The 71,665-nt window shown below is 42.0% G+C and overlaps 4 protein-coding genes across 4 annotated transcripts; 3 read left to right on the forward strand and 1 right to left on the reverse strand.

Moving 5' to 3' along the window:
- Nucleotides 1–1,249: 1,249 nt before the first annotated feature.
- On the reverse strand, nt 1,250–26,925 carry LOC139917579 (multiple epidermal growth factor-like domains protein 9). Its single transcript, XM_078285290.1, has 6 exons — nt 26,272–26,925; nt 21,981–22,185; nt 13,268–13,407; nt 10,349–10,498; nt 3,823–4,092; nt 1,250–3,395 (listed from the first exon to the last, which is right to left on the reverse strand). The coding sequence occupies exons 1-6, from the start codon at nt 26,840–26,842 to the stop codon at nt 2,857–2,859; spliced, it is 1,875 nt and encodes a 624-aa protein (XP_078141416.1). The 5' UTR covers nt 26,843–26,925; the 3' UTR covers nt 1,250–2,856.
- Nucleotides 26,926–27,612: 687 nt separating this feature from the next.
- On the forward strand, nt 27,613–32,521 carry LOC139917578 (serine/threonine-protein phosphatase 6 catalytic subunit). The gene is made up of 7 exons (XM_071906730.2): nt 27,613–27,720; nt 29,154–29,249; nt 29,805–29,870; nt 29,980–30,121; nt 30,238–30,317; nt 30,877–31,086; nt 31,699–32,521. The coding sequence occupies exons 1-7, from the start codon at nt 27,646–27,648 to the stop codon at nt 31,945–31,947; spliced, it is 918 nt and encodes a 305-aa protein (XP_071762831.1). The 5' UTR covers nt 27,613–27,645; the 3' UTR covers nt 31,948–32,521.
- Nucleotides 32,522–33,781: 1,260 nt separating this feature from the next.
- golga1 (golgin A1) lies at nt 33,782–55,037 on the forward strand. Its single transcript, XM_071906742.2, has 24 exons — nt 33,782–33,922; nt 34,694–35,004; nt 37,846–37,936; nt 40,027–40,101; nt 40,977–41,074; nt 41,158–41,190; nt 41,452–41,580; nt 43,483–43,652; nt 44,665–44,776; nt 44,915–44,998; nt 45,958–46,083; nt 46,245–46,340; nt 46,929–47,024; nt 47,687–47,782; nt 47,918–48,058; nt 48,357–48,431; nt 49,196–49,285; nt 50,657–50,759; nt 51,527–51,687; nt 52,279–52,437; nt 52,805–52,864; nt 53,896–54,120; nt 54,216–54,302; nt 54,866–55,037. The coding sequence occupies exons 2-24, from the start codon at nt 34,876–34,878 to the stop codon at nt 54,944–54,946; spliced, it is 2,517 nt and encodes an 838-aa protein (XP_071762843.2). The 5' UTR covers nt 33,782–33,922; nt 34,694–34,875; the 3' UTR covers nt 54,947–55,037.
- A 3,049-nt stretch (nt 55,038–58,086) lies between these two features.
- rpl35 (ribosomal protein L35) lies at nt 58,087–60,726 on the forward strand. The gene is made up of 4 exons (XM_071906740.1): nt 58,087–58,168; nt 58,707–58,843; nt 60,085–60,166; nt 60,533–60,726. The coding sequence occupies exons 1-4, from the start codon at nt 58,166–58,168 to the stop codon at nt 60,680–60,682; spliced, it is 372 nt and encodes a 123-aa protein (XP_071762841.1). The 5' UTR covers nt 58,087–58,165; the 3' UTR covers nt 60,683–60,726.
- The last annotated feature ends 10,939 nt before the right edge of the window (nt 60,727–71,665 follow it).

Consider the following 71,665-nt stretch of genomic DNA (forward strand, 5'->3'; position numbering starts at 1 on the left):
CTAATCTGGTGTGATGAGTCTTTCAGCCTTTTTCCTTCATCCAGACAGGTGGAGAAATCTTTGATCTGCATGGTCATATAACAGCCAAGGAATATGAGGCCATTGTAAAGGACCAGCATACACTGCTCCCATATTCTACACTGAACAAAAATATAAATGCAACACTTTTGTTTTTGCTCCCATTTTTCATGAGTTGAAATAAAAGATCTAAGACTTTTTCTATACACACAAAAGGCTTATTTCTCTTAAATTTTGTTCACAAATTTGTTTAAATCTGTGTTAGTGAGCACTTCTCCTTTGCCAAGATAATCCATCCACCTGACAGGTGTGGCATATCAAGATGCTGATTAAACAGCATGATTATTGCACAGGTGTGCCTTGGGCTGGTCACAATAAAAGGCCACTCTAAAATGTGCAGTTTTATCTTGAAAAAAGACATTTATTAGGCACTGAACTATGGATCTCACATGACTAGGGCTACAGATATGCATTTTTTGAAAACCAGTCAGTATCTGGTGTGACCACCATTTGATTATCTTGGCAAAAAGTGCTCACTAACATGGATTTAAACAAATTTGTGAACAAAATTTGAGAGAAATAAGCCTTTTGTGTGCATAGAAAAAGTCTTAGATCTTTTATTTCAACTCATGAAAAATGGGAGCAAAAACAAAAGTGTTGCGTTTATATTTTTGTTCACTATAAGATGATGATGCCTCCATACACACTGCCGGTTTCATGAACAGCAGGATGGAGTCAGACTTTCCATGGCTCCAGTCAGCAGATCTAAACATCACTGAAGCTTTATGGGAAGCAGATTTCCACCTCCTTTCCTTCATGAAGAAAGCTCCAGTATCCACTACACACAGTTCAGGATGCAGGAGGACTGAAGAGTGGCCCTGCTCCTTATTAGATACTTCATATTCATATATTGTGAGGTGTTTCCCTTATTTTGTCCACCCCTGTACCTACCATGAATTTACATTATAACATTTTGTGTCAGCCTAAAATGATGGTAAACTCTGTTCCATAAATAAAAAGATGAGTTAACTGAGCCTGGGTGTGATTACCCTTCACTGCATTCCTGATTACTCACACAAACAAACCAAGCCTAAATGGGAGGTGCTAAGATTACTACAATGGTAGTATAGGCTAGTAATAGCCAAACATGAGCTGCTCAGGTTCAGAGTAATTACCATAACTGTGTGGTGATAAACGTTAATGATTAAATATGCGAGAAACACAAGAGGTCTAACAGTTAAACCCAATTTTATTGGAGAGTTGAGCTCTGAGTCTGGGGTTATTATTTACACCGTTTTATTCTCTTGTCTTGAGCACAACAGTTCCGTGTTGCATTTGTCCTGCAGCTGATTATATGGAAAAAGTTCATTGAGAGAGGGGAAAAAAAAGAAATGATGTGGGCTGACTGCAACGTTAGACCCTCAAGAGTGAAAGCTTGGGAGTTGGTTGAGTGACAGTGTACACACAGTATTCTACCTGTACAATAATAATGCTACTATTCACATTCATCTGTACAATATCATATTTACAGTGATCACATTGGGGAAAGAGCCAGTACCTGAGGAGTTAGTTCCATAATTAGCTTAACTCATTCACCATGGTAAAAAGAAATGCAGCCAACCAATGGTAGTCCTAACAACATAGATTAAGCATCCAGGATTAAGCGTGAAGCGGTGAAGTGCATCGCTTTTGCACTAATTCAACCTTTTGCCTGGTGCAATAAGCTTGTGAGTGACAATATTGACCGACAGGCTACAGTAGCTTTACCATGTACAGGCTGGTTTCATTCCGCAATACTATAAAAACATTTATCACCTCCAATTGAGTCATAGAAACCAACCCATACATGGACAAGGGACTACGTTTTTAGACAATTTGTTCAACAACTTCTGCTGAGGTAGGCAGCAAAGAGCAGATTAGAATAGGATTGAATTCAAAGTATAGTGTGGCGGTTTGTGTAAGCGTATGAGTCACTGCCCTGCAGTTGTGCCAAGTGGTGAGAGTTTACACACTGTATTTGTCATTTCTTAAAAAGAAACACTCCTCTTTACTACTCAAGGTGACCTGGCAACTTTTCATAAAAGGATAGAAAGCTATAAACAAAAGATGAGGTCATTAATCGCTCGTGCCAGCAGCCTTCATCTTCCCCTAGTACTCTCACAAAACACACAAACTATACATGAAAATGCATCGGCCGATTCAAATACCATTCAATAGCACATAAGATAAAACACCATGAAAAAACACATCATACGTGTGCAGCATTTCTCCCGAGAATGAAAACGTCAAACAATAAATAAGAACGGAATAAAAATTAATTAAATAACAATCATTGTCTCCATTAAAGATCACCATTCAAGTGATCGAGTTATAACTTAAACAGTCTGTTAGTCTGTTTTAAAAATATTTGAAATGCTAGGCTCCTGCTAAGTCCTTTTGAGTCCACTGAACTGTATAAGGATCAACGTACTGACGAAGCGGTGTCTCTTCAGTACCATGCCAATTACCTAACAAACCTGCAACAGTGCACTCTACAGGCACAACTGAAACAAAACACCATGTTGTCTTTGGGACCACTGATCTCCCATTCCCCGCAAATCATATATATAAAACAAAAGGGGAAACTCATCAAGAGGGATACTTTGCCTCTTTTTTCCCTATCTTTGATCACATCTGCTTGGTCTCACTGTCCTTTCGCCGAGTGTTGTGAAGCGCCACAGACGAGCTGGGTAGAGTAATGCAGAGTTATACATGAAGGAGCTTTGGGTTTTGGTACGATCCAGCAGCTTTGCGTCGTCTGTGTGGAGGTGTCCGGTCCGGAGGCGGGACGGGGCCGGGCTAAGCCTTGTAGCAGTTGCCCTGCGTGGTGAGGGCCAGCTGGCCGTTGGGCGCCACCTCGTTGGCCTCGTCCTCCAGCAGGCCGGACACGTCGGCGTTGGGGATGCTGTCGTGGTAGCTGCTGAAGCTGATGTTGTCCTCCTTCAGCTCGATGGTCCAGAAGGGGGCGTTGAGCTTGCGGTTCTGGTACTCCCTGTAGGTGTACACGCCGCCGACGAAGCCCAGCAGCAGCAGCACCACCAGGATGATGACGGCCAGGATGATGATGTTGAACTGGGTCCAGGACACCTCGGTCAGGGCCGCCGTGGTGTTGTCGGTGGGGCTGCTCAGGCTCGTCAGCAGGGTCTGGGTGGTGGCGGCGGGCACCGTGCTCGCGTTGCCGCCGGACGTGGAGGCCGGGGCGCCGCCCGCTGGGCTGGAGGTCGTGCTGGTGCTGGTGCTGGTGCTGGTGCTGGTGGGGGGCGTGGAGGGGGAGGATGTGCTGGATCTAGGGGCCTCTGTTGTGGCTGCAATGGCCGGTGTGGGAATGAGCCGGGGTGCTGAGAAAGAAAGCATTCAAAGATCAGTGGACGTTCTATTACTTCATTACATGGCTTTGTTGAATACACAATTCCGACTGGCCAATGAAGGCATTCTGAAGCCTGTTATTTCTGAATAACAGACGGCTGTTTCACACGTAATCATATCACTCCATAATCAAGAAGTCCCGTCCATTTTGTTGATTTCTAATCAAATGAACTAGCGCCATCTTGTGGGGAAAAGACATTACTCCTTGGTTACTGCAGACAGTCCAGCTGGACTTTTGCAGCAAGTAGTCTTGTTTTGTGATAATGACCCACTAGCATGTTGTATACATACACACTATATATATACACACTGTATAATTTACCAATATATGAAGAGTCTAGCATTTGGGAAATGTCAATACATGTCAATTTAACTATGTAATCAAATCATACGTCTTACCTGGACTGGTGCAGTTATGTGCTCGGGCGTCCCCGGTGAAGCCCAGAGCGCAGAGCTGGCACTGGGGCCCGGCGGTGTTGTTGATGCAGCGGAGGCAGTGGCCGGTCTCGGGGTGGCAGAGCCGGGCGGGGCCCTGAGGGTCCGCGTTCCCGCTGCAGTCGCAGGGAACGCAGACCCCGGACGCTTTGAAGAAACCGGCGGCACACTCGTCACACTCTGGACCGCCGTACTTGGGAAGGCACTGGTCACACACTGGGAAGCCACCGGGATCTACGCAGGTAAACAAGACACGGATACACGTCAATCCTACCTTCTAGAGCTTGACCAAACTGAAGCAACATAAAACCCCACTGAGTTCTACGCTATGAAGGGCGATGTAAAGGGAGGTTCCCAGGGTTCCCGCTGTGGCCCTGATGGAAAGATCCAGGACTTTTCCATGACTTTCCAGAGTGCTTCCATGACCAGAAATTTTTTATTCCTTTCTCGTTTGTTAATGTTGTTTTTCTAATGGGGTGAACAGTCTGGTTTCCACTCCAGTTGACCTGAAAAGTAAAGTAAAAGTAAAGTGACTCTTTTGTAAAATTCCCAGACTTTCCCTGTCTGGAATATACTTCTCAAACCTCCATGATATTCCATGAGCAATGGGAAGCCTGGATCGCCAAAAGACACACAGCCTTTATGTCCTGCATTGGTGAAATATTAACCTTTATTTATCCAGTGAGAGTTGGCTGAACATGCATGCTCTTCTCCATAGATAGTACCCAAAAGTTACTTGCTGTGCCACTAGGTGGCTCAAGATGACAGTATACAGATTTGGGAGAGAGCCATGTTCTAGGATGGGGTTTACACACAAGGCTGTGAACGACAGCAGAACCACAGGGAGGAAAATAAACTCAGACACTGCTATTATGTCTCAGGATATTATTACATACAGCTGATATTTTACAGCTCAACAGGTAAGGCATGACATCTACACTGCTAGGGGTTTTGCTAGTATTAATGTTCCAGAAGTATAGTGTAGTATTCATAAATGCTTAAATTGAATGTTTAATTATGTTAAAATGACTAAATATCTTATTCTTCTTCCAACTTTTGAAACATCTGATTGCATTCATGGTACGTTAAGGCACTTAGGTTAAAATCATCCACCCAATGGCCCTATGGCACATGCATCTTAAGAGGTGGCAGACTAATCTCTGGCCTTCCTGTTCTCACAACCACCGGTCCACATCCACAGAGCTTAAAGGAAATACCCCTCCTAAAACACCAATACGGTTAGAAAGGAACAGACATCAGCAGAAAATCCTGTGAGTGTAAAGTAAACCATCATGTCCAAGGTTTCTGGACATGTGAGTACACAGGTAAGATGGAAGCATCTCAATGATGGATTTATAAATGAAACTGTACCAGTGAATACACTTACGCATGTATAGAGAAGGCCACCCAGCTCTGACATACAGGGTGCAGCGGCGCATAAGAGATTTACACCCAGTAATAAACCTCAAAGCACCTAGATAGACAGTATCTAGCTTCCATAAACTTTCAGCTGACGGATTCATGTAAAGCAGATCACCACCAGCAATGCAAAAATGTTGCTAAAACCAGGTATTTCCTAGCTCTAAAGGAGAAGCAGGTTTTATTTCAGAAATAAAAACCCAACTTCAGCTTAAGCTTTGAAACAAGATATTCAATGTGGGATTCAAAAGATAGACGGTGATCAATTTGATACCCAGATACTTGAAGTCTAGAAGTCTTTTACAGAAGACGATCAATAGTAAATAATGGTAACATCGGCATATAAATGGTACATAGCATTGGGTATATTGTGACACAGGTTAATGACATAGATGGTGAACAGAATTGGGCCTAGTACTGAGCCTTGGGCCACATCTTTGGAAACATTCAAAACAGGTGAGGTGGACCCATCAAACAATTACGTATATACTGCTGTCCAATAAAAGTTCAATTGGTTTCAACTTGTGATGCATGAAAAAATGCGGACAATGCTGCATAAAAAAGACAGACAGCCCTCCGTTCTCTGAGCCAGCGTATTCTCTATGGGGCTGATGGATGATGATCAGGTTTTGACAAATACAAAATCTAGTAAAGTATGATAGTCCTGCTGATTTTGATTTGGTGCCCATCTTTGATAGAGAACTAGCCTCCTATTCAGCAATGTGGACCAGCTGAGTGAGTGACACTTTCCATTTACAGACTCCAGCCCTCACCAGACTAGAGCACTCAGTGTTGAATGATTTAGACACAGATGCCTGCCTTCGAATGGCCTAGATGTAGGTCTGAATCTGGTGTAGTCACATGACAACATTGTACTCTAACACTATGCAGGCTGCTCTTGATTAGCTTGATTTAACCTCTGCTGGGGGTTCAAAGGCAGCCGGGCTGCTGTGTTATATAACCAGGAGGAAACACGAGCCACTCTGCACCGGGCCAAGGACCTGACCTGGTTGTTTACCAATCATCTTCCACCATGGTATGACACACATACATAGGCCTATACCACCGGCCTGGTTAGAACTGTTTGACACACACACACACACACACACACACACACACAGAAAGAAAGAGAAAACAATTAAAATTTTATTAAGCTTAGGACAACTGAACGAGCCGAGCCATCCTATACCACTGAGAAAAGACACAATCATACATGGATGATTTAATAAGTGTGACCCACATTCTGCCTACTGATGCAATGCTCTGTTTCACCTTTCTCTATGTCAGTATGGAGGGCTATTCTTTTACTGCAACAGGCCTAATCAACAGATTTAGAATGCATCTATCCCACAGGGCTGAGCCATGATACTGCATTGTGGCATCTTCTCATTTATCACTGTTGCCAGGGCAACCTCTACCTGAAGCTGGTCTTTCTAGCTCCAGTGTTTAGTCCACAGCTTGCATAAGAGCAGCTCTTATAGGACATGACATATGCTGTGCATATTTCTGATCATTCTCTTTCACAATGCAGCTCTTCCTATAGTTGCTAGACATGATGTTGCCCATCCCCCCATGTCTGTTGCTGCCTGACTTGCTGTGAAATGGCCCAGCTGTGTTCATGTTGTCCCAGCTCGGCTCAGCCTGGTTCGTGTCCCTTTCCCCTCCTTTCCACGTTGCACAACCTCCGCCGTGGCCCCTGGCGGGGGCAAACACAACCTGACAGCCTAAGTGCCTCTATACATGGCTGTTGCCATGCTGGCCGCCACCAATGGGGGGCCGTCAGGATGCTACAGCACTGCAAATGATTGGTCCAGGAGTGGGAAGGACGAGGTGACAGGGAGTCACTAAATAGACTGAATATATTGATACAATGCTGAATGAATGTGTTAAGTAGTTCAGGTATACGTCGTGGTATTGGTCAGGTATTGTTTGACTAAACATTAGAATGGAAACATGTATCTAAGCCACTACAATGGCTACACTTACATCCACAGAGTAACCTGTCTATTGGCCAAGTTAAGATCTTATTCAGGTTAAGCTGTTTACATGAACCTCTGACCTGTGATCGAGTCTCCCTGTTGCCATAAATACACCAGTTAACAAAATATTCCTTTCTACCTGTGGTGTCCTGTGCACGGTTCACAAGCAAAACAGCATGAAAAGGTTCAGCCGCCAGCTAAACTCTTTGACAGTGCAATAGGTTACTTGTAATACAAGGGAAAGCAATGATGATTCCAATAGTAATAGTAAGTACTGCTCGGTGTCATGTTTTTATTGACATCAAAATGTACCCATAAGTGTTGTGCAAGTCTGAGTTTGACAGACGGTGAAAACCAGAAGTGAAAGCAGTAAGATATTTCCATGCCACAGTAACCTGTTTAATATGGGATTAAGCCAGACATCTTAACCAGGTTTCCTGTAATCAGAGTATGAGCGTACCCAGGTATTTCTAACCCAGGTATGACTTGGATATTTACACCCACAACTTCAGTAACCTGGGTTAAAAACGTTCTTAAGAACGGTTAAGAACGGAATCCTCTATGCATGTAAACAGCCAGTGTCTAGAGTTTACAGAAATTGGTGCCATGACCAAAACCATACAGTCAGAGGAAAATAGAAAGACTTGTTCAAGGTAACAGCAAATGCATAACAGCTATGTATAACAGTGATGTGGAGAAGGGCATCTCAGAACCACAACTGATCCAACCTTGAAGTGGATGGGTACAGTAGCAGAAGACCATGTTGGCTTCCACTCCTATCAGCTAACAATAAGAAGATGAAGCTACAGTGGGCATATGATCCCCAAAACTGGACGATTGAAAAGTGGAAAACCGTCGCCTGGTCCGATGAATGGTTTCTGACGTTGTGACGCATTAGGCTCCTTAGTACCAATGGAGCATCATTTGAATGCCGCAGCAGACCTAAATATTGTTATTAACCAGGAGCAACCCTTCATGTCTAGCATTTTTTTCCCTTCCCGGAGGATAAAGATAGTTCAGGAACATGACAATGACTTGAGTTCAGTTCAGATCTCAACCCAATAAACCTTTGGGATGAGGTGGAACAGGATGTTCGCAGCATGATTGTGCTGCCATAAAATCTGCAGGAACTGAGACGCTATTGAGTCAGCATAGACCAAGATCCCTGTGGAATGTTTTCGGCACCTTGTTGAATCCAGGCCTTGGAGAACTCGGGGGTCCTACCCACTAGCTAGATGTATCTCATAAAGTGGCCACTGAGTGTATGTGGAGTGATATCTATAATCTATTGTAGGTCCTCCACTGTCCCTTTGCACTAAAGATAAGGTCCTGCCGTTCCTGTGTTGTGTATGTAGGGCAGTGGTAGCCCAGAGGTTAGAGAAATGGGTTCATGCCAGGAAGGTCACCGGTTTAATCCCCGACTGTCTGGAAAAGAAGAACGTAGCACTGTATTTTACAGTATGCTAAATACTTGGTATGTATTTGGCAAGCACAGTATGTGGTAAGAAGTAGTTATTTTGCCAATTTATAAAAGTAAACTAAGTAAATAATCTGGGTATTACACAGAACCTGCCTGGTAAGTATGTAGTAACAAGTAGTAGTCATCTCAGGTACTTACTGGTTACAATTCCCATTAAGTCATGGATAATTAAATACAACTGTGTAGTTACATGGTAAGAATGTTGTAAAAAGATACAAATATATGGGTTTTTGAAGCCTGATGCAGACGATTTTTGCCCCAGAGACAGCAGGGACTCTATTGATTGCTTGGTCGGTTTACCACTTTTGGTCACGTGGGTGAAAGTGTGCCGCAGGGACTTAGAGACTTTAGTAGACTCTCAATCAGGAGTCCCGAGTTCCATTCCCTACAAAATGCAATGTCGCAGGGCTGTTAGACACAGTCTTGTTTGACTGAAGCTGATAGCAGATATTCAGTATCTTAAAATTTGACCATTTCATGCCGAAAAAATCCCCAAAATTCAAAGTATTCAGTGTTTCCTCCAGAATTTTACTCTTGGCAGGGTGGAAAACTGTTTAGACCAAACTCAGGAAACCGCTCCAGGGTTCGAAATCACTGCTCTAAGCAAACTACAGGTCTGACAACGCCCTTACATTCTGATAAACACCCTGGCAGACACAGAGAACACCACATTCAAATCAACCACCAGATTGCTCCTTTTGACGCTACAACTCAGCACGTCTCCCACAGTCTTGATTATTTTACGCAGCAGTTCAACAATTATCCAATTAAGTGGGTCGGTACTGTTTGTATGTGTTTGCATTTCTGTGGCGGTGTGGGTTGGAGAACCAGACTGGGCAAGACAGTCATGATGAGGGCGCTTGGGAGATGCAGGAAGCAAGGTGACCTAGTGGTATACAGAAACCATCCTGTAATTCAAGGTTTGTGGGTTCAGTCCAATATGTATCCATCAACAGCCATGAGGCGTGTTGTAACCTCAAGTAACCCGGTTTTGGGTCGTGTGGCTTACTCCTAGTGCTGGGTAACGTTAGGATTTTACCAATTCCGTTGCCATTTTTGATTCTTTATTAATTTTCCCCATCGATTCCTACTGTATAAATTGTCAGGGGTTGACTTGTTTTATTACTCAAGAAACACACTTCTGTGCAGTTTCTTTCGTCTCAGAATTACTTTTCAAAACAGCTAAGGCACATTTGGCATAACGCCTTACTTGAGCAAACAGTGAAAATTCATGTAATTTGAATCCCATTTGTATTTACCACTGACATGAGGGTGAGTACCTACGTGACCCCCCTATTTTTATGGCTTTATTGTGTACAGTGGAGAGAAACAGGAAAGTGGGGAGAGAGAGGGGGATGACATGTGACAAAGGTCCCACGCCGAATTTGAACCCAGGACGTCGCAATTGCAAGGTACGCCAACTGAGCCACCAGGACGACATTTTGATGTCAGCAAACAATGATCATTCACAATATTAATAGTAAGCACTGCGTTAATCATGCATGTAAACATAGCCAGTGAGCCCCTACCTGCTTGCTCACTGCAAGACACCCTGGATATAAGAGCATCAGCTAAATGCCTGAACTGTGAATGTGAGCGGCAGGCTACTGACCGGAGTGACAGCTGCCAGTGGAGGTGGAGTTGGAGCAGGGACACGGTGCACAGGCTTCGGTCAGGACGGCGCCGGGCCTGCGGTAGGAACCAGGCTTGCACTCCTCACAGTTGGCTCCCTGGGTGTTGTCCACGCAGTTCAGACATACACCTGGAGGAGAGACCAAGGGGAACATGATCAGAAGATTCTTCTATGGACCTGACCGATTCGGACTTTTGAAGGCTAATATTAATATTGCTAGAGTGAAGCTGCTGATAGCTGATATTTTGGCCTGATATTTAAGCCAATTTCAATATTCAATAACTGTAAATTTGACCATTTTCACTTTCATCAGTATTCATAAAATTCCCCCAGAACTTTACTTGTCAGAGTGGAAAAGCCTCTGAAACAGCATTTAGACCATCATGGGACACTACAATTCTCCACTGAAACCCAGGACAGCACCAATACCATTAACAATAAGAATAATAACAACATCCATGCATATTTGTGTAGAATCAAAATTACTGGTTAGAATCAATTCAGGTTAACAGCTCCCTATAGACAACCAGTGTATTGATCAATTCTACAATAAATGTTATCAGTCCAACTGCATCATATCAGAGGTGTACCACACTGACTGGACCAGATCTGATGTGTGGGTCACAGCCAAAACCTTTGACAGTTTTAACAGCTACATGGCAAGGACAGGAGTTTTCAATGATGAACAGGGAAGAACAGAGAACATCTTAACAGTTTGAGATGGACTGTGTGCTTGACATCATGCAATCAATTAAGACACAAAGCTGTTTTGGGGCTTCTCATTCATTCTCATCAGTCAAGTCACCATCCAATGTATCCTAGGCTGGCAAGTAAACTTCCGACATATATATTTGTCCTTTGTTCTTGCGTTCTTTTGTTTTGGAATCATACTTCGGCCGTTAGCTATTGCGTCAAACGTGCCGTGGAGGACGCATGTACACATGTTGAGAAAGACCCCTGCAGAATCTTAGGCCTCCATGGCACATGGTTGAGATCCACTGTTGTGGAGGGGATGAGCGGTGTAAGCACAGTTGGAAGTCAGGCTATGCAGTGGCCCGATACCGGATATGTGCTGCTATTGTTCTCTCTGCCCTTCCTCTCTGTAGAGGACACCCACCGCTTATCGTGCCTATCTAATGGAAAACAATGCCTCAGTGGGGGGACAATCTGCCTCTCTCCCGCTGAGATTGAAATGACGAGTCACTGTCGTGTTAATCTGAGGTACACAGTCATTTGGATGCCGTTTTATTTGCACACTGCGTTCTTATGTAAGCGGCCCTAGAGAGAGAGGCCAGGGTCGTACTTTAGTAGGAGCTGTCAAACCTGAGCTATGTTAATCTACAGCACTCTGAACCCTGATCCCAGGCAAGGCTATGGCACTCCATCTGGCTCTGCATTATAATGGCAAGACATATGGCTTCTTAAAACTGAATGCCCCGTCTAATCCCCCTCCACCTTTCCTCCTTTTCAAGCCTCTCACTAGCTTGAAGAGTTTAGGCTCAAAGTGTGACTGGTGTGAGGTGCACAATAGCCCTCCCTTAATAAATCAACCTAAACTCAGTTTCCCCACCATTTCATATATATGCATGCATGGATTAAGAGAGAGACAGAGAATAGTATTACGGGCCCATTCGCAAACAAGATTATGAAACCTAATTTTCCAACTTGAGTGAAGAAATAATGAAAATCGGGGTTTGTGATATTTTAAATAAACATTATATGACCAAAACCTGGGCTAGCTCTTTGTGGTTTCACAATCGGCTTAGAAGTTAGTCCCAGCAAATGCACCTACTTCCTTCTCACCGCTCAAGTCTAACTGTTCTGTTCATGAGATTGCGTACTGCCAAAATCACTAATCAAACATGGCAGATAGCCATCGTATAATACCAGGGTGTCAACCTGCAGAAAGCCCAACAGGAAAATTTACAGAGAGCTTTTGTATTTCATTAGCAATATCAGACTGATCCATTTAGATTACATTCCTATGCAGTGCGCAGACTGCATTCTGAATTTTATTCAACAGTCCGTGGGGTTCACCAGCTTTGCTAGGTTGCCATCTGGTGCCATTCCTTCAATCAACTCAAATAGGCAATCTGCAAGACTGCTTGTTACTCACAGGTAATGTTAGCTTTCATACTGATAATGACTGTGTCCCATATGCTAGCGTCTGTCTGACACGTCCAATACTGTACAATTTACATGCGTAGTCACCTCCAGTGTGTGATTGGCTGTCAAACTGTCAATCAAAGCTCTGTCATGAACAGAAAGGATACACTCACAGTGTAGAACATGGGCAGGCAAAGACGTATTTCGTGAGTTTATTGTACTCTTACTCTATTGTACTTGAATTTAAAGTCACTAACATGGGACTTTAAATATATATATTTTTTATTGGTATTAATTTGTGCATGTATTAGGGGTTGACTGATATGGATTTTTGAAGGCTAACACCAATATTTTTGGACTGAAGCTGCCGATAGCTGATATTTGACCATTTTCATACCAAAAACTTAAAAAAAAAATCCAAGTATTCAGTGTTTCCCCCATCACTTTTTTTCTTGCCAGTGTGGAAAAGCCACTTAAACAGCATTTAGATAATCATGGGACAATAAAACTATCCATTGAATCCCTGAATAAAAAAAATAAATAAATAAAAATAAACCAAATTCATACATATTTGTGTGGAGTCTGATCAAAATGTCCCATTAGAATCAATTCAGGTTAAGGGCATAGAGAACCAGTGTAGCATTGATCATTCCACAATAAATATGCAATCAATCAAACTGCATCATATGAGAGGTGGATGACACTGACTGGACCAGATCTCATTTTTAATAAAAAGAACAACATCAGCCCGATATATCAGCAAAATGATAGTGTGTATGTAAGCAGACTCACCGGACTGCGGGTGGCAGTAGTTGGTGTGGTTGTGACACTGGCATGGCTGGCAGCCAGTGCTGCTGAAGCGGAAGAAGCCCGGGTGGCATTCATCACACTTGGGTCCATACACTCCCGTCTTGCACACACACATCCCTGAGCTGGAAGGGGCAGATGAAAGCGCGTAATCAGAACACTTCATGCTGTACAAAACATAGTCCCAGAAAGCAATTACCATAATGCTGCCTAACGCAAGGCTTGAGAGAGGACAATAATCTGTTGTGGAGCTCTCTGTTCAGAATGCTTGTTGGATTAGAGTCATGGCATCCGATGTCCAGACCGCTGTGGTGATTCCACGCGTGACTTCCTGCAGGTTCTCCCATCCTTCCATCTGCTTCCTATAACTCTACTACAGATGGGGTTCAAAGCATGGGGTCAGCACCCTGAGTCGGACGCAGTTCCGAGCTGTCTGGACCTTTCATATTCAACATTGTAGTGGAATTGGCATGTTTTGGTGGGTAGGGCTGAACGATGGGGTCTGGCCCAAAACGACAACAGCTCTCCGAAAGCATCTGGTCCGAGGCTGCAGAGGCCCAGATCACAGCGAGGAGCTGAGGCCGGTCATGGGGGAATCCTGAGCGAAGCAAGGCCGCTACTAGCCAGGTTTTCTCATCAGAGATGCTGATGTTGAGGATAGAGTGGGTCAGGGTTCCTTGGGGACATGCTACAAACATTCTGCCTGCATTACGTGCCCCAACGCAAGGCCCAAAATGGAAAGAGACAAAATCACCTCTTGTTGGTAAATTCCACTTATTATATTAAGTAGGAGTGAGTAGGAGTAATTGTTCTTTTTGGTTCTGATGAAGACCCAATGACACTGAAATGTTCTCTTCTCAATCCAGCACCTGGTAAATTATTTTTTTGTGGATGTGCTCACACTACAGGCTATTCCAAAAAGGAAAGAGCCCACAGCCTACAGCAGCCCCATCACTAGCTGGATAGAAAATTGTAACGACAAAGAGGGGGGGACTTAAGAATCACTTTCACCCACCACTGACGATAGTTAGAGGGAGAGGAAGAACTACCATGGGAATGTAAAATGGGGGCTTGGGAAATGGATCTCAGACAGCTTTACAATCCATTTATAAATATCTATAATCGCACATCTAAGATCAGAATGACTCTCTCATAATAGAAATCACATCTAAGAAATCAGCGCAGGGAGCATGCAACAAAACCAGCTTGCTATTGGGTTCATGATGCGTTTGCGTAACGGAGTATGATTGCTCTCAGCTGAAAATATCTCAGTGGATAATGCTATCAAGAATGCTCTCGCCAACTTAAATCCAATTACGTTTGAGTTCTTCAGGACAGTTTTGTGCATGACTAGTTCCATGTTCTAATGTGTCTGACTGCAAGCCTCTAGGTCGCACCTGCACTTTTACTACCCTGTGTTGCTGGCTGTTAAACATCGAGGTAATTGCTGATTTATACATGAGGGAAGAGTGATTCGTTCCCAGTGAGAAATCATCCGTTGCACATGAACATCCTCTACGATCTCTGATCCCAGCCGCCCTCAAGGTATTCTCCTGGGGAAAGTACAGCGCCAAGTCAAGCCCGAGCAGCTCTCCACCGCCAGACAATGGATCCAGAAATATAATCTGGGGACAATGACTTCAAAACGAATCAAGTAAATCGAGAGTGACTGGGAGCACTTTCCATGAGCATGTGCGTGGGCCTTGACACAAACGGGGCTTTGTTAAAACAACTGCACTTAATGCAAATGAAGAGGCCCATGGCAATGCTTAGCGGGGCGTGGGCACTGCTGAGGACGAGGCCGGGGGATCAACAGTCCCCCGTCCTCGGGCTAAAAAACATGCACATCCAACAATGAATGCACAAAAAGATCCACGTGCAGCACCATGGCCCTACTGTGATGGGGTCAGAGGGATAATGTCTAGCAGTGAATGGACAATGTGAATGAACGTTATCCGTCATGCAAGACTCAACATCTCAAACATGCAGATGCATCCTCAAAAATATCAATAACTTCAATGATATCTAATGACCTAGACTGTTATGTACGCAGTTATTTTGCAGGGCAACAAGTCTTTTTGGTTCACCCGGACAGCTGAACAGAATAGGTCTCGGGACAAAAACAAAATTCCACACTTTTCCCGGAGCATAGTGTCGTAACGGAACTTGAAGATTTTGGCTGATGTTCAAAATGATGCGTGCTGAGATTCACAATAACCCCTCAATTAGGCCATATCCCTCGTTAGCTGAAAAAATTCCATAATCTTGCAAACCATTTTTGCTCCATTTCCAAACTTATCCAGACCTGGAAAATGTCAAATTGATTTTCTACACTTTTCCCGAATTTTAAGACCTGTGTAGCAGCAGATCTTCAAAACATACAGTAAATCTGCCCATTTTTGACCCGGACCGGAATTTTCCCATTATTTTCCACTGTACCAAAATCTTGCCAGTTGATTCACTATAGAGCTACTAACATCTTGCTTGTCTGGGTGCAGCTTTACAATTCAGTTCTAATGGACCAATGGACACTAAAAAAATACCACAAAAGCGTCCAAAGCATGTCTTTTTCAACACACTGACACTCACTCTGTAATGAGACATGTAGACATTTAATATTCAGTTTTATCCATGACCTGACAACATTCACTATTTATTTTGCACTACTTTACACAGAGAGAGAGATTTTGTTATACCCTGTTCATTAGTGAAAGTAAACAAGGAAGTGCTAAATCAACAGCCAAGGTCATCAAAACTGCAGGAGACTGACTTCAGATAAATTACATTTACTTTTTTTCCCCTCATGTCTCATTACAGAGTGAGTGTCAATATGTTGAAAAAGACCAGTGTCCATTGGCCCTACAGGACTGTATTGGAGAGAAAGATGCAAGTAGAGAAGCACTACTTTTGGTCAGAATCGATGATGATGGAAAATTATGGTAAAACATGTTGCAGGTTGAAACTGGCCTGAGTTGTGCTTTAATCATAATAACTTAATTTCTTTATTTATACAGCAAAACAGTGCTTTAGATAAAAGTAAGAGACTAGAAGAATAAGAATTACAATAAAACACAACAATGGATAAGCAAAAAGATACCGAATATATAGAATAAAAGCGTCAAATAATAGGTACAACCAATAAAACCCTCAAAACAAATAAATAGAATAAAATAAATCATGCTTTAAGGCAGCGCCGTGCCCTGTTCTGCACTCTGACTGGCAGGCAGTCAGTCAAACACTGACCTGTGGCAATGCGGCACAATCTGCCATCTGTGTGTCTACTGAGCCTTGATCTTACACTCTTAGCGGCTCTGCCGGGATGTAACAAAAATACAGTCTGTCACTTTTTAAGAGGTTTGTCGTCTCATTATAAGAGGGCTGCAAACCTACCGGGTCCACTGAGACCCCCCCTGCCCACCATTGCCTGCAAAACATAACAAAATAGACAGGGGGTGAACAGAAGACAGCTCAAAATCCTGGAGGTAGATGAGACTTGTATATCGCTGAAAACCTGGTAATCCTAGGTTTGGGTTCACTCCACCAGTGTTAATTTGGATTCAGGAGAGGAGGGGGGGTTTGTTATTGTTTTTGGTGTGGTTTCACTGCGTTATGCTGGCCCAGCCGCTCTGTGTTAGAGCCGCATGTTAAGTAGGTCAGTATTACATGGCGACGAAGCTTAACCCCGTTCCGCGGCTGCCATGGTGATGCTGGCCATACGCTGCGCATGTCTGGGCTCAAAGCAGACAGCCGCATCCGCGCTGCACCAGCATGCTCTCCGCCACGGGGAAACGATTGCTAAATGTTTTAATTCATCACGAGCCGAGAGGAATCGTCAGCCAAAACGAACGCGGCCGATACTGAGCAGGTTGAGTCGCATTGCTGGGTGTGCAGCCAAGTCCTCAAAGGGGGTGTTGAGCAACAGAACACCAAGAGTTCTGATCTGTCCTCCTGGCTCAGACTGGGATCGGCTGGCTCAAAGTCACAAACTCAAGCTTGGACATGTCCAAATATTTATGGGAGTATGTGTGTGGTTGGATTCCAACAGTCCAAGTAACTTAGTTATCCGAGTTGATCTGTTGTTCTTTGAAAGAGCAGACAGATGGATAAGAGTGGGTCGCTTTCCCTGGCAACCAATACAGATATGGGATTTTGAAAGCCAATGTCAATACCAATCCCAATATTTCGTAGTGAAGCTGCTGATAACCGATATTTTGTGCTGATATTCATTATCTTCACATTTAACCATTTTCATGCCAATGCCATGTATTCAGTGTTTCCCCAATAATGTTACTCTTGTCAGGGTGGAAAAGCCTCTGAAACAGCATTTAGACCATCATGGGACACTAAAACTCTCCACTGAAACCCAGACTGATGAAATTATTTTAGGGTTAGGAGTTCTTTAGCCCACCACACCTATTCATTGTCTTCAAAAGAAGAATCAATTTACAGAAAACATGGATTAATAAAATGAGCAAAGAAAAGCAAATGTCAGGTCATGTTTTCCAGACTGTTTTTACGTGGCTGTGATCATGGAAGAGCCTCCATCATATCAAAGGTAGATGACGGTGACTAGCCAAGATGTGATATCTACTAAAAGGCCAGTATCGGTAAACAGTTATATCGGTCTAACCCTACTCCAAACTCAAGCGCAGGTTTGGCAGTGAAGAGCTGACTGCAGGTCTCATGGGTGTGGATATCAGTCAGGACAGAGAAGACGGCCGGCTGTAACACCCTGCAGTCCTCTGCTGGTTTCTGATGACAGCAGACAGGATGCTGGGAATCAGCTCGCTGCTTTCCACTTGATTAGACAGTAACACACCTTCAATCAAAGGCAGATGACAATGGATACCGTTGCTTTAAATGAAGGAAAAAATGGATACAAGTGTAGCTGAAACTAGTTCCTGAAAACCGGCTTAGCAACCTTTGAAAGGACGTGATAGTATCAGTCCTTTACTATCTGTATGAGTAGGGCTGCACCATATCGATTTTATTTACAACTTTATTTGCATCATGTCTCCCAACACTCGTGTCTGTGTGTGTTGTCTCTTACACTAAACTTGATTTCTAGGCCAGGAATTCTGCACCCAATACATTTTCCCATAAGAAAAGAGGTCAATATTACAATTTCTGTATTTTCTCTAGTAATTATGCCCAATACTAGCCTTATATTGTTGATCAAATGTTGAACAAATTAAATTTAAAAAACATATCAAACAGCCAGTTAATGCAGGCTACAGCTGTACGCTACAGAGCGACAGGGGGATGGACAGGCGGAAACATCTGCACCCACAATCAATATTTCATTACAGACTGTGGCGCCATTCAATACACAATCGTGAAAAATAAATGCGCAACTTTACAAACAATGCCCAAAAGGCTTGACCCAAATAAATTACTGATAGAACTGTTGTGATGGAGGGAAGTGGTTAATCCTGCAATGCAGCTGTTTTGCAAAATATTGGCATGACCTCATCTAGCAAATTGGATAACAGCGTGTGTCCATTTCACATCACGGTTACTGAAGCCACTTGAGGCAAAACAGTTCAGGACAAGAACTGGAAATCTTATTACGGGTGTTAAGAACATTGAATTAGAATGCAATTAGATGTTAGCGCAGTAGTTTACAGCAAGGTTAGACCTATATATCGGTTTGCCAATATATCAGGCTGATGTTGGCCTTCCATTAAATATGGGATATCAGCCAGTCAGTGTCGTCCACCTCTGATATGATGGAGGCTCCCTCCTGATAATAGCTACATTAAAACAGTCTGCAAAGGTACTGAATATCAGCACAAAATATCACTTATCTGCAACTTCAGTCTAAAAGCATCGGTATCAGCCTTCAAATCCTGATAGCCTAGGATTAAATGGGCCAAGAGTGTGCAACTACAAACCATTTACAGAATAGTCACACCTAATGATGTGAATTTAGCGTTATCAAACAGATATAAGCACAACTACACTTGCAACAGCAATGGTTAACAAAGTTGCTACGCCAGAAAGCATCATCCAGCCTTCCATAATACTCCCATGGGCATGTTACCGTCTCTTCCCTAAACACTTGGTATTGGTCTAGTTTTTTTTTTAGACCTACTATGTTTTCCCTGTATGGCAAAACCCTGTACTAAAGGTTAAATGTTGCTAGCCAAGGAGGACTTCCCCTGTTAGTGCAGTGAGCGAAGGTCAAGTCATTATCAGCAATACTTGTAAAGGTGAGTTAATCATCAACCTGAAGCCCTAAAATGAGCTAAAATGTTTGGACTGACGGATCCTCTGGCCGTTTTCCTGTTTGTTTTGCCCCCTGGGAGCTATTTTGGTAAGGAGCACAGTGGGACAAGACCCTCGAACGGACTGGTGATTTAGTAGCCTAGCCTTCATCTTCCAACACTGAGGAGAGGATGGCGAACGTCATCTAAGAGCAAAGTGGAGTCCAACGGCAAAAGGCCAACCTCCAGCACATCCTACCTTCTTCAAATCACATGGTATTGCACAGCACTTGGATCAAATTGATTTTTTTCCCCCTTCTTGACATCACGAACCTTCAAATAAAATGTTTATGAGTCATGCGTGACCGCACTTCGGTCATCAACCTCAACCGTTTACATTGATGTGAATTCAGTCTGGTGCACAGTTGCTCTCAGATACTGAGTCATCATTCCTTACAATCTTTCTTTTTTAATGAAATGCACACACAAATCAATAGGAGCCTTTACGGAGATGTTAAAATCCCCGCTAAGGTCTAGTTGTCTGAAAGCCAATTACAGGCTGGTTAGCTCAGACTGCAGGCCTGGATGAGTGTAGCTTCTATAATGTGATCTGTATCCACTAGGTGATAAACTCAATCCAAGGCGTTCCTAGATTGAACAGTGAATTTTTTTAAATTACAGCGCCTCGTCTATTTCTACTTCAGTTAGTGATTTCCTACATCCTGATTTCCCAGAATGCCTAACACCCCCTTACTCAAAATACAACATGTCTTGTAGCTGCACTGCATTCTGGTCTATTGAGCCTACTGTCGGTGGAGAAATTGGTCTCTCTGCCTCTTCTATGTTACATTTCTCTCTCTCTGATTGTTGAACGTCTCTTGGTGCAAAATGGCGGCTCTAGAAAGAAGCCCTCGCTCTTTGATTCTGAGGGACTGACACCAAAACCTGACGTTTACCGCTGGGGTTTTAGATCGCTGCTATGAAACTCCATTGTAGCTGCAATGTCACATCATCTACGTTTAACCAGTTATCCACAGGAATAAAAATACACCACCAAACAACAAAACGGGCCCAAAAATGCATGCTACATTGCTGCTTTTTAAACAGTGTTAATGCGTTTTCTGGTAGATTTGTCCTTTAAGTGTGAGGCTGTGTGTGCAGTAGGGCGGCTGAATGGCCCATTACTTAATGAGAGACATCCCCAAAGTAGCGGGCTGGGGGGTCTGCGAGCTGGCTAATCTGTGCGAGTCATAGTGATTACCCGCTGAGACGGAGGTAGGCTAGGCTAGTGGGGTTAGCAGTGACCGGACTCAGACTGTCTGAGCAGGATTGTATTATGTGTGTTAGTGTGAGAAAGCTCGAAGCCCTGAAATAACCCACCTGCTTGCACCTTCACCCGCTTCCGTCTCAAACTCTAGGCACAGCGGTTCAGGCTGCACAAACAAAAGAACAAACACGCCGTGTTCCGTTTGACGCACTACACCTTTAACTTATGTAAGCCTATGCTGCGACTTGTTTTTCCAAGGTGTGAGACACAACACAAATCCCCGACACATTGTGGACGTTCGCTCTGGCTTTTTTAAAAAAAACTGCAGCATTCCTTTCCATGGTTAGAGGCAGAAAATACAGGCGCTATTTTTACCACGTTCCTAACCCACGCACGCAGCTTCTTTTCCAAGTCGCAGCTCTCCTGACTTGCGGAGACGCCGCATCTGAGGCCCGCCGTGTGTTCTTTGGCTCTGAAATTTGAGGAGTAAGCGAAGGTCTGAAGACTCCGCTGCCTTCGTGGAGGCCTGGGGGACGACGGCCTGACACAAGAGGCTGAATAATGATTCCACAAGACTACAGCGCTGTGATGAGCATAATGTCTGAACACAACTGAGCCCCGGAACATTTTGTGTCCGTCGTTTTGAGATAAACAACAACTGAATTCCCAACAGACAGTTGGTTTTGGTTTGGCAACACTACTGCTGTGATACAGTTATTAGGAAGAGCCTTAAAGGTGGCCTCCAGTTCATTCATTTGCTCTATGCACTTAATCCTTTTTGGGGTGAGGGGGGAGCTTGGGCCTATTCAGGGTATCTGCAGATTTCAGAAAGACAAATGTATCCTTTTAATGCTATCTGGAGTTGAATTTAAGACCAATTTAAAAACCAAAATAAAGAAACAAAGCTGCCAAAACCAGCCTATTTCTGATTGAGGATACCTAATCAAAGCTTAAATGAAACCAAAAATGTGCAGGATAAGTAAAAGGACAACAGGAAATTGGTAAGGGATATGAAGTCCAACTGTGTGTGTATTAATCCAAGAGTGGACATGCAGGGTATTTTGACATCCCCCGTTTGGACTCATTGACTGACTCTGGAGCCAATATTCTCTGCGGGTCCAAGTACTACAGGTATGCAAGAGACAAATTATCTATAGGTCCAAAATCGCCAAACGTATCCTTCAAGTCATCCGAAAACCCTCTGTATAGAGAAAAGCAGTCTGACCTGTCACAGCGGTGGTTCACGGCGCCGAATGAGTCACAGCCGCAGGGCAGGCAGCCGCTGGTGCCGTTGGTGAAGTGTCCGTCCTCGCAGTCCTCGCACTGCAGGCCGGTGTAGCCGGACAGACACGAACACTGACCGCTGGTCGGGTCGCACTCGTCCGGGTCCAGGATCCCCTCGCCGCCGCTGCTGCAGTTGCACAAGGCCTCTGAATGGGATGGACGGAGGGGGGGAGGGGTGGAGTCAGAATGAAAGGAAAAGAGAAAGGATACTGCATGAGGACGACGACACCTGCATGAAAGCAGATGAACGATGTGTTGCCAGAGATTTTGTGATAAAGAAAAGGGTGGGTAAATTATGACCTCCAGCAAACCCGCCTCTTGTTACAGTTCCACACATTCACACTGGCAGCTGCCCAGTAGAACCACAGTCTTCTACTGGTGGCCACTGAGCAGCTCCACTGGAACCTTGACAGTAGTTGTTGAAGGAGGGGAGAGAGTTAGTCCTTCACTTTCCCCACATTTTCCCCAGTCAGCCAAGGCATTCGAACTGGCAGCCCTCAAGTCACAAGCCTGCTTCTCTAACCTCTATATAAAAACAAATCAATTAGGCTGTATTTCTAGAAAAGCATAATTTATGCTTTTTTCCCCCTCCTTTAAAAAGACCGTACCATCTATAGGCCTAACTCAGTTCAGGTCGGTTTGATACTACTTGATCTTACTTACTTGACCTAATTTGATTTATAGGATGAATTCACCTCATATTAGGGATTGGACAATATATTGAAATTCAATATATATCGCAATACAAAAATGTGACAATACGTATCGTGATATCGCGATATAAGCTCCATTTTATTCTGCTGTAGTAAACACAAATGAGACGCTTGACCATCACAATTTCACAAGCTCTCCATCTGAATTATATTATTTGCACTTTGTAATGACATTTTTAAATTGTTTACATTCTAGCAAGCCAATGGCATCGCTAGAAAGATTTGTGGCTCAGAAATAAACATAATTCTACACAGTCATACTTTATCAATGAACTTTTATTTATTACATCGTACTGTGGTTGTATCTAATCGTGAACCCCTTATTGCGTATCGAATTGTATCGTGAGGTAAGCACATCGTCCCATCCATCAGTTTAAAAAGGTGGTAAACTCTATTCCGCAATTACAAAGGTGGAGATACTGAGTTAGGTGGGCTTGCCCTCCACTACATCCCTGCCATGCTGTCGAGTTTGTTCGCAGCTCAAACTGTGCCACATGTGCCAGTAGTGGCAGACATGCGGCTGACCCTGCAGACTGCTGAGTGGCTATCTATTATTCATCCGATCTCAGGTTAGGTGTGGCAAGTAGCGACCGGAGTCTGACTCGGCTTCTGTTTTTCGGCTCGCCACCAGTCAGACTGAAAGAGGAAACAGAAAAGAAGGAATGCCAGACAGATACGAGATCTGGCAGAAAAATCACGTCACATGACAGGCAGAGATAGGCAGGGTCAAAACAAAATCTGTGTTTTTCGTGTGCGTTTTCACACAGAGCAGAGGAGAAGAGGGGGAATGTATTCTCGCCCCGGCGTCCCTCTCAGATTAGGCCTCTCTTCCACTGTTGCTGGGACTTTTATGTAACAAGGAAAGGCCACGGTTATGCAAGCCTGCGGAGCACTGTCAGGCCCCGACTGACTCGCTACAGTAACGGCCACTGAAGAACTGTCGGCCCCGATCAAGCCTGAAGAATGTGTGAGATCCGGTGAATGCATATCTCGCTGTATCTGTGTGTCATTCTTAAAACCAGGCATGCACTAGGGCTCGGCCTTGAGGGGTGATCTGTAAAGCCACAGAACAGGTTTGACGCGGATTGGACTGGACCTGCGTGGTGTGAGAGAGAGAGAAGAGGGAAGCGGAGGCAGCGTTCACCTTTCTCCTATCTGTGTGTGACTGACGTAAAGTGGTGCGACGGCACGGCTGGTATTCAGACGCAGGCGGCGGCAGGCCATTCAAAACAAGTCGGCGCTGTGAAAAACTCCTCTCTTGCCCAATCCGTCACCCGCCTCGCAGTGTTTATGCTGCTGCGGTGAAAACAATAGGGGTGGGCGGCAACCCCATACGCGGAAACTATTACTGTACTTTCAATTTTGATTTGAAAGTATCAGTTTACAAAGAGTCGTCGGCTATATTTAAAGATGAAGCAGTGGAAGGAAAAGAACACACCTCAGACCTGAAAAAAGGGCAGAGAATGTGTATCGGCTGTTGGGCTAGGCGTCAACCCAGGTGACTCCTTTGTTGGTGTGATATTATCCTATCAGTTGGCCTTTACAGCAGAACAATGGGGGCTGCTGAGGCCCTTGGAGATGGGTTGAGCTAAAGCTTTTTCAGGTATGATTTCACACAAGGGGCTGTAGGGTTCGTTTTCACTTTTGGGGGGGGGGGCCACTCCGGATCAAACCCTGAGCAGTAAATCACACAGACAGGCTATGGGAAGAGTGGCAGCCTCAATACAAGCCTGTTTTTCCCCTGAAACAAAAGATATACATTTACATGAGGAGCGTCTACAGGTGCGAGAGAGAGGGAGGAGAATTATTGGTCAATGTGGAATACAGTAAGACAGAGCTAAACTGAACCTTGATCGGAAGGGTGAATGTGAATCAAAATATGAAAGATTAACTTTTATGTACACCCACTGGTACAACACTGAAAATATGACATTTTCCAGGAAGTGAAAGTAATGGGATTTCCGATTTAAAAATACGGGAAAATAAAACTGTTGTAAACCTCTTGGCATTCGTTATGAAATAGATGTACGTTATGATATGGAGAGTTAGCCAAAAGTCATTTTTTATTTCATTGTGACATAAAATTAAAAAGTTTCGTTCCAAAATGATCTGTCCACCATTTTTTTCTAAATGACACCCACTCTCCCATATTGATGGCTGGCTGTAAATTGAAGCACATTATGGGTTAGTACTGAAGATGTCTTCATCTGAAGACATTTGCTCATAACATAGTTCATTTTTTGGAGGACAGAAACATTGATGTTTTTCAAATATTGTCGGACTAATTTCAGGTAGCAAAATTTGCTTGTAAAAATACAGTATACAGTACTGTGCAAAGGTCTTAGGCACCCTAGATTTTTTATTTATCTATTTCTGCATTAGTGTGTCAGTAGACTGCTCTTTATAGTACATTTTTTTGATATTAAGAAACTTTTCATTTCATGATTTTTAAAAGCATCTTCACTTTTTGGGGGATTTTTTTCATTTTTTTTTTTTTACAAGACTTTTGCAGTACTGTAGATGTTCCAGGTAATTAGGGGGAAACAAATCAATTCACCCTTTTCCTAATATTGAAGAGGGAATGTCCTCCTACTCCACCCACCCCCCAAATTTCCACCTATACTTTCCAGAGGCCTCAGACAGCCAGCAAGGGCCATTTTGGACAGTATCAGGTGGCCTGTGCAGCGCTGGCTGGAGAACAACAGATCCACATGGATACTGAGATGTGAGAGGTGTGAGAGGAGGGGCTCTGCTGTCATTGCTCATTCATGGCTTGGCCTGGCTGGCCATTTTGGTTGGAAGGGGGGTACTCCTTGTTCTATGTGCCATACAAACACAATGGGGGCAGATGAGCAAGCTGTATCTAAACAGCTTCTTGTAATATCCTGGTCAGTATAAAACCAGCACAAAAGGATCACAGGGCGTACATGGGAGCTCTGTACACTGGGGGGGGGGGGGGGGGGGGGGGGGGGGGGATAAATTCAGTGAACAACAACAGGATAAACCTTACACCCCCTTACACACCGCCCCCCTTTTTCCAGCCCACTGTAATATCTGGCACCCTCACCCTATAATAAAAAAGGCCTCTGGTATGTGTAGCATATGAGACGCCCGAATCCACACAATACATGTTTATATTATGATTTTTGTGAGATATGGAGGATTTCGTGGTTTACAGATTGTCTGAAGGGGGGGTATGCCATGCAATCCGAGAGGTCTGCCCATTGTTGCAATCTGGTTTATTCGTTCGCTCTCTGCGTCAAAACCACGGTGCGACCATCCAGCTCGTTACAGCGGCGTTATATTTCACGTTATTCTCAATGTCTTCTTTTTCACCGACTCGTTTTGGGGATGTGAACGGGTCGGCTGCTAAAAACGACATCAAATTTCACGCAGCCCGAGGTTTTTTTTTTTAATCCTCAGTATCTTTCCCCAATTGTTGAGCGTCATCTGTATGATATGGAAAACCTGAATGAGTTTCGCCAATCTCCATATTTGAGTCAAACGTAGGTTACTCACCTTGACTGTTCTCGGTTGAGGTAATAGATGTGCCGATATTATCCGCAGACCAGGCATCGTTCGCTGTGCGCTGGGAAACCATAGACACCATGGTCTGCAGCATTTTCTCTGGAGCAAAAACTGATGTTTGTGCATCAGTGGATCTCTTTTTTGCGCCGGTTAGTCTGGATATCGGCGCTGTTATTTGTTCTTTACTGGTAGAAAGGGTTTCTGTGGCCGGTGCGGTAGTAGTGGTAGTGGTAGTAGTAGTAGGGTCCGTTGTCGGAGGCTGGAAGGTGGTTGCGATTTTAGCGTTGGCTTGTACAGTGTTGCTGGACGGGCCGACAGAAACAATGGTAGGCGACGGTGCGAGTCCCGTTAGAGGCCCGAGAGCGAACCTGCTCTCCGGTAAACGACGAGGCATGACGGTGTGGAAGGTCTCCAAGGTGTCGGAGGCTGAGCCGGGCTTCCTGGGGATAGGCGACGCATCGTAAGAATTGATGCGAGGTGCAGCTTCAGAAAATCCAATATATACGTACAAAATAAATAGCAAAACCGGAGATATGTACATCATTAAGGACGTTAACCTCATATTCGATTTCAGCTCTCCATGTAAGCCCCAGTAATGGTCTCTCTCAGACCTTTCCCTGAATGGACGCGTACTCCACCATTGATGTCCTCGGCGGCTGTACACTCACGCTGCTGCTTGTTGCCCTATGAATCAGTCTACACTTCACGCGCTGTGCAGCCTACCTTGGGGCGCCGAAGATTGACACATTCGCGAGCAAATAGGTGCCCTGGAAATATCTCTCTGGGCGTTGCTTCACTCACTGGTTGGACAGTCGATTTACCTTCCTATGGAGACACAAAGCAATGTAAATTGTCAAACATCCTCAGAAAATTATCAAAACATACCCTGTTCCATTCATAAATTTAGCTACTTATGAGAAGACATATTGTAAACATAATGAGCTTGGAAAGCAGGCTAACAAAACTAATAACTAGGTAGTCCTAACAAGGACCACAAGCCTATTTTGTCAAAGCCATGATGAACCATTACCAGAATTAACTATGATCACTATTTACAGGAGAAGGCATACAAGCCTTTTAGGTTAGGCTCTGTGATGGTATGATGACATTTCAAGGTTTTACATTGTATGCTTATTATCATCATTAATGAATGCGTTACGTTTTTCAAAATATCTGACATAATAGAGAAATGCGTATCTGAATGCTTACACATGCATTTCTGAAATATAACGTAGCTTGACATTCATAAATGAAAATTCTCAAGTAAAAGTGCTATATGTAAACGCAGACGATAGGTGGCAGTAGAGTCTAGTGAACTTGGCTGAAGAGTTGCAGGAAGTTGCGCATAGAGACTAGCTGGGTACAATGGCGCCTCTAGATCTGGATAAATATGCGGAGATTGCAAAGCAGTGTAAATACCTACCAGAAAACGACCTCAAGGTAATTGTGGATTCATAGAAATGTTTTTTATTAAGTCACGTCCTAAGCACACAATGTTACCTCGCTGCTGTTTGTTTTGTGTTACAGTAGCATAATTAGCTAACGTTGGCTAGCTTGCGGTGCTAACGTCATATCGGTCAGGAAGTCAAAACTGTTATAGCTGTCAAGAGTAAACACTGGTCGAATTTTAGCTATTCTTTTTTTGTTTTTTACCGAAGCGGGATTGGAAATATCCAGCGTTGTCTTACCATTAACTACTGACGCTAACGTTAACGGTTATTCTGATTCTGAACTGCTGATGCTGACCCAGTTGATAAAAATGACTGTCATTGACCAGGTTGCTTACACAGCTTACATGTTTGGTGCGGTTGAATGGAACTCTGGTGCTTTTAGCCCTATGTTTTATCCCCAGTTCAGTTGGTTTAGTCGGTTCAGTTCGGAGAAAATCAAACTCCAGTCCGGACATATCCCCGATACTTTGCGTTTTAAGTTATTTACTATGGAGAAATGCATACCTGGTAGAACATGAAGCATAGCATTGTATGGAGCCACTCTTTGATTCGGCATACATATAATCCAACTGTCAAATTAGTTTGTAGAATTGGTTCACATTGCCCGCCGCCGCCCATCACGCTATATTTTGGTGGAGGACAATTGAGGGAATAACAGTCGTATCAATTATAAAAGTTGAAAATGTATTGAAATACGTGCTGCATGGTGGATCACGTATATGCCGAATTTATCAGTGGATCCTAATGATTCTCGGAAACCCTTAAGTTTTGTTTTACGAGGTGTATATATGTTTGCCGATAAATAAGGCAACATTATCGGCCAGATTTTTTAATAGTGTTTGGTGTGACGTTTTCTCCACGCCAGAGAGAACGGAACATATCGGTCTAGGAGAAATGACGCATCATGTTGACTGTTACTAGCAGTAACTAGACTGAGATTCCTTAGTTACACAGGTATACATGTAACATACACCCCCCTTTGGGAAGAATGCACACATGTTCAGAAAAGTATGGAAAATAATGTACAGTAATGATATATACAAATGGCGACACAGTTTGGCTTTTGACCTAGTGTCATTCACATGTTGATAGTGGTAGTTGTGAAGTAAAGTCGAGTGACCTGGCTTAGTTGACAGTCATTGCTGCCCAGCATTCATCAGCATACATCATACTGAACACCAACTGCAGTCCTCACATCTTATTTAGAAATAAATGCATGGGGTTTTGATATGGAAAATCTAAATGCTGTTTCAGAGGCTTTTCCCCCCTGACAAAAATAAACACTGAATACTTGTCATTTTGGCATGATAATGGTCAAATTGAAAGATATTGAATATCAGCATGAACTAAACAGAGCAGAGACGACGGCAGTACCGCAGATGTTGCTGACATCTGTATCTGTTTTGTTTCCAATCTGCACAGAGGTTATGCGACTATGTGTGTGACCTTCTGCTGGAGGAATCCAACGTCCAGCCTGTTTCTACTCCTGTAACAGTATGTGGGGACATACATGGACAGGTAAACGCCAAATTCCAGTGCACTGAAGAAGACAGAAATTCTGCCCAAATATGGGATTCCAGATCCCATATTCAGTGTAATGTGAAAATGAATAGTGGTGTAAAATAACTGCCTTTAACTACATCCAACCATAATATTGATATTTTTGCTCTCGGGCTTTCCTCCATTATGCATTTCTTTATTTGTTGAGGTGGATTCTGATGAGTTTTGAAGCTGCAATGAAAAAAATGAAAAATTGCCTTTGTGAAGTGAGAATAACGCAACATCCACACCATGGTTGTTATTAAAATATTTTTTCTAAAATTCAGTAATGTGTTAAAATATGTACATTTTCTACTTGAAGTAGCCTAGTTCAGACATTTTAAGAACCGAATGACTGCCAAACGGGATCCAAAAATCCCATAATTTTCACCATAGGCAAAAGAAAATGCATCCGGATGTAATGCAAAAGTCACAAAATGATGACAACACTTGAGAGGACTATTGTTACACTATAATTTTATTTGGCCAATTGTTTTACATTGTTGACTACATTTTCATCTCCTTGTGTCTCAGTTTTACGATCTTTGCGAACTCTTCCGAACCGGCGGCCAGGTTCCAGACACAAATTACATATTCATGGTTTGTATATTTAAATCACTTTCAATTTACCTATCTTAATGGTTCTTTTTAAATTGGTGTTGTTGTATAATGTTTACAGCAATGAACCTCTGTCGCTCTGTGTCTTTAGGGCGACTTTGTGGACCGAGGATATTACAGCTTGGAGACGTTCACCTACCTGCTGGTGCTGAAGGCTAAATGGCCCGACCGCATCACGCTCCTCCGTGGAAACCATGAGAGCAGACAGATTACCCAAGTGTATGGCTTTTATGGTGAGATTACAGGCTTTTTGGTGGTCACATATCATCACTATTCTCACTTCCTGAATCAGTACTTCTTGTTTCAAGTAAATGAGTCGTTTCTTTTGTTTTTGTTTTTTGCCTTGCAGACGAATGCCAAACCAAGTATGGGAATGCAAATGCCTGGCGATATTGTACCAAAGTGTTTGATATGTTAACAGTTGCAGCAGTAAGTATTGGAACTGTTACTTTGAGTTTCATATGATGGGCATTTTGTCAAATGGGAACCAATTACAGGAAACCACCCAAAACCACGAATGTTGACATCTGATAGTCAGAAGTTCATGCTTTGAAAGTCTAGCATAATAAAACAAAGTCTGGACTGATGCTCATGTTCAGCTGTTTCTACATGTGTTCTTAACTGGTATGAACACCAGAGAAGAAGAGTGCAGACAGGTCCGCCATGCTTAGCTAAAGTTAGAGGGACTGGTTTTGTTTTAACACATTTTTTTTATTGTGCATTATCCATTCTAAAGTGGAAAATGGAAATGGAGAAATACATGCTAAAAAAATCTATATTTTATTTTTATTTTATAGCACAAGAAAGTGTCACTTAAACCACTTACTTCCATTGTGGTTCTTGATGGACAAAATAATAATAACTTGACATACAACACAAAAACATGCAACAAAAACACAATCAAGGGATCATGGGATATACATTTTTCAGATTCATATACAAGACTTACAGTATGACATCCTAACTTTCTTTTGTGCGTATTTGTCAGCTGATGGACGAGCAGATCCTGTGTGTTCACGGAGGCCTCTCTCCCGATATCAAAACCCTGGATCAAATCCGAACCATTGAGCGGAACCAGGAGATCCCCCACAAAGGAGCGTTCTGCGATCTGGTGTGGTCGGATCCCGAAGACGTGGACACCTGGGCCATCAGCCCCCGAGGAGCCGGGTGGCTCTTTGGCGCAAAGGTCACAAACGAGGTGAGAGATCACAACAATAGATATTATTATGTTTTTTTACTAGGACTGGGACGATATATCGAAATTCAATATATTGCAATACAGAAATGTGACAATACGTATCGTGGGGCAGAAAAATGAATCGCGATATTAGCTAGATTTTATTCTATACAACCACGATACGATGTAATAAATAGAAGTTCAATGACAACAAAGTCTGACTGCAGAATTTTTTTTATTTTTTTTTCTGCGACAAATCTTTCTAGCGATGCCATTGGCTCGCTAGAATGTAAACAACAATTTAAAAATGTCATTACAAAGTGTAAATAATATAATTTGAATGGAGAGCTTGTGAAATTGTGATGGTCAAGCGTCTCATTTGTGATTACTACAGCAGAATAAAATGCAGCTAATATCACCATTCATTTTTCTGCCCCATGATGCATATCGTCACATTTTTGTATCGCGGTATATTGAATTTCAATATATCGGAGAGAGTGAAGGTGAAGGAGAGGGCGAAGTGAACTGCATTTGGCTCGGCAACACTTGCAGTTTCTAACATATCTCTGTCTTTTTTCCCCCTCCTTTGTTCCTTCGTATCCAAAACTGTACCCAAAAAAACAAAACGCCAAGTTCGTCCACATCAACAACCTGAAGCTGATATGCCGGGCGCACCAGCTCGTCCACGAAGGCTACAAGTTCATGTTCGACGAGAAGCTGGTGACGGTGTGGTCGGCCCCGAACTACTGCTACCGCTGCGGCAACATCGCCTCCATCATGGTCTTCAAAGACGCCAACACGCGAGAGCCCAAGCTCTTCAGAGCGGTGCCGGACTCGGAGAGGGTCATCCCGCCTCGAACGACGACGCCGTACTTCCTGTAAGCGGCGGCGAAACTCAAAACAGCCCCAAACACCACAGACAAGGGACTGCAGTGTCTGTGTGTGGCGGCGGCATCAGCACTCGTGAACCCATATTAATTTTGTATAGTACATTTTAGTATCTTTTCAACGAATCTCCGCTCTCGGTGCCAACTGTCCGCAATTCTCCCCGCTCTGTGCATTTAATGCCATTATTCCACAGTTCAAATCACATTCTGAGATGATACAGCTGCAAGTTGTCCCCCTAAGTGTTCACCGCATCACCGTCAACGCCGTGTAAATGTTTTCTAGACGAAGGATTGAAACGACACAGAAGCCAACTTGTAAACCCTTGTAAAATTTTGCTTATTTAAAAAAAAAAAAATCTCCATTGTAGTTTACAATAAAAAAAATTCACTCTGAAGAGCAAATCACAAGGTGTATTATGTTATATATAATGTTTCATTTTATTTTGTTATGGAAGTGTATTAAAGTTGTGTGTAAGATAATGATGAAGCACTGCACAAAAGCAAAATTGCTTTTATTAAGATAAGCGTACTGTTTAGTGTTGTAATGTGATCTTATAAATAAACACTTAAACCTTGAGTGTTAATGTCTAGCCATTTCTTGTAATATCTGTGGGTAAAATATGGGACTTCCAGATTCGGAATCAGTTTTACTTCTCCTTATTGTATTTGTGTATTTCAGCATAGTTTTTATTACAATATTCAGACATCAATAACAAAGTCACTTCACAGCAATGATACAAACAAAATGGGAGAAATGTCAAAAAATGACAGCATTCTTAAACAACTGACATTCACTCAGTAAATATAATATTGGATGATAAATAAACGTATTTAGAAATTTCAGTCTATTCATGACATAAAATGAATGAAAAATATTTTAAAATTGGGATAAAAAGTTGGACTTAGTGCTACTGTAGTGAATTACTCAAACAAACTAGTTGATGTAGGTCCAAGGGTTGCACCAAAATCCAGCCAAAGATGCTGGTTTAACTATCAAGATAGTTAACCTCCTATTCCAGTTTAAGGAAGCCCTTGTCTGCTACACAGGAACAGCGTAGAGGTGGGAAATCATCTCGCACAGGCATACAACTGTGTAAAACCAGAATAATAATGAATAGTCAGATAGCAGGCGAGCTAGCTAGTGCATACAGCAGTTAATTTATGTAAGAACCTTCATGAATATGAATCTGACCAGAAGCACATCGAGTTTTTGTTTGTGATTGACACCAATGTTTGGTTTGTATTGTGTTCATGTAAAACATTAACTCAAATGTATCATTCATTAAGTGCATTTTGTTATCAAAAGAAAAATTTGTTATCAAAAGAAAAAGCTGAGACTGCTGCTACCGCAGCTGCTACTGATAATTATCAGCAGCAAACAAAGTCCAAAGGAAACTTCAATGATGGTGTTTAACAGCTTCAAACGAGTTTGAATGTGTATGAACACTTCAGAATCATTGCTTTGAACTGTGAAGTTGTTCGGACAGTTTTTCTGGTATGACTTGAATGTAACAATACCTAAAAAAATAAAGATATTGAACCGAACGTGAGACGTTCTCGTGCACTCCTAGCCAAAAAAACAAGCGGTCTAGTCTGGTCAAACTATGGATGTATTAAACTAGGGTCAAACGGGATTTAAGCAAAGACGGAAGTAGAACGAAAATTGTCCCCTCGCTTCGCTCGGATACTCTCTACGCAGCTACGTTCCCACACCTCTCGATTCTTCTGCCCAATTAACAGAGGCACAGATCTGACGTCACTAGTCATCTGTGTTGGGACGATTACGTGTAGCTTATCAACTAGCAGTAACCTAGCTTGTCAGTCGAGACAGAACCAGCTAGTCTAGTTCATGGGTGGATGATGACCACAACGATAGAAATTCTTGGAGTATATCTGGAAAAACGGCGAACTTACGGACATTGAGCATACGAGAGCGTCATGGACTGAACTGTTTCATCGAAGTTAATATGGTAAGAGAAAGGCGGATTCAGTGAGCGAACGAGCTAGCGATAGCTAACAGCAGCCAGTGGTGGTAACGTTAGCTCTCATTGTTATGGCTAGAAACGTTAGCAGTCTGTCCAGCTGGCCAGGCATTTAGGAATTTGGGAGTAGCATAAACTTAATCTGACAGCTCACTTATACCTTTCCATTTGCGTTTAATATTGACAGTGGGACAAACGATAACTTTTACGCTGAAGCAAATGTGAGCTACATACACATTAGAAACCTGTGTTTAGGTTATAACCCAGCTAAGAAAAAGAAATGGGCTAGTAACAAACTCCTCAGGTATTTTGGCTATTGCAAACGAATCTTCCTTAAAATTCTAGGTTAGCTTGTTTGAATAAAACAATGTATTTGCAATAGAATTAATTGCTAAGCATAATAAATTGCTGAAGCCCTTCAAATGTACAGGTCATTCAATAACTCAAACATCCCCAAGGTGTGGTACAGTTTGCATTGGAAAAGCAGTATTCAGAAGTTTGTTATATAGCCAACTGTGTGGATAGAGAGAAAGACACTAGAGTTAACTTGCCAACCACAGCCAAACTTTGCCATCATGTGACTATGATTGATGTTAATGTTAGTGTTTTTTCAGTGTCAGTCTCTGGCATTGACATGTTTGAACAAAAATACAGCAGAAAAAGAGCAGGTGATGTCCACTGTCATTCCAGTGTGATGCTCTACTTGTCTACTCTTGTCAGTCTTTGCATTTTAATAACTGTCAGTCATCTTTTTTTCAGATGTAGCAGAATGCCAATAAAAGCACATTCTTCTTTTGGACATTACCGCACCAGGACAAAGCTGCGTTTCAGCTCCCGAAACCAGGAACCCTGAACTCCCCGTCACCCAGAGCCTCGCATGGTGCAGGTTCTCCACCAGAACCTGTGAACTGCATCCAGAAAGAGGGCCTGAAAGGACAGAGATGTTTGCCAAGCTGAAAAAGAAGATCGCGGAGGAGGCGGCCACGGCGCCTCGGACCAGCGTTCGCATACCCCGCTCCATCAGTAAGGAATCCATCACCTCAGTGGGGGCAGACTCCGGGGATGACTTTGTAAGTATTACGACCAGGGTGGGAAATGATCACCAGCCACTAGCCAGATGCTTCTAAATCTCTGTCCAGGAGTTATTAGTTTATCGACTGTAGCAGATAGTTTGGTACATAACCATTTATTGATTTATTGTGAAAGGAGCTGGTTTATCTTTATATGTGATCATACCTACAGTTGGTTTCCTTTGGTCTGAACCAGAGTGGAAAAGTTGACTTTGTTGCATTTTTGAATATGGTTTATTTAGATTCATGCTGCCCAACTACAAGTGAACCAGGGCTTGTAAACAAAAGTCACATGACTCACAAGTAGCTTGTTTATTGGTAACCTGTCATCCTGCCAGGTTAGAGATTTTTGTCCAAAACAAATCTGATTCCAGTCCCTGTAACTGTAGCTAAGCATGATGGACTTGTCTGCACTCTTCTTCTCTGGTGTTCACAACAGTTAAGAACACATGAAGAAATAGCTGAATATGAGCATCAGTCCAGACTGCAGTTTGCCATGCTAGGCTTTCTAAACATGCGGGAACTGCTGGCTATCAGATGTCAACACCCGTCTCCTTATACCCATAATCCCTTGCGTTTTGGCATCATTTCCTATAGTTGGTTCGGATTATGTTCTCTCTCCTAACGCATCGCAGTTCTTTTGTTAGAGGACTGACACTTGCATTTTCGGGTGTCTCAGTGTAGTTATTTGGTTCTTGTTCTCACCTGGCCAAACAAACTGAACTAAAGGAGGAAACACTCCAGAGTTTGTCTGGTTTACCAGCCAGTTTGGTACATAACCAACCCTATTACAACAATGTAATTAAACTAATTAAACAATGAAAGAAACTGGTTAATGTTGGCAAGAGTGTGCTTCCTACACTATAGCCTAATAGTGTAACCTTGCCATTGAAGCGGCTTCCCTCCTCCTGTAATATCTATATTGAGGCCAGTTGTCTAAGTGTTGGAGAGATTCTCTGGTGGACGCTGCTGGCCACGGCCCAGCTCCATTAGTAATCCCCTCTGTGGCTGGATAAGAGCCTTTTACCGCCTCTCTCCGATGTAATCGAGCCCCAGGGAGCATCCCAATGTGCAGCACCGCTACCAGCTGCATAGATGCTCAATATCGCATCTCTCCTCATAGTGATGTTCAAACAAGAATAAATAGCAGCGTGATGAGATGAATGATGAACTTAGACATGAATTAGTAATAAAATTAAAAAGACATAAAACAGCAGCAATGAAATGGATAAAAGAAAACACCAGCTCCATGAAACAGTCCATAAAAATGAGATTTTTTTTTTGTTTGTTTTGTAAGTTTTTTTTGCCAGCCAAAGCTACTCAGGCTGTTTCCTACGCTCAGAGCCCAGATGGCAAAGTCCTGTCATCGTCGGTCTATGGTTTATAAATATCAGCAAAAGTTGGCAATTGTTTCACCCCGAGATTAATAGGGATTGTTTTGGAGCATGTTATGTTTTACATTATGGAGTCGGGAATCTGTTATCATCAGAAGGGCTGCATGATGCTGCCAGAAATTCACATGACTTTGCCAAATTTTGCCATTGTGATATGAATTGCAGTCCATGTAGAAACAGCTTTTTCGACATAGTTTCTTTTTCAGTACTTATGGTGCTAAAGCTTAGAAATTGCTTGGTTTAAATACAATAAAGTGTTTAAACAAATTGCACAATCAACTTCTTTTGTCTGAGAGCATGTGGGCAGGATAATGTGTTGCTCTGTCTTAAGACCAACTAGTGTAACCTGAAGCCCCGTTCGCTGTCACACTTGCCCCACTTGAATCATTTCTCGGTTTAAATTACTACACACTTGTTGACACAAGAACAAACTCACCACTACCTAGCCTTTGTCTCTTTTTCATTCCCGAGCTTAATATTCTGACAGCATTCAGTTTTGGCTGCTCAGTTTTGTTTTTATATGTTCTGCAATGCAAACAAATATGTTTTCAGGTTTGTCTATATAGTTCCCAAGAGAAATGTTCTCATATCTTGTAATAAAAAATAAAAATTAAAAAAAAGAGCATACCTTTGATAATTTAAAGTCCCTTTCATTGAAGCTAATAGGAATATTGTAATCTCCCACGGGGAAGCCAGACTCCTGAGGTTGTTCTGTCGTATCAGTTGCACTTGGCTAAATTATTTAGTGTAGCCCAAGTCGCTGACTAGCAGTACTTCCAGCTGACATGTAACATTGTGTTCCTGGTAAAATGAAAACATACAGAAAATATAGTAAAGTCCTAATGGCATTAAAGGTGTATGTATTATGTGGTGTATTTCCAAGATATTTCCAGCAGCTACAATAGTGTTTGATAGCAGAAAATGTTTCAGCTATCTAGAACATCAATGGTAGATGTCCAGTTTTGTTACATACAGGGAGAAATCCATCGTAGAATAAGCAGAGACACCAATTTCTCCACCAACAGCAGCCTCAATAGACCACAATGCAATGCAGCCACAAGACATGTTTCGTTTTGAGTAAGGAGTGTGACCACAATCACGGACACACCCCAATGTTCACAAATTAGTTAACCAGCAAGTTATATTTATATGTCCATATGCCCACTTCTGATTGAAAGAAACATGTTCATGCCCCTTCTCTGGGGGTTGGTGAAAGGCATTCTGGGAAACATAGGAAATCACTAACTGCAGTAGAAGTAGACGAGGCAGGTCGAGGGAAAGTGGGTACACCAAAAAATTAAATTACAACACTTCATCACATAATAACTCCTGGAATGCACTGAACATCACAGATTGATGAGATCTGAGGGTGGACTTTTCCTTTTAAAGCCCCAGTATGATCATGAATATTGTTGAGCGCTATCTAACACTGTGCGTCTGTGTCCAGGCCTCTGACGGCAGCAGCTCCAGAGACGACCTCTCTGCCCAGATCCTCAGAAGGAACGATCAGATTCGGAAGCTGGAGGCCAAACTATCAGGTAAGACACGTCAGGCTGAAGTTCAGCAAACGGATGATTTCAACCTGTAGCACTCAGGAGAGAACAAGACCCGAGATCCAGGACCAAGACACCCCATGGATTTTGTCCTTAATGTTCATCACTAATGTATCATAACTGGTCAATAATATAATAACTTGTCAAAATGTAATAAAATGTCCCCCTAAATGGGTTGATTATGTAATAAAATTACTCTGACACCAACCGACGATTGTTACTTCATTTTTAACTGATTATGTAATAATAATATTGACTAATAATGTAATAACTCAAGTAAATTACATTCTTCGTAGATGTTATTACAGTATTGCTCAATATTGTTATTATCACATCAGTTAAAAATATGTTACACTCCCTCTGAAGTAACAATCACTGGTTAATATAATAATGTGGTTTTATTACATTATCTGGTAAGTCTTATTACATATTTAACCCATGTAGAGGGATGAAGCATTTCCTATTTAAACAGCCTTATGTTTTGTGTTTGTTAATTTTGGATTACCTGCCTCTCTTTTTTCCTCTTCAGAACACAGTTACACACACAGTAAACACATTAATAATTAAACAAGTCTATCCTTAATACGCATGTGCCAAGCAGACGGACAATTGATCTAGGTAGGCCATGCAGGTCCAGCCATTTAAAACCATTGTGCACACACACACACACACACACACAGAAAAAAAGTTCAAGCATCTCCCAAAGCGCACTCAATCTTACAACAGGCTGATTAGTACAGAAATCAACATAAGTCAGAGTCTCAGAAAACAAAGCAATTGCAGACAAGCAAATAACACAGCTAGACACTCTGTCCTGAAACCATGAACAGCAAAATAGAATAAAAATGGTCTTAGTTTTTGGTAGTGAAACTTCAGTGACTCTTTGTTCTATTAACTTTGCAGCAACAGTTCAAAACACAATTTTTGCCAGATGAATATGGCTAAAATCCTGTCAGGCAACAGTTTGAAAGGTGAAAAATACACACAATTTCAGAGCTATTTACAGTCAGAAATGAAAAATGTAGCATCCACCATCGATGGTTTGTGTTGTCCTTATGCAAAAAATAACAACATACATTGCCTAATATTTAGCTCAGCAAAAACGATCCCCAAGCCCAATCTGTTCATTAGAAAATGAGCCCAAACGCGGCCCTAATCTGCCAATAGATATATTGGCACAATTAGGATAAGATGATGAAACTATTGATCCACATGGAAATTAGGTTGTTGCAGCAGCAAAAGTAATTGGATTCAGCAGGGGAAAAAGAAAACTAGAATATAAGCATGCAAATAGAATATGAAATAAGCAATAAAGAAAATAAAGTAGAAATAATAAGAATAGTAAAAAATAAAAACAATAAAACCCGCAGGTTTTAAGTTATGTTAAATGTGTTATGTGTGTCATTTTTAGACATCAATAATTGTAATACCTTGGTGTAATTGCTGTAAACAAGACCATGGTTGAGACTATTGGTCGCCTCTATTTCACACCAGTGGTATTGTTAGTGCTAGTGTTTCTCAAAATTAAGACCACATTTCCCATAAACCCTGTTGCTTCCTGCCCTTCCTGTAGAGGGCAGTAGAGGCTTCTTCTCGGTTCACGTTTGTTTACAGTAATTATAACAAATGAATGCGGTAATGATTTATTAAGGCTAGAATGCTACATGTAGCACCTTTCAACAGTTTAATTGGGTGAATTTTAAGGGCAAATCCCATGGCTTATAGTGTATATTTGTAGTTTAACTACACTAACTAACTATTCCTCCCTTCGGGTGGCCTATGTGACTGTGAACACCTGGAAAAGGTTAAAGGTCGCACATTCTCATGCAGCCTGTTGACCAGGATGGTTTTCTCACATAAGAAAATCATTGGTTGGTTTACCTTCCATTATTTCTCAATCATGTTTACCCTTTTGTTTTTTCCCCCTCTCCATTTGTTGTTCACTTCCTCCTCTGCCTTTCTCTTTACCGTCATCTGCCTGTTCCCTCTTCCTGTTTGTGTGGGTGTGTGCGTGTGTGTGTGTGTGTTCCTGTACCGTTGATACCCCATCCCATCACCCTACCTCCCGCCACTAGACTACGCTGAGCAGCTCCGACTTATGCAGAAGACCAAGGACAAGCTTGAAATTGCATTAGAAAAGCATCAGGATTGTACGTACCTCTACTCTCCTCCCATTTAGCTTCCTTTCTCTCATTTGTCTGTCGGCTGTGGTAATGGTCACTCAGCGCACCATCAGTTCCTCTCATGGAGATCATGTTTATTCCAGATGCTAATCATGGGCTTTAGAGGTTTGCTTTGGGAGCGTTGGAAGCTTCTGCCTTTTAAACTAAAAATCCACCCTCAGATACTCTTACACTGTTAGATCTCATCAATCATACATTCCAGGAGTTATTTTGTGATGGTCTATTGAAGCAACTGCCAGTGGAGAAATGATCTCTGCTTCTTCTACGATGGATTTCTCCCTGTATGATTGTTGAACGTCTCTTGGTGCAAAATGGCAGCTCTAGAAAGAAGCCCTCGCTCTTTGATTCTGAGGGACTGACACCAAAAGACGTTTACCGCTGATGTTTTAGATCACTGAAACATTTTTTCCTATCAGACTCCATCGTAGCTGCTGGAAATATCTTGATGTGAGTTGTCTACATTTAGCCAGTTAATATCGCGATATTCACAAAATATTGCGATATTCTATATTATCGAATATCGGGATATATACCACAAAACAACAAAATAGGCCTAGAAATACAAGGTACATCACCAGTATTTTAGGGTGGATTTGTCCTTCACACACAAATAATGCAATAGCTTTAACAAACTGGGTGTAGGTTTTTGTTTGTCAGTTGCCATGCATTGCTTGTCTATGCTTCTCGGATAACCTCACTTCTTAATCTGACCCTCACTTTTCACAGCTACTAACAGTGCCAATGTCTAACATTTCTAGTGTTCTTTAGTTGCATACAAACCGCTCTGTCTGGTTTCTTTCTTTCCTTTTCTTTTTTTTCCCCCTCTCCCTCTCGCTGCCCAGCATCCATGAGGAAACTTCAAGACCAGAATGAGTCTCACCAGGCCAATAGAGCCAAAATGGCAGAGGGAATGACTTTAGCCCTGGAGAAGAAGGATCAGGTAAATGCCAATCTACCGCACACATAGTAGAATGATGCTTTTTTAAACTTGTGTAGTAATCTTTTTCCATCTTTTGCCTGCAGGAATGGTTGGAGAAGATGGACGTTGTGGAGAAGGTAAATGCTATCTGTATATGACATTGCTGAATTAACTTTTTGTTAGGTGGTTCCAGGGGATCCCCAGCAAAAATAAGAACTAGTTTAATTTCATTGATTCAAATTAAAGTGAGGACAGCAAAGGAATGATATAAGAATGTCTAATTTGTTCATAGGGCTCAAAAAGTCTTTAACTTGGCTTTTTGAAACCTGCAGATGCCCTGAAAATGGACAGGGTGTAAGAGTGTGTGTTGCTGTAATGTGAGCGGTTTGTTTGTGCAGGAGAAGGCTGCCATGTCGGCCCAGCTGGAGGACATGATGGAGCAGAGCCTGACGCTCTTCCAGAGGAGAGACGACCGGGACGAACTAGAGGGCTTCCAGCAGCAGGAGCTCGCTAAAGTCAAACACATGGTACACATGCACACACACATGCTCACTCGTACTTCTATCCTCATGAGGACCTTTTACTGACTAAAGTCATATCCAAAATGTAATATCGCGATGGTGTCCTGCCAAAATATTGCGATATCATTGCGCGCGGGGGGGGGGGGGGGGGGGGGGGGGGGGGGATTTTATTTCTTCTAAATTGCATCAAATTTCTAGGCTATTAATAGTAATAATAATAATTATTATTAATAGCTTAGAAATTTGATCTTACTATTCAAGCAAAAACAGTGGCCATCTGGTGTAATTAGCTAATTCCTGCTATTTCCAGGAAAATAAACCACATGAAATACAATGACAAATTTGACAACTACAACTATGATTATTTTTGTTTTTTACTACCCTACCACTAGTAGATTATAGGTTTAAAAGTTTGCACAAGTGTTGTGGCTGGGGTCGGGGGGCATATTCGATACCGCCGAAAGTATCGCGATATTCCATATTATCGAATATTGGCCCAAGCTTACTAGCAGACAGTGAAAATGCCTCTACAAAATGTATTTGCATAATTCAATAACAGACTGGAAACTTTGATCCCTTTCACATGTATAACTTGTCACCGATTGGCCCAAAGGGTGACTGCATCATTCGCGGGGGATCACATGTTTACTATTGTGGTGTTTTAAAACTTTTTATGTCAACTGTTTTTTAGATCATATACGGTGTAGAGAGACAGGCACAATGAAGGGGGAGAGAGGGGCTTCCTGAGCCGGATTCTAATTTGTGACATATAGGGCCCTATCTTATACACAGTAGCGTAAAGCGCAGCGCAGCGCAAGTGTCATTGCTAGTTTCCGACCGACGCACTCATTTTCACGTCCAGTGCCCACGTTGTTTAAATAGCAAATGTACTTGCGCCCGCCTTTGCGCCCATGGGCGTGTTGGTCTTAAAATGAGGTGTGGTCAGGCGCATTGTTGGTGCATTGCTATCTTGAGGCAGTGGAAAGCGATTGCGCCATTGAAAAAACCTGGTCTAAAGTCAATGGCGCAGTATTTTCCTGCTATTTAAAGGACGCATTATTCAGATAGTAAGATGCATCTCTCTCTCTCTCTCGCTCTCTCTCTCTCTCTCTCTCTCTCTCTCTCTCTCTCTCTCTCTCTCTCTCTCTCTCTCCCCCTCTCTCTCTCTCTCTCTCTCTCTCTCTCTCAAACACACACACACACACACAACGTTACCATGCAAAATAGAAAAATAGGATCATCTACTATGAAAATTTGCACTTTACTTCGTTCCTGACATGTATATTGTTGCCAAATTGCCATATGCTTTCACCATTATGCAGTGCCAGATGCCAAAAACTACGTGTCCCTCTCACCATTACGCAATGCCAAATGCGCAACGTACATGTCCCGTTAACCACCATCACACATTGCCAATTGCTAAATACGCAACCTACAACCAAGAAAAACAACACAGTAAATATGTAAAAAGCACAGCCCAACAAATCATCATGAAAATAAACTGCAAAGGCATCTTACCTTCACCGACGCACATCGCCATCGTGCACGAGCAGATCCGTTTCCTCAGCAGAAAACCGTTTGTTTCTCCAACTTGCCGAATTCGCCATTTAAATAGCAATGCGCCAAGGTGCAAGCGCACCTGGCTCTTAAAGGGAATGGGAGATGACACTCTGATTGCCCAAAACACACCTATGATTAATTAAGGGACTTAGTACAACCCCTTTGCGCCTTGCGCCTTACTTTGTACCCACATTGTGCGTCGTTTAACTAGCAATTTGGATTTGGACACGCCCTAAATGCACTTGCGCCATGCGCTTTAGACCATGCGCCATGGATCGTTTAAATAGGGCCCTAAATGTTCATGGTAAGCGCCTTAAATGCGATCTGTTTCTCAACTGTTCTTACCAGTTGCTGAGGAAGGAGGAGCAGCTGAACCAGCGGGAGAGGGAGCTCCAGCAGAAGGAGGCTGAAGTCCAGACGGCGAAGCGAGGGATGGCCGAGGCTCAGGGGAAACTCCAGGCTCTGGAGGAACAGCATGACGAAAGCTGCAGACTCAACACCGAGCTGGAAATAGAAAGGTAACTAGGGATGCAACATTATGAGATGTTATTCATAGTCTCCAGGTTAAAGCTGCAGTAGGTAACTTTTATGGATTAACATTTATTTAGAAGTAATAATTTGGTGGCCAAAGGCGAGTAGGATAACATGTCAGAATCTCTGAAACGGTGGTAGCCCGGTTCCTCGAAACCCATTTGACCAATGAGAAGTGGTAGAAGGCATGACTCTGTCCTGTCAATCACTGCTCCTGTCACTCTCTAGGAGGAGTGGGAGGCGTGTCCTTCCTTGGGTTGGTTTGAATTTCCTTCCGAACTTACCCACAGCAGCTTTACAGTAATTCCAGACTGCAGACATGAATAGTTGCAAACAGTGGGCCGCACTGCCGATGGAAAATGCATGTTTATAGCAGATACTTTTTTACGTCAGTTTGCATAAATAGATCGGAGGGGGGAAATTAAATAAATACATTTATAATTGGATCGGAAGTTGATTGAACAACCTGCAGCCGGTACCAATACCTCAAAATTCACCCTTATCGGCACAAATTCCAATGCTGGATTTTGGATCGGTGCATCCTTATTTATAACGAAAGGTGTTGTTGTATTTTTTCACACCATTTGTTTTGGTCCTGCAAAGGAAACGTGTACTCTATATTGAAAACACATTTAAATATGGTGGAAAAAAGTATGTAGTTGCCTTTTAAAATTTGCAGTAGCAGCCTTAAATAATAATACAGTTACTACTTTTTGAAAGCAAAAAATAAATAGAAAGTCTATATTTTCCTTACATCCAGCCAATTCTTGGAAACTGTTTAATCAATGCAATACCCTCATTAAATTACTTTATAAATAATTTTAAATGGACTCAAGGTGATAGTGATAGTTGACAGTTGCATAATGTAGCCACTAACACCATACATCATACTGAACACTGACCAAAATCTTGGTATCCAGGGAGGAAAAAGGAAATCTAGCAAATGTCTGGAGCTTTTAAATGGGAAAAGTTGAGGAAAACGGGTGTGTTTTTCTGCAGAGAGGAGCTGCTGGAGCTCAGAGAAGAGGCAGAGAAGAAGATCACCGAGCTGGAGGGAAGAAGCCAGGAGCTGCAGGCGGTCATCCAGCAGGTATCTGAAGACTTCCAGAAGGTCAGTCCTGGAACACATCCAGCCGATAAAGACTCTTCTCCTCACTGCTGAATCCATTAACGCTGTTCATTTATTAATAATTCATCAAGACAGATGGCTGAGTAAACCAAGTGAATTTGTGAATCAATGTGTTTTCAGTCGCAGAGCGCGGTGTCATCTTTAGAGACGTCCCTGCAAGCCTTACAGACGGAACACGATGCCCTAAAGTTGCAACAACAAAAGGTCAGAACATCATGTAACTTTGGCTTCTCCATCTCTGTGTGTGGTCTCTTGATAGGAAAAGATGTCCTTAGAAAAACAATTCTAATCAAACTAAAATGACTATGTTACATTATTAGGTACATTATTAGGCGCTAAAATAAAAACAACATACACCTGTCATATCGGGCTGTTCTGATAGAGAAGCTGGCATTGATTTAGCTTTAATTGCTTCCCAGCTTTGACCGGATTCAAGCTGTTTGAACCGATGCAGCCGTAACTTAGACATTAAGCCCGACACATTGATTTGAATCAGTGAATTGTTACACCCCTAGTCAAATGAGCAACTACTGGACTTGTACGCAACTTTATCTCCCCGTGAAACCAACTGACACCATGAGCCTTACCGTTCTGAATCAGTGCCTAGCTGACATCAAGTGCTGGATGTCTCTAAATGTTTTACAGCTAAATGAGAGCAAGTCTCAAGTGGTTCTGTTTGGTCTGCAAAACTGGATTAACGGTGTTAAATAGCGTACTTGTTTTATTTTATTTTACTTTAACTGTCTTTAATTGTCTTTAACTTTAATTGTTTTTACTGGTTGTGAAGCACTTTCTAAAGTTGTTTTAAGAAAGCTGCTACATGAATACAATTATTATTAGTAGAATGTATTTTCTAACTTGTTTCACGCATTCATTGCATCAGATGGTTTTCAGCCCCGCTGGACTGGAAACCAGACTGGAAAACAATGTTAACAAAGCAGGAAGTCAGAACATTTTTAGGTCATGTTCTCAGATTTAGTTATGGAATGTCATGGAAAAGTCATAGAATATTACATTATGGCCACTGTGGGAATGCGGGTCTAAAAACTGATGTCTGGAAAAGTAAGGAGTTTTAAAATGGGGAAAATTTGAAGGAACCCTGGATTCTTTACTCCCCTAAATCCCCTCCCTGTTATTCATCCGTCTTCCCTTGACAACGTCAGGCGGCCGTGACGGAGGAGGACAAGGAGCGCATATTGGCAGACCTGCAGAAGAAGGTGACCTCTCTGGAAAGACGTCTGGAGGGGAACCTGAGCCAGGATGAGCATCTGCAGGAGCTTCTCAAGGAGGTAAAGAACATCTAGAGCAGGGTTTAAGTGTAGTCCAAAGTTGGTTCAATCATACTTGCCCACTTAGAGCTGTACAAAAGCATCTTGTGGAATTGAATGGAAAGAAATGGAAGCCATCTTTGCTGACCATGAGTTTCTTAGCTTTATCGTTGTATTTTCAGAAGTGCAGCCTGGAGCAGAGTCTGGAAGAGACCAGAATGGAGCTGCTAGTGGCTCGGACCAGCCATGCAGATACTGTTAGTTTACTGGAGGCACAGGTAAATGATCTATACACATCTGTACAGTAAACCCTCACCTATGGCAAAGTCAAACCCATCAGCTTAGAGGGAACATCGGTCCTGAATGCTCCCCTGATGTGACTTTTTTAGATGTGGCTTCCAAATAGATTTCTTGTTATTTTGCTTGATCTTCTCTCTCCATTATAATGATAACAACTATATCAAATTTGGTCTCACTTGGTCTAAGCTATAGGAGATGCCACACCTTGCTATACCTAATTGATGCCGTTTTAGACAAATATACCCACCACCTTGACCTTGAGATATGCTGAGTGTCAAAAAACCATATGCCTCTGTATCAGGCTAATTTGTATTTGTTTGTTAGTTTTTACATTTTTTATATTTATTTCTTTATTCAATTAATCACAACTGAATTTATGGCACCAAAAGGTCTTAAAGTATTGGAAAGCTTCTAAATGTTGCATTCATACAAAGTGAACTCGGATTTTCTTCTTGTTTATGGGAATTTGTAAGAAAAGATAAGCTCAAACTTCAATGATCCCATTGGGGAAATTAAGTGTCCTGTGGTTTCCAGCCCCTACACGTTTCTCCTTTTTCTGACTTCAGATATCCAAAATGAGCTGCAACGTTTCCGAGCTGCAGACTCTTCTCCGACACAAAGACGACTCCTCCAAGGCCTACAGAGAGAGAACAGACACACAAGTAAGCAAGCAGGCCCACTGCTGGAAGAATAACAGAATTGGACAATCAGTCTCTCATTGAGCGTTCACACTTCAAGCAATTTGGTTGATGTGTTGCTCTATTCTGACCCATTGTGGACTGTGCGAGCGGCTCTGATTGCATCTAAGTAGTTGTAGTGGTCTCATGTAGCAACGTTTTGCTTGCTTTGTTATTTCCTTCCATAATGTTACATCATTTTTATGCGTTAACATGACTAGCTAGCAAGCGCTAATTACGTAGCAGCAATGGAAAATAAACAGAAAAAACATATTTAATTACTTCAGAGCTTACCATCGACCCCAACAATGGATGCAACCGTTCTCCAAGCATCATTTTGAGACCTTATTTCCTGTAGTCTTTCAAATAAAAGTAGAGAACTGGGAAGATTTGAATGGCTGTAATCAACTTCTCCTCCATTTTGCACTTGCCAGCAGGGACAAATGTGATTTTGTTTCATCAACAGTAGGTAGGGAAACAAGGAAGCAGCATGGAAGACTTGGAGGACTTGGAGGACTTGTTATCTGTTCACACACGGTCACTCAGCACTGTGGGAAATGAACGGACTTTCGGTGACTTGTTGATGGTGTTGCTCGCAGTGTGGAAGCATGGTCACAGACAGTCAGTTTATATTTTTGCTATTACAGATCGCTGGCCTGGAGGGGCAAGTCCTTGAGAGCAGTGAGAGGCTCAGGAGTGCAGAGCAGCAGATTACAGACAAACAGCAGCACATGGATAAACTGGTGAGTATGGATTCCAATCAGAGCAGGAACTTAACTTGTGCCTGGTAGGTCCCAAAAGTCTGTGTTCTAGAAGGAAAATAAGGTGTTCTATAAGGTGATTTATGTATCCGTTTGGTGTGCTTCTGTGTTCTCCAGCAAGCGGAGTGGAGTGCAGAGAAGGCCTTCCTAGATCAGCAGGTGTGTTTATTACAGCAGCAGAGCCAGGAGAGGGCCAGCCGGCTAGAGGAAAGCATCACTACTTTACAGACAGAGAGACAGACGCTGCAAGCCAGGGTTGTAAGTTCTGTTTCTGATTTATTTATACTTTATTATACTATGCAGTATTCTCGGTCCGTACCTCCAACTGTTCAGAATTCATGTTAAAGGGCTTACGCACTCAAAAGGATGCCAGAAATTTGCCAGATGCTTTTGTCTTCAGCAATCAACATAATAGTTTTAATTAACTCCTTAATTATGGTGCATTTATTTGATTATTGCAATGAAGAGAGACCTTGGGCATCCTTTTGAGTGTGGAAACCATTTTACATAATTTTCTCTTCTCTAATATTTCCCCCTCCTCCTCCTGCATGGGCAGCGTGATCTGGAGCAGCAGAGGGACGAGGCCGACTCCACTCTGACACAACGGACCGAGGAGCTGGACCAGGCCAGGGTCAGAACAACAACACATTAGATTCTCTCAAATTATATGTAATAGTAATAATAAAACACGTACATGCATCGGAATCTGATCAAAATGTCTTATTAGAATCAGTTCAGGTGAAGGGCTTCCCATAGACAACCAGTGTAGTTTTGATTATTCTACAATAAATATGTAATCAGTCAAACTGCATCATATCAGAGGTGGACCACACTGACTGGACCAGATCAGATTTTTAATAAAAGGCCAATATTGGCCCGAAATATCAGCAAACCAATATATCTGTCTAACCCTAGAACACATGGCTTTTTTGCTGCTTGGCATAGCATTCCAAAAAACATATTACACATTGGATTCTTCTCGTGAGATTTTAGTTGTCAACTCACTGAAGGTCTGGAAAAGTACAGAAAATGAATTTGATATTTTGCAGCTGTTGAAAAATTTGCACAAATGTAAAAGTAAGGAGGGTGAAAGAAAAATGTTGTTCAGACAGATACACAGATGACCACACATTTTATCTAGTTTTCATTTTACATATTGTGATATAGCCTCACTGACAGTCATATTGTATAGCCACTCGCTGTGTACATTACTGAACATCCACAAAAATCTTCAAATCCACTTAAGGACTGGAAATAGAAAATGTGTGGGAACCCTGTTGAGATAAAGCACATCATATGAATAGCATCAGTACCGCCTCATAACACAGTTCAGTGTCTACCATAGAGGGAACCTGAGTGTATTTGTAGTCTTCATTCATCTCGTTGTTACCTCAGGCGGAGCTGAGCAGCCGGCAGACTGTGAGTGTCGAAATCGCCAAAGCTCTGGAGGAAAGCAGGCGACAGAAGGAGGAGCTGCAGACGCAGGTGTGTAGGCAAACGCAGATTCTGCAGTATTCACCGTGATAACAAGGCAACGTTTAACACGCAGTCCCCCACCAGGGTTTCCCATATATCCCAATATCAGCACTGACTGCCACAATGTTTTTTTTTTTCACTATTTAATTGTAGAACTGCGTGTAGCGCATTGATTCTCTCTCTCTCTCTCTCTCTCTCTCTCTCTCTCTCTCTCTCTCTCTCTCTCTCTCTCTCTCTCTCTCTCCTCTCTCTCTCTCTCTCTCTCTCTCTCTCTCTCTCTCTCTCTCTCTCTCTCTCTCTCTCTCTCTCTCTCTCTCTCTCTCTCTCTCTCTCTCTCTCTCTCTCTCTCTCTCCGGACCCGTCTGTTTGCCTCCCATTACACACGCGGGCATGAGGAATATTTTTTTTCCATGCCAAGAAGACGGCCGGCTGAATTCCCGAAGAGAAGAACTAACAAGTTAACGTTACTCGGAGTATAGCTGGGTTTCTGAGATTAGCAAGCGGTATAGCTGCTAGTTAATATATATTGATAACGTTAATATGAACTTTTTCACTCTGAATGTTTGCTCCCTCAATCCAGATTAATATTGAAAATATTTTCAAAGAAGTAAAAGGACTCGTCCTGAGGAGGAGCAGGGACAGTCTGGACCAGAGTAATAATGTCAAAGGCTGTAATGTAACGATGTAAAGATACAGGAGAGACTGACAGCAGAGAGATGCAGCAGGGCAGAGGGGCAGAACAGCTGATTTCTCTGTAAAAGGAGTCTCATTTCTATTCTTCTGTACCTTGTAGACAAAAGCAAGCAACAAACAGAACAGTGTAGCACTGTTTATATTTTTAAGTTATGTTATCTTTGACACAAAGTACTTGAAAGGGAGTACTTTAGATATATACAGGTTAGTTATTTGTTTGACAAATGGAACTATTTAAAATGGAGTACATCAGATAATTTTTCAGTCATCCAGGTAATGGGATCCTTTATTGATAATAGCCTATATATCGACAAACTGAGAGAATACAAGAATAAAAAGGCACTAACCCCCCCGACCAACCCACCTACCACCACAAATAGATTCGAATTCTGTGGGAAACACTGCCCACATATGATGTAGCAATCCCCCTCTGGACCAATCAGAAACAAATATGTCACCAAGGACATCCGAAACAGTTTATTGTGTGGTATACAGCTGTCTTCCAATAAATCACAAAATAACAATGAAAAAGGACCTCAAAATGTGGAAAACGGTTCATATTTGAAGCCTAGGTCACACTAGACGATTTTAACGCCGGTTCTAAGTGTTCGCCGGTTCTGCCACAGTGTAGGCCATTAGAAAGTGTGCACTGTTCAATGAAAGGTGTTTCCCTGTGCTTCATGTCAGGTTGGGGAGCTGAGCGCATCTCTTCAGACCGCACAGCAGGAACTGGCCAGCGTCACTGAGCAGCTCACACAGAGAGAGGAGGACATGAAAACACTCCGCAACGGTACACACACACACACACACACACACAGAAATGATGCAGCAGTACATCCTCACAAAGCCTTAGTAGTATGTTCAGATCCTAACTTCATGTCTTTGTTTATATGAAGGGTTTTCCAAGGTATTCCAAAACACTTCATATCCACTAAGGAAAAATATTACTACCTGAAATTCTTCAGTCACTATTTCAAAACCATGAATTAGTCCTTCCTCAAAAACGTATTTGTTGTGTATGCAAAGATCTTAAGATGACTCTAAGAGATAATTTTCTCAGTTACCATAATGTGTTTGACTTTCATTTCAACAGTCATTTTTCAAGAGTAGGTGTACATTTTTTCAAATGGTGGACTAGAGTAGACCAATATAATAAGATCTGGTCCAGTCAGTGCGGTCCACCTCTGCTATGATGGATAGGATGCAGTTTGACTGATTACATATTTATTGTAGAATTGATCAATACTACACTGGTGGTCTATGGGAATCCCTTAATCTGAATTCATTCTAATGTGACATTTTGATCAGATGCCACACAAGTATGCATGAATATGATAATGCATACTTATGTGGAATCTGATCAAAATGTTGCATTAGAATCAATTTAAAGATATTGAATGCTACATATTGAAATTGGCACAAAATACCCCATATCAGTCGCACCCTATTAACTGATGCTGCATCCTGTAATGTCAGTATTGGCCTTCAGAAATCCATTTCGTTGGAACCCTATGGTGGCCGTCTCATTTTGGAATGATATTTTCTTGTGTGTTGCAGAGCTGCAGAGCGGCCAGGCGTCGCTGGTCCAGCTGCAGGAGGAGGCGGAGCGGCAGCGAGCCCAGGCGGAGCAGAGGGAGCTGGAGAAAGACTCCCAGCTGAGCGGCCTGAGGGAGGAGCTGCTCACCCAGACAAAGCAGCTCGACTGCTGCCAGGCTCGGGTGGGTCAGAGCGTGCGCACACACACACACATCGTCATCAACACACACTTGCATCAACATAAACACATACAGCATCCTTCCAATATGAAATATGGACTACTGGAAAAGATTTTTGCACATCATGAATATAAACTGTAAATTCACATATTTGTTTTCTTCATATTCCCCTATTTGTTCTCATTTGTATTTATTGTATATATCTGTATCAGTTATTTCATACTGCATATATTCCATTTTAGTGTGTTTTCATATCATGCATGTTTTGATTTTTTTTACTTTGTTTCAGTATGTTTTACTGATGTTATTTTGCATACCATGCTGTAATTCCCATTTTTTCTTACATTCATTCATACATTTCTACTTTACATTCTTGAAGCATTGAAATAGTCGATTCTATTGTGTGTTAATACCTCGCATTTGCTCTACTCTTATTTATATTAAAATGTTCTTATATCTTATCATTATTTTGCTGCTGCAACGACCCAGTTTCCCCTCAAAAGTTTCATCTCAGCCCACCTCACCAGTTGAACTTTAAGCTAAATTGTGTGTGTGTGTGTGTGTGTGTGTGTGTGTGTGTGGTGTGTTGTCCAGGTCTCGTACCTGGAGGTGGAGGTGGAAACCCTGACGGAGCAGCTCCACACTCCAGAAGTGTGCGATGAGGATCAGAACGGCAGTGTGACGGTGGACGACCTGGACCACATCCAGAAGGTCAACAAAGACCTGGAGCAGCAGCTCAGTGACAAGAACAAGGTCAGCCAACTCTACTCATATTCCCATTCTATTGTCATTTGATTTTATTGCCAGCTTCTACGGCCTCTACCCTGTTTTTTTACATTGTGTGCCACCGGAGGGCGCTGTTCTTCCAGAGCAAATAGAGTTAAAGCTTTCAGAGTTTCTGGCAGCAGATGGTGGAAGGAGCGAAAGGCCGATGGAAAAATCACTTCCAACATGTTTATCTTCTTCAGGGAGGGGGGGGGGGTGGGGGACAGGAAGCAACAGGGTTTATGGGAAATGTGGTGATAATTTGGAGAAACACTAGCACTAACAATGTGAGACAGAGGCTAGCAACATACCAGTGTTATCCAGTGTTAGTGACTGGTTGTGTGTTGTTTTGCAGACCATCAAGCAGCTGCAGCAGAGACTGGCAGAACTGAAGAGGACCCTGCAGAAGGAGCTGGTTAGACATACTGCATGCCTGGAAACTGAAAATCTTGTTTTTGTTCCATCTTGTTTGTTTCAACTGGGGAATAGTCTGGAGAAAGTCATCCATGCTTCTTTTCTCTTCTGGCTTAGACTGCTGCGCTGTTAAACTTACATTCAAACCTGGGCTACTTTGAACGTAGTCAGTTTACACATTAGTAAAATTAGCTACAACTTATTTTACTGCAAATTTCAGTAAAATCTTCGGTAAAATAGCCGTTGGCATGGTGAATCAATTTCATAGATGGAAAACTTGCTGGAGGATCCGGAGAAACAAATACAGCGTGGTTTATGTCAGCAACATTTAATTAGATCACAACTACAATTTTAGCTACGTAACAATAAAATAATTGCATTAGTCCTAACTACATAGATTTTACCTTGTTGAAAGTAACGGTTGTGTATTAGTTTCATCTAGTCATATACACAGATTTATGTCTGGGATTATAGTGTGTATAGGACACAAACTACAAATGAATTCTAATACTTTGTACTAGATAACATACCTATTTGTTGACATTTGATGGTAAATTAGGTATGTTTTTCTTTTGCTATCGCAAAAGTAAGCCAATATTGACTTAGGCTACAGTTAATTAGGGCAGCAGAAATCGGTTTTAGCATGTAGTTTGTTGGCCACAGACAGTGAAAACGTCACTGTCTGCAACAGTGTTGTGGTTAGTTTTCCCTTTACGCTCCACTAGTTAAGATGCGCCTCAAGTCTTCATGGTGCAATTAAACATAGACACAGGTTTAGTATCAAACTAACTGATTTCAACATGATATTTAGTGTAGGCTATACACACGGTTAACCGATCATATCACCTCAGTTTTAGTTTCAGAACTGATTTTAAGATTTTAATGATCACTTTTAAGGCAGGGCTAGTTCTGGCAACAAGCTATATCGCAGACCTTTAAACACCATATGAGCCAGATCACAGTCCTCAGGCATTTTCCTGTTGGCTGTTGTAACTGTGTTTTGACCTGTGTTCCGTTACTGATGCTTTGCAGAAGCTGAAGCCCGACCCGGAGGCCGAGGCCAAGGAGAAGCTGCCAGAGAGCCGAGCAGATAAGCAGGAGAGGGTTTGTCCCGAGCCACCGCCGGCCTTCAGCCCGAGCCCCCCCACCTCCAAAACCACCGTGACCAACACCTCAGACCTCAACGACTCGCGAGAAATCAACTTTGAGTATCTCAAACACGTCGTCCTCAAGTTCATGTCATCCAGAGAGGCCGAGGTAAAAAAAAAAAATTCAGACAATTCAGAGCGCCAGGAAAGTTATCAATCACGCAACATGTCAAACTGACTATGCTTCATGCTTCTCGCTCTCAGGCGTACCAGCTAATACGAGCCGTGTCTGTGTTGTTGAACTTCACTCGTGAGGAAGAGGACATGCTGAAGCAAACTCTGGAATATAAGGTCAGTGTGTGATGCCATCACCAGTCGCCATACTCAGCCTTCATCTTACTACTCACTACTTCTACTGCTACTAATAATAACAATAAACCCGCTATGGGTTTTTGAAGGCCATCACCACTATCAGTATTTTTGGATTGAAGTTACCAATAGCCAGTATTTTGTGCCAATATTTAGTATCTTTCAATTTCACCATTTTGCTGCCCCCAAAATTCCCCAGAAATTGCAAGTATAATAATAAAGCATATTCATATGTGTGTGGAATCTGATCAAAATGTCTCATTAGAATCAGTTCAGATTAAAGTCTTCCCATAGACAACCAATGCAGTATTGATCAACTCTACAATAAATATGTAATCAATCAAACTGCATTATATTCATCATGTCAAAGGTGGATGACACTGACTGGACCAGATCTTATTTTTGATTTTTGAATTTTCACTTTTTCTATGGGTCTAACCCAAGTACCAATCAGTGTTTGGTATTTAATAGATGAATGTAAATCTTCAGGTTGACTGGTCTTGTTGTAAGTTAACATAGTGACCGGTTTCTGTTATTCCTCTTAGATGTCCTGGTTTGGATCCAAGCCTTCTCCAAAGGGCACCATCCGGCCTTCAATCTCAGGAGCGTCGGCTCACTGGAGCTGATGGGCGCGCAGACGGAGCTGAAGTGATGGAGAGAAAGGACAGAAAGGACAGAGAGGACGAACTCTGGGAGGAAAAACGTCCTCCCCGCGCGGCTCCCATCACTGATTCAGGACTCTAGCTAAGCTTTAAGCAGCCTCCCGCAGCTTCCCTCTGTTCTGCTGGGGAGGGACAGACTGTTGTTTTTCTGCTCTTTGGGGACAGAGAAGGGCTCCACGGTAACTTTAGGGGACAAAGGCCTATTTATAATCTGTTGTTGATTTTAGAAATGACATTATTTTCACGTGAACGGTGGAGGCAGACTGGTTTTTGACCTAATGTTAAATAGCAACCATAGAGAGAGAGAGTAACTTAATGGAAATATATAAGGCTCCGTTCACACTGCAGCCGAAAGTGTCCCGATTCTGACTATTTTCCTTCACCTGTGACCCAGATCTGATGTTTTGTAATCGGCGTGAACAGCATAAAGCCAGCGTTACCATGGAGATGGAGGACGAGACACAACAATGGAAAGAAAGCGACTTGATTGGTATTTCGAAAGAAATTCAGTCGAAACTCAAAGGCTCATACCGAAACTGAGATATGGTGAAAACAAAAACAGATGTGACGTCTTTTGTTATTGTCACTCAACGTTGCTGTCACTTCCTACTGGTATCAGATATGGGTTACATTCTAGAATAGATATGAACACTCATCCAAAACAAACAGATATGAGCAGTGGTTCAGAATTGAGCATGAAGTCCTGCAGTGTGAACAGAGCCTTGGTAACCTGCCTTTGAGGGTTAACGGGGCAGGATGGCTCTTTTGTTTTAATCAAGACTGTCATGTCAGACATGGAGTTTGACTTCTGTCCTGTATTTCTTCATTTATGTAGACATTGAAGATGGTACGTATCGCCAGTGACTGCCTATGGTCTGTGGTTGGGTGGGGGGGAAAGGTAAAGGAATCTTAACCGCATAGAAAGAGAGCAGCGTTCATATTCTCTGTCCGTCATGTCTTCTCTGGATGAATGATACAGCCTTTGATTTCTGAAGGACCTTTCGCAACAGCCTTTCACTCGGTTATCGTTCATTTTTTTTAATCTCAGAGGGCTTCTGAATGAAAACGTGTCGTTTTAATGACACCCTGTGAAGGATTGTGTGACAGAGTCCGAGCCGCTCCGACGGCTTCAGTATCAATGAGACAGAGTTGATTTACTAGTCCAGGTCAAACGGACATAAATGGTTCAGATTTGTGTAAAAAAAAAAAAAGCAAAATTGGTCTACATGTACAGTTTGATGCCCTGAACATTTTCTTTCATCAACCTGACCATGATAAGACACACTTACACTGCCCGTCAAAAGTTTGGGGACACCACATTTTTCTTATTTTTAATATTTTCCACATTTTACAATAATAGTAAAGACATCAAAACTATGAAATAACACAAATGGAATTATGCAGCGACCAAAAAAGTGTTAAATCAAAACTATCTTATATTTTAGATTCTTTAAGGTAGCCGCCCTTTGCCTTGATATAAAGGCAAAGGCTTTGGAAAGAAATTCATACATAGGATCAACTTCACTATTTATATTTGTCTAACAAACACATTTCAAGGATTTAAGTACAAGCCTTCAGATCAAAATGGTTTTAAGATGATGAAAAATACAGTACATTCAATGAGGTGTCCCCAAACTTTTGACGGGCAGTGTAAGTATTGATGGCCAACAAGTACAATATAGTGGTAAGGAAGACAAATGGTTCAGGTCATCTTGTAATGGAGAATCTAACTGCTTCAAAGCATCAGTGCACAGCTTCTCTATCAATGTGGAGGAGACTGAAGAATGAACACCAACAAGTGAGATCTCTCTTAAAGTATAAGACAGTTTTATGTGTTCTCATTTCTCTTGAAATTGCATTTTGATTGTATTTCTTTACACAATATCATTGAAATCTCCATTATATGATTCCAGTTCATTTCCCTTGGCCATCAGAACATTAAACCCCTTTTCCTTTGACACAAACCTGAACAATTTGGCCTGGACTACAGCTGACCTGTTGGATGATCATTTCAATGTGACGTCGATGGAAGCGAATGCTATGTAAATGAAGATGACCGGAGGACATAACTCTTAACCTTTACCTGCCTTGTGTTGATGTAAATGAGTACATTCCATATGTCTATTTATATATGAAAACTGTACATATGCATTGAGAACTTTATAAATCAGTGGATGTAAATGGTTTTGACGTGGCCAGTTGCAGTATTTATCATCATAGACCCGAACCCGTTCTAGTTTCTGCCTCGGCTTTGTTGTTTTTTCCATCGGTGGGAAGCCCGGGGAATCTGCATGCCTGCTGTTAGATCGCATCGTCGGATCCCTAAAGCAGTCGGTCGATCTTCTTATAGGTTCCTCTTGATTTTTAATGCCTAGAATATTCAAGATTTTATTATTCATTCCAAAAATATGCATAAAATGTTAAGCAGAGACACATCGGCTCTCTGGGTGACTGCTGTCAGTCCCACAGAAAATTCTAATTGAGGTTCAATAGTTGTTTTCTTCTATATTGGGAGGATGAAGCACCTAATTTAATGCAACACTGTAACATTGTGTTACTAATGACAGGTAACAGACTCCAATGGTTAATATACTGTCTCCATGAGAATCAAAGAAGCAATGCACTTTTTCGACCTGTTTGATTCTGCTGTGTGTTAAATACTGTACAATCACTACAGATTTTCTGTCTTCTGCATTATATGATTTAACAATAGCTGCCACTACAGATGTTTTCTTTTCCCCCATTTATTGATAATAAATTGAAAATGATAAAATCACGTCTGGCTACACATACATATAAGCAGTAAATTCACATTTTTCTTTTCTTCATAGTCCCATATTCTCTCTGTTGTATATATTGCACATATCTCAGTAATTTTGTAATTTCTCACTTATTTCATACCCGATACATTTCATTGTTTTTTTACCTGTTTATATTGTGCATATTTAAATTAGTATACCCCCCTTCCCTTACTTCCATTTGCTATATTTTTATTAATTTAGATATGTTTTCAAGACACGTCTGTTCCAAATAGTGGTTGTTATTCGGCGGTCCTCCCGTCGGTGGCGCTGTTGGAGTTTGCCGAGAGGGAATTTAAAACAGTAGAAGAAGAAATTCTCCGGAAGCTACTTTTGTTGAGCACGCGGTGCGTCCGGCCTTTCCAACGGGGCAGCGAGAAGGAACATGGTGAGGGAACTGCCGCGGGTCCACAGATTCTTAAAATCACCCCATTTATATCCCCAAAACCTCCAAAAATGTGTTATATCCGTATGCATAAGCTCCTTATGTAGCTGTTGGTGTATGTGGCGGTTAATAGTATGTCGCTGTTTTCGACGAAAATGTTATATTATCGTGCGCTGGTGCTGAGGTTATCCGCTAGCCTGCGTTGCTAACTAGTTAGCTTATGTCAGTATGGAGAGGCAGGGTTTGTCGCTAACGTTTCCTTGCTAACATGGCTCGGTAATGTAAACTAAATGACGTGTATAAACGACGCATTTGGTAAAATACAGTCAGCATACTCGGACTTAACCGACTGTTGAATACCGTAACGTTATATTACGGTTGGCTCGTTGCAGCGTGATGTGTTAGCGAGCTGGTGTTTTACACTAGCATGGGGCCGACTTGAGGCTTCTCGCTTAAATACCATTTAAGAAAGCGTACCTGTTTGGCACTAATGGAGAGCTGTCACTAAAGGAATGTCTTCATCCATTCTGTCACGATACAGGCCAAGATCAAGGCAAGAGATCTGCGGGGCAAGAAGAAGGAAGAGCTGCTCAAGCAGCTGGACGACCTGAAGAACGAGTTGTCCCAGCTTCGTGTGGCCAAAGTGACCGGCGGAGCTGCCTCCAAGCTCTCAAAGATGTGAGTGGGATTGATTCTTTTTCACATTATCGAGTCATTGGAACAGGGTGATCAAGAGACACAATTCTCCGTTAATGGCGAACGGAGATGTCCCCCCCCCCCCCACAATTTAACTGGAACTCTTCCTGCATGGCATCTCGTGGTCAAAGATGATTTCGTTGAGCTGATGTTTTGCTGATGCATTCTCAATTGCTTACCAAAAGACTGAGACCCGAGATGGCCTGAATGTTCCTCATAGTCATTGTGGCTTTTTAACATTCCCTCCTTGATGATGCATTTCACATCATCCCGCCATGTTATGAGCTGGGCACCTACTAAAATATTCTGTATTGCCTGATTTTTATTTATTTAATTTTTTTTCGGCCTTTAAAGCTAACTTCGATGTTGACATGAAAAGCCTTGCCTGTGAAAACTTCAGCATGAAGGCAGGCATTAGCATGATGAAAATGGCAGACACCCTACAAAGAAGGTGGTTGAGGTGTGTTTTACTGTGGGATGAGATAGGATAACTGAAGACTAAAGTGGCTGCCATTTTATACTCCTGGTTCACGGCCATGTGTCATGGAGGTTTTCATTCCAATAAAACAGTACTGATTAGTCCCTCCTCTCTGGTTGAAGGTGTGCTAATCAGTGAAATCACCTGCCATACTGTTTGATTGAAGTGAAAACCTGCAAACTCCCAGCCCTCTATGGCACACACTGAGCACAGCGACCCTGGCTTTCCATCTGCCTCAGCAGTGTCATGAAGGGGTCAGTTGCTGACTTGTGTTGAGGGATTGCCTTTGGAGCTGTATATGGCGCACCAGCATCATGTTGATGCCCAGGAAGGTAGAATTATACCAACTGAAAGTTAATGCAGGCAGCAGTCATCAACAAAGAGCTGCAGAATTAGTGGTGAAACTTGGTTAATCACTAAATTGGATTTAACTTTTAAATTAAGGGAAATTACAATCAGCAGAGTAACTACAGGCACTGTAAAAGACAGTTGTCTCTGGCATTATGTAGGTTTCTAGTAATGCCAGTTTATAGCACATGGTTGTGAATATGGAAGAAAACTTGTGTAACTGGTAATCAAGACACAATCTTTGCTTTCAGCTAAATTTAAATTGGCTCATGAGTTGAACGTCTTCATGTCCCAAGTTAAACCAGGATCTGTGTATGAGTCTTTGGATGTTGAATATTCAACCAAATATCACCCAACTTTGCTACTTTTTGTTAATTGAAATGTTTGTTTTTTCCAGCTGCGTTGTCCGCAAATCCATCGCTAGAGTCCTGACTGTCATCAACCAGACACAGAAGGAGAACCTGAGGAAGTTCTACAAGGTGAGAGCGCGCAGGAGATTCACCAACGACGACACAATTGAGAGATGTGCCTTTTTTCCCACAACCAATTTTAACTGGAACTCTTTTATATGGCATCCGTGGTCAAAGATGATTTCGTTGAGCTGATGTTTTGCTGATGCATTCTCAATTGCTTACCAAAAGACTGAGACCCGAGATGGCCTGAATGTTCCTCATAGTAGCTTTTTAATATTCCCTCCCTGATGATGCTTTACACATCATCCCATGGTTGAAACATTGATCTTCACAAATTGTCAACCTTTTCTTGGTCTTCACTTTGGTTAATTTTCATCCTAATATAATGCCAGCGTTATACTTGGTATTGATTGTTCGTTTCATTGTTTTCAGGGTAAGAAGTACAAGCCCCTGGACCTGAGACCCAAGAAGACCAGAGCTCTCCGCCGCCGGCTGAACAAGCATGAAGAGAGTCTCCGGACCAAGAAACAGCAGAGGAAGGAACTCCTCTACTCCATCCGCAAATTTGCTGTCAAAGCTTAAAGGCTTTTTCCATTGATAAAATAAACCCATGTAAAAGACACAAATTGTATGCTGTTTTTTTTTTTTCTCTACAAAGTATCTACACCATTGTTTACATAATCGCAGATCTAAACTCTATTTGGTTGCATCCATCTTATGTGCAATGTAGAAGGCAGAATTTCAATCTAGTGCACAACTTCATTCAGTAATTGAGTAAAGCACAGTATTGGTTCAAGATGAGTAACTATAAAATGTCAATTTGTGCCTGCTGAGTTTTAAGTGACTTGATGCATGGCAGGATGGCTGAACACAGGGATGCACAGCCATGATCCACAGAGGGCTCAGAGTGCAGGTTTTCATTCCAACCAAACACTACAGAAGCTGATTTTACTGGTTAAAACACCTTCAACCAGGAAGGAGGAACTAATAACTGAAATCAGTTGCTGTAGTGCTTTGCTGGAATGAAAATCTGCAGTCTCTTGGCCCTGGCCTAATGGGTACTGAGGTGATCCCCAAACTGGAGGGTCCTAGGTTTGATTCCCCCGAGGTCAAACCTGTTGAATAAAACGATTAACCCCTACCTGCTGCACCAGCAGGCTCACCCTGCATTGCAACCAGAGGGAGGAAAGAGGATTTCCAATATGGGATAGATGTATAAATAAATTATGTGGTTTACTGGTATTTAAATGCTTTGTTCTACATTGTGCATTCAGGATCTGCCAAGTGTGAAAATATAAAAATTGAACCATATTTTTGCAATAGAAAATGTATGAAAGAAAAACTGACCATGCAATCCATCTAAGAATTGATGGAAAAAAACTGGAATTTTGACATGGAAAATGTATTGAAACCTTGATAATACAGTAACAAATATTACAGTTTAAGGTCATTGCAATTCTTGTGTGAAACTATTACAATCCAAAGACATTACTGAGTGTAGAGGGCGCTCATGTATGATTAGTGCAGATTTATTATTTTTTCCCAGAGTAAAGCATGTTCATCTAGCTACAGAGAACCCCCACACAGCTTGTCTAATGAACAGAGGAGAGTGAAGCATCCAAATTAGCTGCAGTTTTATTTGAGAGAAGTAAACTAATCTCTCTTCAATGATAACTTGCGGAGACAGAATACATGGTCTGTGTAGCTTTCACTGGTATGTGAAGTCTGGGTCTTTAACCAGCCAACCATAGGAGGGCAGCATACATCCACATTAGTCCAAACCCACATGACAAACCAAGCACTCAAATTTGATTATGAATTCACAAAGAAAGGCATCCATGAAGAGAGGATGAGGTTCTGCAGAAAGAAAGAGACAGTATGCATCAGAAAATGTTTCTCCACGTCACATCTCATGGGAATCATTTTCACCTGCTGATCATTTAAAACCCAGTCCATGCTTTGTTTTCTATTGCATGCTTTAGTATTTTCTTTAGTCTCCTGCATCATTAGCGGTGTTATTTCTCTTCAGCCAGAAGGGATGTGGATCATTAGAGATGTGGTGAACACAATGGCCTTTTGCTCAGGATTTGTTTGTTTATGTCAAAAATACCCGGAGTGTGTGATACGCCAAGTTGTGTTGCCGTGTTTTATTGTGAGGATCCCGACATCCTCTTCCATTCAAACACACCAGTGAAAATGTTTGGCTTCTCTGGAAGTGGAAACCAGTTCGCCATGTCCTGCTTGGATCCGGATCTGTTACTCTGGAAGCTCAGATCCTTTATGTTGTGGTCTACACTGATTTAAAGGATAAGTTTGGCGTTTTTGGACCTATATATAATTTGTCTATTACATACCTGTAGTACTTGGACCCACAGAGAATATTGGCTCCCAAGTCAACTGTCGGTTGAAACGGCGAGTTCCCATTGCTATAGCCTCTTGCTATAAACAATATATACAGTATATATATAGGTAAAAAATCGCAGAACTTAGCCTTTAACATCTAAAGTGAATAACACACTTACAATGAGAGAGCAGGTAGAGGTTCAGCATCTTGCTTAAGGACACTTCAGCAGGACACATGGCTGTTTGAGATAAAAATTTTAATAATTTCCTGTGGGCAAATTGAGTCATTGCAGCAGCAAGTAGTAACATGATACAGCAAATTTACTCTATTAAAAATAGAGTAAATGTGGGGTAAATAAACATACACAACTGAGAATTACAATATTAGAACATGATGAGTGGAAATGAACGAATGAAAAAGAAAAACCATGAAAAATATGTATGACATTAAAATATATTAAGTACATATATTATGAAGTGAAATTTGTAAAAAAAACATCTATATTAGGCAATATAAAAGAGAAGCATACAATAATATTAAGAAAATGTGAATTTACAGCATATATGATGTGCAAATACGTATGCGCATTGTGTTCACATTAGCAGATCTACAGAACGCCATACTTAAGTACAGACAGTCTCTCGGTGAAAAAACAATAGATGACATTTACTAAACATATACATTTGGATATGTGCATTACAAGCTGTTCACCTTATCAAAAACCCCAGTTGGAGGAACTGTATGCATACAAAAATGACAATGTGCATTATTGTCTGTTCTCAGTATCTCTATCATTTCCAGAACATATTGATAGATGGGGTAGCATAGATACAGAAAAAGAAACTCTGAAAGCTTTAGCTCTGTTTGCTCTGGAAGAACAGCGCCCGCTTCCTGTTTTGTGCCGTAAAGCAATCCAGCAGATTTCCCGCCAAATCCGACACAATGGCACACAATGTAAAATGTAGTGTAGAGGCTGACAGTCTTCTCTGTGATGGTCTCATTTGTTGACCATAATTATACTTATGTCTTAAAATCAATACTGTAAAGATGTATTGATGTTAAAATGCTACATGGAACACCTTTAATGTACGATGTTCACTTAAATAAAAACAACCATCGACATTGTGTTTTTGTCAGAACGTTGACAATTCACTCATAAAGTGAGCATCATTCATTAAAAAATAACATTGTGGTTGCTCTCCATTCTTGAGAGTTCCTGTCTTCCTGCCAAGTGGGGACCTTTTTGCAGATTTGACTATTTTTGTTCATCACTTCTCCACATACATCTTCTTACTTGTTCTCAAGTGGCCCTGCAGTACATACACAGTCTTAACCTCCTGCGGTCCATAGGGGCCCCACACCAGAGTCTTGGTAGTTTTGATTTTGGGGAGGCTCTCCAGGCTCTCCTTATGGGACCCGTCTTTCTTAACCGATGTGGGGGGCCTCCGTCTCTGGACAGCTGCGGGCCTTATCAGGAGAGGGACGCTTTCCCTTTGTTTTTCTCTATCCTGTCCATGTGGAGGCTGTTTAGGGCTGAACGGGCTGGTTCTGTTATCTACAATCTGCTCTAAGCTCTGGTTTCCGTCATAGCCGAAATGTCCGGTGTCCTCAGAGTCCTGCGGTGTGATGTCATCAGAAGGCAACGGGGGTCCACAGTGGAGCGGAGGGCCCTGGGTTTGGTTGGTTTCTGTGGGATCCTGTGGAGTTGTGGAGTTTACCTCAGTTGTCTCTTGAATGTTAGTTTCCTCCCCTGCCGAAGGCCTGCATGGAAGACATTAACATACAGTAGCATGCAGTGATGTAGTGGTAAATGAAAATGTGGGCGAGCTCCGGTCACTCATCATCACAAGGCAAAGAGCAACGAAGTGTAAACCAATGGAATATCAATTAGAGCGAGAAATGCAGTTTTATTTGATGAGAGGGGCGGAGGGGCGGGATTGTTCAAAATTCTGTGATGGTTTTATTGGTTGGAATTTTTATTTACTGGTGCCACTGGTGCAGCATGAGGTCACCATTAAAGATAGGCCGCGGCCACACTGATCCGTCGGAAAACAGACAGAATTATTGACGGATAGATTTCTGCTCATTGGGCTGTTTTGGAACGTCAACATGGTGGGAGAGGCAGAAATACAGTAGCCTAGCTTTACTCATAACGGAGCTACACAGAAAAAAGAAGAAACAGACTATACAGTATGAATTAAATAAGAAACTGACCTGGAAAACCTAGTCATCCCAATGTTATACCAGGCTTTCTCTGTTTTATCTTTGTTTTGGTCGTACCGTTGTCTGTGATCACTATTTTGGTGGTCACTATTTTTTCCAAAACAAACATAGGAACGCCTCTGCCTTCTTCCTGTTTTGTGCCGTAAAGCAGCGGTTCTCGATCACGTCCCACCGAGCTCCAAGAGTCTGCGGGCTTTCATTCCAGCCAAAGCCTACAGCAGCTGTTTTCAATGATTAGCACACTTTCAACCAGAGAGGAGGAACTCATCAGTGAAATCAGCTGCTGTAGTGTTTGGTTGGAATGAAAACCTGCAGACTCTTGGGTTAGAATAAAGACAATGTGCATTATTGTCTGTTCTCATTATCACTATAATTTCCAGAACATATTATTAGATGGAGGTAGCATAGATACAGAAAAAGAAACTCTGAAAGCTTTAGCTCCGTTTGCGCTGGAAAAACAGCGCCCTCTTCCTGTTTTGTGCCATAAAGCAATCCAGCAGATTTCCCGCCAAATCCGACAATTGTACACAATGTAAAATGCAGTGTAGAGGCCGGTAGAGGCTGCCAATCTCGGTGATGGTCTCATTTGTTCACAGTAATTATACTAATGTCTCAAAATGAATGTGGTAATGATTTACTGATGTTAAAATGATATCTCAATGATTTATTGAAGGTGGTAAACTATTCCAGCAGCGGGACTGGACTTCTCTACACTGCGAACAAACGACGTTTCACAGGACATTATATTTCCCCGCAGAACATCCTGTAACTTGATCCTCATTGGCCGTGGCGTTTGCACACAATTATTCCTGGGATATTTCCTACGGGCATGCCTTTACATGTGCTGTTGGCTTTCGACATGCTTGGGAAAATGTATTTTTTTTTGTCTCCCCACCCTCCCACTGACATCACTTAGGAGACCTGCCTCGGAGCTCTGTTCCGATTTCTGGGAGGAGGGTGGGAAAGCGCAGATGTGACGCAAAAGATATTATCTGAGGAGCGACTCGCGATACAGACGCAGATGGCCGGTCGTCCTGTAACTCCAACGGCTCCTAACACCAACAGATGAAATCATACCCCGTTTCTTCGGCCTCGGCGTCCCGCTCCTCATCCTCACAGCGCGATGAAGGCAGATAAAGATGCAGAGTTGAAACCTTTCCAGCGGGCCGCCGTCCATCAGCCTGCCTCTCGTCATCGCGGGGGGTTCTGGGAGTTTCTGGGAGGGGGGGAAATCGGGGGAAATGCGTTTCAAAGAGTAGGTCATAGCGGTCGGGAAAACGGCTTTTGAATTCAGCTGAATCCCACGCCGCAGATGTCACTCGCCGCTCGCCAATATCCCGAACGCAACATCTTGAAATTAGCATGGTCAGTGTGATAGATTGAGCATGACAACATCTGAACAACTGTGTCTGTTATCGCTAGAGGATATCCAGAAGGCAATTACCCAAACTGCAGCAAAAACACACACTGCCCCGAAACGGAATAAAACAGAGAGAATGGGAAACGAGAGGAACTTTCATGTCAATTGGCAATAAAATTGGATTATTTGTTTGAGTCACCGCAAATAGCCCCAGCTGTTCGTGCCCCGAGCCAGAGGAGAAAAATCATGTATGCATGTTGTTTGGATATGGTTATGGGGATTCGCTGGCAGATGGAAGCTGTTGAGTGTGTGTGTGTGCATGTGTATGTGTGTGTGCGTGGGTTCGTTTTTGTCCCCTGGGAGAAGTGTTGATCACAAAGGCCTTTTAAGTGGTTACCATTGTGAGTAAACAGCAGCTTTGGTCCCCATTATAGCAGCTATGAGTACACATTATTACCAGATTAGACTGATATATGGGGCCGATATTGGCCTTTTGTTAAACGAAGTGTGGTCCACCTCTGATATGATGCAGTTTGATTGATTACATATTTATTGTAGAATTGATCAATACTACACTTGTTGTGTAAGGGAAGCCTTTAATCTAAATTGATTATAATGAGACATTTTTCAATCCAAAAATTTCAGCAGTGGCCTTCAAAACATGTACCTGATGTTTCCCTGGCTGGATCTGTCTGATGTGACCCTGTCGGCCCTCCTGGCTCCAGGGCCGTGCCCAGTCTGGTTCGGGGCCCAGTCCTGGGCCTGGACCCCGGCCCCCCTCTGACCTGCAGCCTCCCCCCGGCGCTGCTCGCCGGCCTCGGTCTCCCGCCTCCTCCCCCTCTGTTCTGGGGTGTCACCCTGGGCGTCACCCTCCCACTGCTGGGCCTCTGTTGGAGGGTGCAGCAGAACCCTCGCACTGAGACAGGATTGAATATTATTATTACTGTACTATCCCTACCCCTATTTTCATTATTTAGAATAATAATATAAATATATAAATATGTCATAGAAAATAACCAACCCTTATGCTATTATTATCATTTAGAATATAAATAAATAAATATTTGTCATAGTTTGTATTTATTGCTATTATTATTATTTAGAATGGTAATATCATTTATAAATTAACAAATCAATAAACAATAACAAGAAAAATAGATAATAATATTAATTATTATATAATTATTATTAATTGATTATTAATTATTATCATTGACAAAATTGGATGCTCACTGGAATTAAGCTGAATAAACTGCATTTCACAGTCATAACATGACATAACAACATAACAAAACAACATAAGATAACATAACATAAGATAAAATAACATAACATAACATAACATAACACAATTTAACACAACACAACAACACAACACAATTGAGCTAAACAGGCCCCAAATCCAATTGAAATGGTGCTGATGCTGTAGTGTATGTGTGACTTGAGGGGAGCAGTGAAAGACAGTCACCCTGCAGACCGAGGATGTCTGAGCCTCTGGAGGAAAGCCCTCTCTGAGCAGAGGAGACCGGTCTTTGTGGAAACACTGGGAATCCTCTGGCCGTACAGAAGGCTTCGTACTGAAACAGCCTCCTCTGGTTGCTGTGGAGAAACATGCTTGATGCTTGGCCTCCTCTCATTCATCACACATTCAACATGGTAGTCTGAAAAGAGAGCATACATAGAACACAGAACGTCACAGAATGGCTCACACATGCATTTTAATGGCTTCATTTGTAGGGCTGGGCTGAAAATTGTACGTTTGGGGGGGATTTGTATGGATTTCAAGGCATTGAAAAGTATTTAATAGCTTTTAGTTTTCTTCTTGTTTTTGGTATTTGTGCTAAGGAAATAATTTAAGCATGGTTGGATACCATTTAGAAAAGATGTACAAATGTTAAATGTTATAGCATAATGAAATAGTATATTAGTATAATTTCAGAATTTACATGAATTTGAAGTATTAGAACCAGTGTAGAAAAAAGGCTTAAGAACATGCTTAAAATTTGTATGGATTTCAATTGTTTTAATTACTTTTTATTGTTTTAATTTTCTTATTAATTGAGTATACATTTTATTGTATTTGTTTTGACCACTGCTTTTATCTTTTTGTTTTGTGAAGCCCTTTGAGGCATGCTGTGCGATATTGGGCTATAAATAAATAAAACTTGACTTGACTTAACAGTTAAGGTTTCTAAAAGCCTGGTCAAGCCACACAGCCTGGCTCCCTACTGTTTCCAAGAATCTTTTTATTGGAGAGGTCTACAATCCGTAGACCTTTCACAGCATGTTTGTGAATATGTCAGGCTGCCAAATACACACACGCACGCACGCACTCACACACACACACACACACACACACACACACACACACACCCATGTTCTCCTTTCATATCATGTTTAAATTTGACAATTTTCATGCTAGAAAACTTTAAAAACTCATTTTTGTTCATTTAGTATACCAACCCAAATATACTCCTTTTAAAACTCTTATTTTATGTAACTTCATCTTTAGTATTAATCAATCAAACTGCATCATATTCATCATATCAGAGGAGGCCAACATCTGATGTTTAATTAAACACTAATATCAAACCGATATATTGGTTTAACCCTAGTTGTGTGTGTGTATCAATACTGAGATGTGAGGATGCATGTTTAATATTGCTGGTTATGTCTTGCTTTGCTGTGATTTCTATGCATTAGGCAACACTGGGCCACACATGGGAGATCATCAGTCTTTCAATAAGGCATCACGCCAGGATTCCTCACTCATAACTCATAACTTCACAATTCAGCCTGCCAAGAAAATCAATATGACTTCATGATGTTTTGAAGCTTGGTTGAACAATAAACACAAACACCTCATATAGAAATGTGGTCAGCATGTGTGTGCAATAGTCAAAATATGTCCCATGTTATAAAACTAAAGCCATCAGGACTATCACAGCTTTATGGTAAATGTTTGTGTGTGTGTGGCTGAGAGCAGATCAGAAGGAGCTTGGCGTTGAGTTTACACACCATATAGTGCAGCAACAAGGACTAAAATTCTGGAGATACCCCTACCTGAGGTAAAACAAACCATGATTTCCAAAATCTGCGTAGTGCCCCTTTAAGAAATGGATGGTTGCATACAAATATTTGACTACTAAAGTGGCTAAACCAATGGACAAAGTGCCATACCACAAAAATTCTGAGGGTGCTGAAAACAAATGATTAAGGAGGCAAGGGGCACATAAGGTCATGTAACTGAGGACTGGATACTGATATTCTGTGTAGTGAGAACACCAAACTGATATCTCTTTACAGTTATGAATTACAAGCTTCTAAATGCAGAGGCAAAGAGAAACCAATAGATTAACTTCAATTCAGTCTATACTTTTAGATAGGCCTATCTATCAAATAGAATGAATTATGGAGTCAGTTACCCTTTTCATTTGTTCAGTATAACCCTGCCTTAGTCCTTGATTAGGGGATGACTGCAGATGAATGTGGATTGCCATTGTGATTATAGGACTCTATAGACTAAATAATAAATTACATGCTATCCTCATTCCACCTACACTGGGACGATAACCTGGATAGATTCACACAGCCAACACCCAAATTACAAGCCTATTTGAACTTCAGGACATATTTTTTAACAAAAACAGAAGGCATGCAGCTCTGGAAATGATTCAGGAAGGGTGTTTAGCTTTAGTGAATTGGATAAGCCAGGTTATCAACAATCATTTAACAGAAAGCATGTGCGTGTGGTTCTCACAGGCCTTTGGGGACAATCTTTAACAATGCCTTTCAGCAATTCCACCACAACAATAACATTTTGCAACTGTTCTTACCTGCTCTCAATTAGACATCCAAGGCTTTTCACGAGCACTCCCTGGGGAATTGTATAGTGGAGAGTTGAACGACAGCACATTTTGTAATGTTTCTCTGCATATGGATCCACACCCAAACATTATTTTACTGGCTGGTCTGTTAGACCCACTTGGCTGTTGCCAAGGGCCAATGAGCTCACTCTCTGGGTTTGTTTGTGGTTGGTGTGTGAGTGTGCGTGTGTGTGTGTGTGTGTGTGTGTGTGTGTGTGGGGTGTGTGTGTGGGGTGGGGGCGGGGGGTGGGGGGTGGGGGGTAAAGTGTCACTATTGTCATGGTTACAAGCTATGGTTTGTATGACACAGACATAATGGTTGATATTTCAACAAGCTATAGACGTAATCTACCCTCTGGCTGCCATGTTGAAGGTCCACAACTCTTGGGCAACAATGGCTAAGAAGAGCTGGTTATGTTTCTAAGGGATTGTTCACAACAAGCATGTTTGGAGCGATTCATTTGAAATCTGGAACATTTCCTCCTTTAGTTCAGTTCATTTGGCCAGGTGAGAACAATGCCATTGGAACTCTGGTGACACCAAATAACAGCACCAAGACACCTGAAAATGTGACTCTCAGTCCTCTAACAAGAAAACTGCAGTGCAATTATTAGGAGTAAGAATCAGAACCAACAACAGGAAACAACTGCAAAATGCAACGTTTTATGGATATAAGGAGATGGATCTATTGATATCTGATAACCAGTAGTTCCTCATTCTTGGAAAGCCTGGCATAACAAAATTAACTGTGGGCAAACCACAATCTGGACTGGTGCTCACATTCAGCTAATTCTTGATTCTTAATAGTATGAAGACAAGAGAAGAAGAACGCAGACAAGTCCATCATGTTTAGCTAAAGTTACGGGGACTGGAATCGGATTTGTTTTACATTAGTAGTGGTTATTTAGTTGCATGTTAACATTAACATCAGTTGCTTAGCCTGCTGGCTAGCTAGTTAACAAAGACAAAATCAACTGTTTAATCAGGTTAACAGAGGTGACTCCTCTCCAACCTCTACCAGGGTCTCTAACGAAAGCGTGAAGACCCTTTTGAACTTCTCTACTCATTTCAAACAAATGGGGCAGAGAAAACAAAGAAAAGGTTGACAAATCAAATCAAGCATAAGGCAGGCTGTGAGTAGTCTCTCTACATAAGCTATAATACCCTTAGCTAATTCCCCTAACTTGTAGGCAGACATGCTAACATATTGCTATCTTTTAATAATTCCTGTAAGCAAAACTTCTGTAGCAGCTTCATCTCAGTAATTTTTGTAGCACATACTTGCATCAGCACAGAGCCTAACATTTTAATTTGCTGTGGAAAACAAAATCTGGTCTGTGACAAAATTTTAATGTGCCAGTGATTCACAGCCAATCAAACTGTTTTGGAGTAGAGACTAGGGCTAAAGACAAGACAGTTTACTGTGTCACAGTAACCTACATTTGGAAACAAAACCACCTCATCAGACTTTTCACTTTTACTTAAAATGTTACTGAATGGATCTACACCCATACTGCAAAAATGTTTTTCAGGTAGCTCTCTTTTAGCCTTGTTTTATATTCAGCCACTATCCTATTTGTGCACACCAGTTCCCCGTCTGGACTACTGAATGGTTGCTAGAATCTGTGATGCAACTGCAAGTTTGTATCTCCACGTAACAACATGAATTCTGCCTTCTCTGGACAGCAAAACAGGTCTGTCTCATGAACCGAGGTTCTCGTGGCCCTGTGATAACATTTCAAAAGTGAGGAAAATGAAAGGTCATGTGTGAG

The sequence above is a fragment of the Centroberyx gerrardi genome, chromosome 8 (assembly GCF_048128805.1).
Source record: "Centroberyx gerrardi isolate f3 chromosome 8, fCenGer3.hap1.cur.20231027, whole genome shotgun sequence".
Lineage (NCBI taxonomy): Eukaryota > Metazoa > Chordata > Actinopteri > Beryciformes > Berycidae > Centroberyx > Centroberyx gerrardi.

What these genes read in the sequence shown, in the direction of transcription:
- LOC139917579 (XM_078285290.1), bottom strand. Translation starts at nt 26,842, where the DNA reads ATGAGGTTAACGTCCTTAATGATGTACATATCTCCGGTTTTGCTATTT. An exon ending in GTGAACCACCGCTGTGACAG is followed by an intron (nt 13,408 to 21,980) that starts GTCAGACTGCTT and finishes TGCCCCTTCCAG; the next exon opens with CTCAGGGATGTGTGTGTGCA. An exon ending in ACATAACTGCACCAGTCCAG is followed by an intron (nt 3,396 to 3,822) that starts GTAAGACGTATG and finishes TTTCTTTCTCAG; the next exon opens with CACCCCGGCTCATTCCCACA.
- LOC139917578 (XM_071906730.2), top strand. Translation starts at nt 27,646, where the DNA reads ATGGCGCCTCTAGATCTGGATAAATATGCGGAGATTGCAAAGCAGTGT. An exon ending in TACCAGAAAACGACCTCAAG is followed by an intron (nt 27,721 to 29,153) that starts GTAATTGTGGAT and finishes CAATCTGCACAG; the next exon opens with AGGTTATGCGACTATGTGTG. An exon ending in GCGCAAAGGTCACAAACGAG is followed by an intron (nt 31,087 to 31,698) that starts GTGAGAGATCAC and finishes CAAAACGCCAAG; the next exon opens with TTCGTCCACATCAACAACCT.
- golga1 (XM_071906742.2), top strand. Translation starts at nt 34,876, where the DNA reads ATGTTTGCCAAGCTGAAAAAGAAGATCGCGGAGGAGGCGGCCACGGCG. An exon ending in TATCTGAAGACTTCCAGAAG is followed by an intron (nt 44,777 to 44,914) that starts GTCAGTCCTGGA and finishes ATGTGTTTTCAG; the next exon opens with TCGCAGAGCGCGGTGTCATC. An exon ending in AGCTCAGTGACAAGAACAAG is followed by an intron (nt 52,438 to 52,804) that starts GTCAGCCAACTC and finishes GTTGTTTTGCAG; the next exon opens with ACCATCAAGCAGCTGCAGCA.
- rpl35 (XM_071906740.1), top strand. An exon ending in GCCTCCAAGCTCTCAAAGAT is followed by an intron (nt 58,844 to 60,084) that starts GTGAGTGGGATT and finishes TGTTTTTTCCAG; the next exon opens with CTGCGTTGTCCGCAAATCCA. An exon ending in ACCTGAGGAAGTTCTACAAG is followed by an intron (nt 60,167 to 60,532) that starts GTGAGAGCGCGC and finishes CATTGTTTTCAG; the next exon opens with GGTAAGAAGTACAAGCCCCT.